The 70,777-nt window shown below is 47.1% G+C and overlaps 2 protein-coding genes and 1 long non-coding RNA gene across 6 annotated transcripts; 1 reads left to right on the top strand and 2 right to left on the bottom strand.

Annotated features, from left to right (window-relative positions):
- Positions 1-29,654: 29,654 nt before the first annotated feature.
- Positions 29,655-46,049, bottom strand: LOC119960815 (zinc finger protein 774-like). 4 transcript variants are annotated; one of them, XR_005459525.1, is made up of 4 exons: positions 41,615-41,663; positions 38,918-39,078; positions 32,377-32,492; positions 29,655-29,769 (listed from the first exon to the last, which is right to left on the bottom strand). XR_005459525.1 is itself a non-coding variant. In XM_038788412.1 (2 exons), the coding sequence occupies exons 1-2, from the start codon at positions 45,930-45,932 to the stop codon at positions 38,970-38,972; spliced, it is 384 nt and encodes a 127-aa protein (XP_038644340.1). In that variant the 5' UTR covers positions 45,933-46,049; the 3' UTR covers positions 38,712-38,969. The 4 variants fall into 4 exon arrangements, 1 of the variants encoding a protein (XP_038644340.1); XR_005459526.1 differs by lacking the exon at positions 41,615-41,663 and adding an exon at positions 39,868-39,930; XR_005459524.1 differs by lacking the exons at positions 38,918-39,078; positions 41,615-41,663 and adding an exon at positions 34,040-34,247.
- Positions 46,050-47,710: 1,661 nt separating this feature from the next.
- Positions 47,711-53,474, top strand: LOC119960816 (gastrula zinc finger protein XlCGF8.2DB-like). Its single transcript, XM_038788413.1, has 3 exons — positions 47,711-47,785; positions 50,307-50,475; positions 51,886-53,474. The coding sequence occupies exon 3, from the start codon at positions 52,238-52,240 to the stop codon at positions 53,216-53,218; it is 981 nt and encodes a 326-aa protein (XP_038644341.1). The 5' UTR covers positions 47,711-47,785; positions 50,307-50,475; positions 51,886-52,237; the 3' UTR covers positions 53,219-53,474.
- Positions 53,475-59,009: 5,535 nt separating this feature from the next.
- On the bottom strand, positions 59,010-66,859 carry LOC119960812. Its single transcript, XR_005459523.1, has 3 exons — positions 66,693-66,859; positions 61,426-61,842; positions 59,010-59,559 (listed from the first exon to the last, which is right to left on the bottom strand). It is a non-coding gene; the product is annotated as an uncharacterized LOC119960812 (long non-coding RNA).
- Positions 66,860-70,777: the final 3,918 nt, after the last annotated feature.

Below are 70,777 nucleotides of genomic sequence, written 5' to 3'. Positions count from 1 at the left end.
GTTAAAGAAACATGATTCAATTGATAAACTTAAGGATTTAAGTCAAGTACTTGATTGCAATGAATATATTAATTTTGGCTGATACTGATGGGGAATGGAAGCGAATTATGTTAGTTGTTTTATATCGTTCTTCTTTTCTATGATTTTGACACATCATCTTTCTCCTTTCTTCCATTTAAATGGTGGACCATGCTACCCAGAATTCCCTGCATGGGTCGATACAGATATTTTAGTTTATGAACAACTCCATATTACAAAGAACAGAGCTGAATACAAAACAATCAGCAATACAGTAAAAATATCCACAATACACCAAACTGGACATTCTGAATTCTCCCTCAGTGAACCAGAACGGGAGCCGGAGGGTGGCGACTCGGGATTTTCACAGTAACTTCATTGCAGTTAATGTAAGCCGACTTGTGACAATAAAAGTTATTGTTATAAAACAGAAACCAATGAATAATCAACAAGAAAACAAAACCACCAGATTTCAAGCCACCACCACCCACCACCACCACATCAGCAGAATGCTCCCAAACGGGCAGCACATATCACTGGTAAAGCACACACCGATATGGGGCACGGAGGAAGAGAGCGAGAGAGAAAGTACACCTCTCCCAAGGAGCACAGTTCAATCTAAAAAAACAGTTGTGTGTGTGAATACATCTTATCTTAATCCAAAAGACTGAATGCACAGGTACAGAAAGCAGAGCAGGGTTCAATTAGAATGGACATTGGATGCAAAGCAATTTGGGCTAAAGTGGAGATGGAGGAGATACTGTTGGGTTTAACCCATTTGACTATGATTTAGAAGCAGAAACAGCCATTCAGCCCTCCAAGCCAGTTCCACCATTCAATAAAATCAGGCTGAATTGGTTGTGGTATCAGTTCCCCTTGCCTGTCTGCACCACCAACCCCTGCACTCAGAACCCTTGTCCTCCCTTGTCTATCAAAATCTGTCTAACTCTGCATTAAATAAATTCAATATCCCAGCCTCCACTGTTCTCTGGGAAGTGAATTCCACAGACTATGAACTTCGGGGAAAAAAAATTATCCTCATTTTAGCCTTCATGTTCTCCCCATCTCTCATTCTTTTTTTTTCGTTTTTTAAAAATAAATTTCGAGTACCCAATTATTTCTTTCAATTAAGGGGCAATTTAGCTTGGCCAATCCACCTAACTTGCACATCTTTGGGTTGTGGGGGTGAAACCCATGCAAACACGGGGAGAATGTGCAAACGCCACATGGACAGTGACCCAGGGGCCGAGATTCGAACCCAGGTCCTCAGCACTGGAAGCAGCAATGCTAACCACTGTGCTGCCCCCCCCCCCATGTCTCATTCTTAAAGTGTGTCACCTCGTTCTCGTCTTTCCCACGGGTCCAAACCGCAGTTGACTTGTTGGGTCCGGAAATTTCCAATGTGGGACACTAAAGGGAGGTAGGTTCCAGGAGAAATTATTTTTTAAGCAGACGTTGTCCAACATTGCAATAGAATACAGCATTGTTTGATTAACAAGCATATCCATTGAGTGTTTCAAGCTACAACGGTGTTCCAAAATACATTTTGGTAGAATTGCAGAATTTCCATTCACTGACGATGGAGGAACAGGGATAAATGTCCAACTCAGAATGATGTGTGACTGGAAGAGGATTTATGGTGATGGTGTTTGTCGACACTGGTGCCCTCATCTTTGTAGCTGGTGTGGTGACAGGTTCTGTTAATCTCCTGGCAAACTCTTGTGTAGGTTCAGAGCTGATGGCAGGTACCTTTCCCTGAAGGATATTAACATCGCAGTTGGGTTTTTACAATAATCCAGCAGTTTCATGATCTCCTTTTCTAATGCTGGTCCCATCGATTCTGCCCAATGTCACAACCTGTCTACTTGTTTTTGTGGCCTCTCTGTTATGCTCCCTTTTTGCTTTCTTAAGACCATATTAAAGAGGTAGAAAATTTAAGACAGACTTGAGGAGAAACTACTTCTCCCAAATGGTTGTGAATCTGTGGAATTCGCTACCCCAGAGTGCGGTGGATGCAGGGACAGTGAGTAAATTTAAGGAGAAGTTAGACAGATTTTTAATTGGTAATGGGGATAAAGGTTTATGGAGAACGGGCAGAACATTGGAGTTGAGGCACTACGAGATCAGCCATGATCACATTGAAGGTCGGTAAGAAGTCTTACAACACCAGGTTAAAGTCCAACAGGTTTGTTTCAAACACGAGCTTTCGGAGCACGGCTCCTTCTTCAGGTGAAGAAGGAGCCGTGCTCCGAAAGCTCGTGTTTGAACAAACCTGTTGGACTTTAACCTGGTGTTGTAAGACTTCTTACTGTGCTCACCCCAGTCCAACGCCGGCATCTCCACATCATGGCTCACATTGAAGGTGTTTAGGCTCTGGATGCTAAATTGCCTACTCCTGCTCCTAGGTCATGTGTTCTAGGGAGGAGATGCTCTAGCTGATGCTCAGCTCCTGCTCTGCAGATGAGGTGACAGATGAGAAACATATCAGCCATGATAGAATGGCGGATCAGACTCACTTATAATAATAATGGGCCAAATGACCTAATTCTGCTCCTATATCTTATGAATTATGAACGGATTCTTACTCTCAAATTGAAGTGAATCCTTTGCTGTTTCTCCTCTGGGTCCCATCTCCACTATTATTGTCTGATTGTCCCACTGAGACTCTCACTGTTATTATTGGACAATCAGCCAGTCAGCCTGAGCCTGTGGCCGCTCTCACCATCTGGAACCGTCACAATGCCCGGGTGATTGACGACAGCTCTGGACCAATAGGAAGAGCATGGGTGGGGCTGGAGGACCGACCGAGCGCGGCTGGGCCTCCAACCAATCGGAGTGAATGAGGGGCGGGACTGGACTTGATTGAAGCATGCGCAGTGTGGGTAATGGCGATGGACAGCAGCTCCTTGTTGAGATCTAAAATCGGGAAGAGGCAATTGACGGGGCGGAGGGAGCGAAGAAGCATGTGGTTAGGCGGAAAAGCTCCGTAAACATGTTGTGTGAGCTGCAAATCTGGGAAAAGAGCTTACCTGACCCAATTTCTACCGAGCGGGGCTGCAGATCCTCATGTTAGACCCGGGTGAACGGCCACCACCTTTATTGGGGTAAAGCTCACCAGGGCCAATGTGGAGCCGCCATCTTTGTTGGAGGCAATGTTTTTTAAAAAAGAATAATCCTTATCATCACAAGTAGGCATACATTAACACTGCAATGAAGTTACTGTGAAAATCCCCTATCGCCACATTTCAGCGCCTGTTGGGGTACAGAGAGCGTGAATTCAGAATGTCCAAATTACCTAACAGCACATCTTCACACTCTGCACAGACAGTGACCCAAGCCAAGAATCGAACCTAGGACCCTGACGCTGTGAAGCAACAGTGCTAATCACTGTGCTACCGTAGATTGGCCACGCTTAATTACTCCTTAATGTCCAGGGATGTGAAGGTTAGGTTCTTGGTTATGGGGATAAGGTGGGTGGACGAGGGAATGTAAATGGGTAGAGCGCTCATTCGAAGGGTTGGTGCAGACTCAATGGACCGAATGGCCTCCTGCACTGTTCGGGTACACAGAGGGAGAATTCAGAATGTCCAACTCTCCTAACAGCAGGTCGTTTGGGATGTGTTGAAGGAGGTGATTGTTTTGGGAGGTATTTGTTACCCTACGTTCAGAATGAAGCCAACCATCAATCTACATTAGCCTTTGAGTCCCAATGTCTTATTGTTGAAGCAGAGCAGGAAAAGAAGAGAAAGACGTTCTGCTTTTCAGTTCTCACTACCTCTTGGGCTATTCTCCTCCATGTGTCTAAAGATCTACGACTGTGTCCAGTCACATGAAGAACCATGTCAAATCTCTCAACCTACCCTGAGTAAACATCATCCTCGAATAGAGGGACTGCTGATGACATGGAGGGGCAAAGTGTAGCAGGGAGTATGAGCATTCATCCTGGACCAGGGAGCAGGAGGAGAGAACGTTGTGAATTTCTATCCTGGACTGACGGTGATTAATTTTGGAAAATCCTTTTACAGGGGGTTAGAAAGGGAGGATTTACACAAAGCAAACTCAAACCAAGAATATGTTTACTTTTTTCCTGAATTTCTTGTTTGGACTGACAAAGATGGCCTTTGTAACTTTCATTTTCAGGGTATTAGAAAAGGATTTGCAGGCAGGAAACACAAGCGAATCCTGACATCGAACTCCTGCAGCATCACTCAATTCATCAGGACCTGGATATTATTGCACTTTCAGTGTAAGCATTGAGTTCCAAGTCATTACCACTCACTGTAAAATTTCTGCCTCATATCACCCTGTAGATCTTGCTCCAAATCTTAAATCTGTGTCCTGAAATCCTTTTGCAATCAGCTGGAAGGAGCAACATTTCTTTAACTACTTTACCGAGATCAATCAGAAACTTGTACCTAAATCAATCTCCTTTCTTCCAAGGAGAACAACCGCAGTTTCTCCAACCTAACATTGCAACTAAAATCCCTCATTCCTGGAACTATTCTGGTAAGTCTCCCCTGCACTCTCTCAAGGACCGTCACATCCTCCATAATATGTGGTTTGCACAGATCCAGATGTTCTGTCTTCCTGTCTGTGATGTCATCACGCACCGACACTTGCACGGTGACATCACTCCCCGATATTTCCTCAACTAGGAACCTTTTCCTCCGACTCCAGAGTTGCTGATATCTATCCAGCTGCAGGCTACAGTGGGACATTTTAATATTGAAAACAATGAAACTGCTTCACAGCTGAGTATTTCTGAGCATTTATCAACAATTTTGAGCTTTTAGTGCTCTGCTCTGTTACCTGTGAGGGGTTCCATGTCTCTGGAGCTGGTGTGACTCTCAAAAAACAATGCAAAACGCCCGTGGAGGGTGAGGGCTACCAGCTATTGACATATAAAATCCCTTCTTTCTCTCTCTCGCTCGCTCCCTCCCTCCCTCAGAAAACTCAACCAAGATTCACTTCAAAATCTGACACTCAGTTCATGAGGACCTAAATGTAAGTGTTTCTATTTGATCTGTGGTTAAAGATTTAAACATCTGTGCAGCTGAAAATAGGATAGAGCAAGATTTGCAAACAAGGATGGGAATGTTCCATTGAGATACTGCTTAACCAGGGCCCAATGTAGGTCAATGAGCACAGGGGTGATGGGTAAGTGAGTGGGACTCAACTTTGGCAGATTCCCTTCCCTGAAGGACATTCGTGAACCAGTTGGGTTTTTACAACAATCCAGCAGCTTTCATGGTCACTTTTTCTTAGTGCCGGCCCCACAAATGATCAGATTCATTCAGCTCAATTTCACAATCTGCCTTTGTGTTTTTGTGGTTTCTCTCTCACTCCCTTTATTCTGTTTCAAATCAATTTCACAGGGCGTTAGAAGAGGAGGATTTGCAGTCAGGAAACTTAAATCGAAAATGATATCAGAATCTGATGGAGACGGCCAATTTATTGTAACCTAAACATCATCGTAATTTGAACATGGAAGAAAAAAGCACCAATCGCAGCCGGGGGAAACCGTTCACGTGTTGTGTGTGTGGACAAGATTTCAGCCAATCATCTGGCCTTTCGGAACATAATTGCAGTCAGGACAGGGAGATGCCGTGGAAATGTGGGGACTGTGAGAAGGGATTCAATTACCCATCGCAGCTAGAAACTCATCGACTCAGTCACAATGGGAACAGGCCGTTCACCTGCTCTCAGTGTGGGAAGGGATTTACTCACACATCCACTCTGCTGAGACACCAGCGACTTCACACTCAGGAGAGGCCATTCACCTGCTCTCAGTGTGGGTTGGAATTCAATCGGTCATCCAACCTGGCATTACACCAACGGGTTCACACTGGGGAGAAGCCGTTCATCTGCTCCCAGTGTGGGAAGAGATTTGCTCACTCATACACCCTGCGGACACACGAGCGAGTTCACACTCTGGAGAGGCCATTCACCTGCTCCCAGTGTGGGAAGGGATTCACTCATTCAGCCAATCTGCTGAGACACCAACGAGTTCACACCGGGGAGAGACCGTTCACCTGCTCCCAGTGTGGGAAGGGATTCACTCAATCATCCCACCTACTTGCACATTGGTATATTCACACTGGGGAGAGGCCATTCACCTGCTCCCTGTGTGGGAAGGGATTCAGTCAATCATCCAACCTGCTGAAACACCAGCAAATTCATAAGTAACTGTTGTGATTGGAATTTGCTGGTGATCATATTCAGGACTGAACCATGTCCATCTGAGTCTGTTTCTGCTTAATTAAAAAATAACTCCAGCTCAGTTATAGGTGTTAATATAGTTGGTCTTTGAAAGAGAGGATTTGCAGTTAGGAAACACAAACCAAACATCATATCAGCATCTAACACTTACCGAATTTATCGGAAACTGAATCAGATTTTGAACATAGCAGGAAAAAGCACCGTTCACAGTGGAGAGGAACCGCACATGTCCTGTGTGAGGACAAAGCTTCAGCCAATCATCTAGCCTGCCAGTATATAAATGCAGTCACACTGGGAGAAACCATGGAAATGGCGAGACTGTGGGAAGGGATTTGATTACCCATCCAAGTTGAAAATCCATCAGTGCACTCACACTGGGAGAGACCGTTCACCTGCTCCCAGTGTGGGAAAGGGCTGACACACTCGCACCACTTGCAGCCACACCAACATTTCTCGCTGGAGAGAGGCTGTTCACCTGCTTCCACTGTGAGAAGGGATTTGCTCATTCCTCCAATCTGCTGAGACATCAGTGAGTTCACACTGGGGAGAGACCATTTAAACATCCCGACTGTGAGGAGTTTTAAAACAATTCTGGGGAACTGATGTCCTATCAACATATACACGCTGTAGAACGGGTTCAAACTATCTTCTCGCCTCACTACAGCTGCAAGTTCACACAGGGGAGAAGCCGTTCACCTGCTCCGAGTGTCCGAGGGATTCACTCAGTTATCCAAACTGCTGATGCACCAACAAGTTTAGGGATTGGATTTTTATGGTAATCACATCCTGGACTGAAACATGTTAATTGGGGTCAATTGCTGCTGATGTTCATGAACTCCAACCCAGTTAGAAGCAATTAAATTCTGAATAAAAATCAAGTCAAACTAGTTTGTGTTAATTATAGTGCATTGAGTCTTTTTAATATCGCTGAAACAAGTTAGTTCCTTTTGAAGGGCTCTCCTCTCCGTCTCCTCCATCCTCACTTCCAACAACAAGCGTCAGGAGCTCGTGGAGTTTGTCACTAAGATTGAGACAATCTGATCATCTGTCGCTGCTATTCCCTCCTTCCACTCGCCCACCGGGCCAGACTGTCTCGGAAGTCCATTTTTATCCAAGGTCTTTGACTCCATCATCTTTGCAAGTGGACTTGTAATGGTTTTGATAAAGAAAGAAATTACAGGAAGTTTTAATGTCAGAATAAAGGACAAAAGAGTGTCCAGTTCAGGTTCAAAGATGGGTAATATTAGCATTGAAACATTAACTCTGTTTCTCTCACCACAGATGCTGCCTGACCTGCTGAGATTTTCCAGAACTTTCTGTTTTGATTTCAGTAAGCTTTTAAAATAGCTTAATACACAGGTCAATCATTTTCTCCACAAGGGTTCGAGAGCCTCAGAAGCATCCAACTGCATCCATTAAACTCTCAGATTACTACAGCAGATATTCATTGTTCTGGCTCAGCCAGCCTGACTGTGGAATTAATTGGATGGATGTTTCAAAGAGCCACCTCTGGTATATTAGACCGAATGGTTTCAATCTGTGCTGTATCATTCTATAAAACAATGAATATTCCACAGGAATAGGCTCGGGCAGCACGGTGGCGCAATGGTTAGCACTGCTGCCTCATGGCACCGAGGTCCCAGGTTTGATCCCGGCTCTGGGTCACTGTCCATGTGGAGTTTGAACATTCTCCCTGTGTTTGCATGGATCTTACCCCCACAACCTAAAGATGTGCCAGGTAGGTGGATTGGCCATGGTAAATTGCCCCTTAATTGGAAAAATGAATTGGGTACTCTAAATTCATAAAAAAGGAATAGAAGTCGGCCATTCATTTGATTTATTGTCACATGCACTGAAGTACAATGACAAGTATTTTTCTGCGGCCAATTATTTGTGTTAAACACTGTGTGTTAAGTCTTTTTAATATCTCTAACCTAAGTTCTCCCTCTGCCCTGTTCCTCCACCTTCACCCCTGTGGCTTCTCCTGTGGCTTCTTTGTCATTCAGATTGGGAAGGGTTTTCCGGTTCTCCTGCGGCTTCTTTCTCATTCAGATTGGGCGGGGTTTTTTGGTTCTCCTGTGGCTTCCCATTGGCCACAGGCAGGATCTTCCAGTCCTGTCAAAGTCTACGGCCTTTTGCATGGTTCACCCGTCCTGCCGCATGGGAGGCTGCCGCAAGGTGGCTGGTGAGTCTGGAAGATCCAACCAGCGGTAAGGGCTGGAAAATTCCACCCATTGAAACAATCGGATTCTGTTCATTCTAATAATCTTTATGACTGTCACAAGCAAGCTTACATTAACACTGCAATGAAGTTACTGTGAAAATCCCTGTAAAAATCCTTCACTAAACCACTCAGTAAAATTGCCTATGAAGTCCTTTCTTGCCCAAGTTCTGAACTCACATCTTTCCCCTCTTTTCCTGCTGTCTCCCATCATGCTCTCTCAGAGCTCATCTTGTCTGTGAAACTCGCCCATTGCTCCTTTGACCTGATTCTCACTAACCTGCCGAACAGCCACTTCCACAATCTCCATGTTTCCATGGTGTCTCCATGGAGTCAGTGTCTTCGTGCCTCTCCTCTTTAGACAATCAGTTGAAGCTCGGCCACACACACAACACATGGATGGTTTCTCCCGGCAGTGAATGATGTGATCTTTCCTTCAGTCTGTGTAACAGGTTAAAGCTCTTTCCACAGTCAGTTCACTGGAACACTCTCACTCGGGTGTGTGTCTGTCTCAGTGATTTTCCAGTCACACTGATGTTTGAATATTTTCCCACAAAGGAAACTGTCTCATTCCACATTCATAGTCTGAGGATATTCAGATCCTGATTAACCGAATGACACTGTTGGAGCTTGATGTGATATTTGATTTGTGTTTCCAGTCTGAAAGTCCTCTCCTAATGCCCTGTAACTGAAATTCAGAACAGACAATTCCAGTTTCTGGGCAACATTTTCCTCCATACGGACAGTGACCCAGTCGAAGTAAACGATGAATTCAGCAGGTATTTCTTCATCGTCTATCAAATCTTCATAAGCCTCTTCGACATCTTCAACGGGGAGGAAAGCTAATGCTGAAAAACATCGAATTTTAAGACAGAATTCAGAGTCTGTGTTGTATTTTTCTTTGAGGCCTAAATCGGTAATTTTTCGAAACACAGATTGGCTCAAATGAAACAAACATGCCACGACAGATGCATTAAGGAATGATGAATTAATTGCCTTGTGAACTGCAGCTTCGAAATCTGCCATGATATCAATCGGATCTGCATCAGGTTGCATAATTTTCAATTGGTCAAAGAATAATTCGTATGTCTGCTTCCTTTTATTCGGCAGTAATGCAAAGACCCGTGGTAGACTGCTACCTTTAACTTGTACATGAATGCAGAACAGTTGAAACCACTGTTGTGGCACAATCTTGAATGTTCCATCACATGCCCAATGACGATATGATGCTAAATCCTGAAGAGCACTTTCTGATGCGAATACTAATAAGTGCTGTTGATCCTTGACGCCCGAATCGAACCTCAGAAACTGCTCGCCATTGTCAAGCTTGCAATATTTGTCAGGTATTTCAAAACCGTGTCTAGCCGCTGGATTAGCGGGAAATCCAGAATTTTTTTGTCGGCACCTTTGAATAGTCCTTGAGACGACGGGCAACCTTGGGAGTTGAGAGCAGGTATTTTCTTTTTTTTTTTTTTAAATAATTTTATTGAGAAATTTTGATTTTATACAACATTGACGCACCTTAGTAAAATACTGAAAATAACAATAATATTAACAATCATATACATTTGCCCCATCCCCATGAACAACCCAGCATTTTAACAACAACGCAAACTAACACACTATAAAGTTACAGAATAAACACTACAATAATGCAGCCCCCCCCCCCCCCCCCCCCCCCGGGTTGCTGCTGCTATTGACCCAGTTACCTATCTCTGAGCCAGGAAGTCCAGAAAAGGCTGCCATCGTTTATAGAACCCTTGTATTGATCCTCTCAGGGCAAATTTGACCTTTTCCAATTTTATAAATCCCGCCATGTCACTGATCCAGGTCTCCACACTTGGGGGCCTTGCATCCTTCCATTGTAACAGAATCCTTCGACGGGCTACTAGGGACGCAAAGGCCAGGACACCGGCCTCTTTCGCCTCCTGCACTCCTGGCTCTACCGCAACTCCAAAAATCGCGAGTCCCCACCCTGGTTTGACCCTGGATCCGACCACCCTCGACACCGTCCCCGCCACCCCCTTCCAGAATTCGTCCAGTGCTGGGCATGCCCAGAACATATGGGCATGGTTCGCAGGACTCCCCGAACATCTGGTGCACCTGTCCTCACCCCCGAAGAACCTACTCATCCTAGTCCCGGACATGTGGGCCCGGTGCAGCACCTTAAATTGGATGAGACTAAGCCTCGCACATGAGGAGGAAGAGTTGACTCTCTCCAAGGCCTCCGCCCAAGTCCCGTCCTCTATCTGCTCCCCGAGTTCCTCCTCCCATTTAGCCTTCAGCTCCTCCACTGACGACTCCTCCACCTCCTGCATTACCTTATAGATGTCCGACACCTTCCCCTCTCCTACCCACACCCCCGAAAGCATTCTGTCCATCGTCCCCTGCGAGGGCAGCAAAGGGAATCCCTCTACCTGTTGCCTAGCAAACGCCTTTACCTGCAGGTATCTGAACATGTTCCCCTGGGGGAGGCCAAATTTATCTTCCAGTTCCCCAAGGCCCGCAAACCTCCCGCCAATAAACAGGTCCCTCAATTTGCTGATGCCCGCCCTTTGCCACCCCCTAAATCCCCCATCCGTGTTCCCCGGGATGAACCGATGGTTACAACCCAGTGGAGCCTCCATCGAGCCCCCTGTTTCCCCCCGATGCCGTCTCCACTGTCCCCAGATTCTTAGGGTCGCCGCCACCACCTGGCTCGTGGTAAACCTCTTAGGGGAGAGCGGCAACGGTGCCGTTACCATGGCACCCAGGCTCGTACCTCTACATGACGCCATCTCCATTCTTTTCCACGCCACCCCTCCCCCCTCCATCACCCATTTACGCACCATTGACACATTGGCTGCCCAATAGTACCCCAGAAGGTTGGGCAGCGCCAGCCCGCCTCTATCCCTTCCTCGCTCCAGGAACACCCTCCTCACTCTCGGAGTCCCATGTGCCCACACAAAGCTCAGAATACTGCTAGTCACTCTCCTAAAGAAGGCCCTGGGGATAAATATGGGCAGGCACTGAAAAAGGAACAAGAACCTCGGAAGCACTGTCATTTTGACGGACTGCACCCTCCCCGCCAATGACAATGGCAGCATGTCCCACCTCCTGAACTCCTCCTCCATCTGATCTACCAGTCTGGTAAAGTTATGCTTGTGGAGAGTCCCCCAGTCCCTGGCCACTTGCACCCCCAGGTACCTAAAGCTCTCCCCTGCCCGCCTAAGCGGGAGCCTACCAATTCCTTCCTCCTGGTCTCCAGGGTGCACCACAAACACCTCGCTCTTGCCTAAGTTTAATTTATACCCTGAGAAGGTCCCAAACTCGGCTAGTAACTCCATCACTCCAGGCATCCCTCCCACCGGGTCCGCCACATACAGTAACAGGTCATCGGCATACAACGACACCCTATGTTTCTCTCCACCTCGCACCAAGCCTCTCCACCTCTCTGAATCTCTCAATGCCATCGCCAGCGGCTCGATTGCCAGTGCAAACAACAAGGGGGACAGGGGGCAACCCTGCCTGGTCCCTCGGTAAAGCCGGAAGTACTCTGACCTCCTCCTATTCGTGGCCACGCATGCCATCGGGGCCTCATATAGCAGCCTTACCCATCTAATGAACCCTTCACCAAATCCAAACCTCCCCAACACCTCCCATAGGTACCCCCACTCCACTCTATCGAAGGCCTTCTCCGCATCCAGCGCCACCACTATCTCTGCCTCCCCCTCAATCGCCGGCATCATAATGACATTCAGCAATCTCCGCACATTCGTGTTCAGCTGCCTTCCCTTCACAAAACCTGTCTGGTCCTCGTGCACAACCCCTGGCACACAGTCCTCTATCCTGGTGGCCAGGATTTTTGCCAGCTCCTTAGCATCCACGTTGAGGAGAGATATGGGCCTGTATGAACCACACTGCTGGGGGTCCTTGTCCTTCTTTAAAATTAACGAGATCAGCGCCCGTGACATCGTCGGGGGCAAAGTCCCCCCCCTCCCACGCTTCATTGAGTGTTCGCACCAGCAAGGGGCCCACTAGATCCACAAACTTTTTATAAAATTCCACCGGGAACCCATCCGGCCCCGGTGTCTTCCCTGACTGCATCTGCCCGATCCCCTTAACTCGCTCCTCCAGCTCAATCGGCGCACCCAACCCCTCCACCTTCTCCTCCTGCACCTTCGGGAAAGAAAGCCCGTCAAGGAACCTCTCCATTCCCCTCCTCTCCCCCGTTGGCTCCGACCGGTACAGTTCCCCGTAAAAGTCCTTGAAGACCTCATTCACCTCTACCCCCTTCCGCACCACATTCCCACTCTTATCTCTCACTCCATCAATCTCCTTAGCCGCATCCCGCTTACGCAGCTGATGAGCCAGCATCCAACTCGCCTTTTCACCATGTTCGTACACTGCCCCTTGTGCCTTCCTCCACTGTGCCTCCGCCTTTCTAGTGGTCAGCAAATCAAATTTAGCCTGCAGGCTGCGCCTCTCCCCCAACAGTCCCTCCTCTGGTGCCTCTGTATACCTCCTGTCCACCTCCAGCATCTTTCCCACCAGTCTATCCCTCTCACTCCTCTCGCTCCTCTCCCTGTGTGCCCGGATGGATATCAGCTCCCCACGAATTAGTGCCTTCAGGGCTTCCCAGACCATCCCCACCTGAACCTCCCCCGTATCATTCACCTCGAGGTACCCCTCAATACTTGCCCGGACCCTCCTACACACCTCCTCCTCCGCCAACAACCCCACATCCAACCGCCACAACGGACGTTGGTCTCGCACCTCCCCCATCTCCAACTCTATCCAATGCGGAGCGTGGTCGGAGATTGCAATGGCCGAATACTCGGCCTCCTCCACTCTCGGAATCAGTCCCCTACTCACCACGAAGAAATCTATCCGAGAGTAGACCCTATGTACGTGGGAGAAGAAAGAGTACTCGCGTGCCCTCGGCCTCACAAACCTCCATGGATCCACTCCACCCATCTGATCCATAAACCCTCTCAGTACCTTGGCCGCCGCCGGCCTCCTACCCGTCCTAGAGCTGGACCGATCCAGTGAAGGATCCAACACCGTATTAAAGTCCCCCCCTATGATCAGACCTCCCTCCTCCAGATCCGGGATCCGTCCCAACATACGCCTCATAAAGCCCGCATCGTCCCAATTTGGGGCATACACACTAGCCAGTACCACCTTCTCTCCTTGTAGCCTGCCCCTAACCATCACATACCTACCCCCCTTATCCGCCACCACCTCCGATGCCTCAAACAACACATTTTTCCCCACCAGAATCGCCACTCCCCGGTTCCTCACATCCAACCCCGAGTGGAAAACCTGCCCCACCCATCCCTTCCTCAGGCGGACCTGGTCCGCCACCCTCAGGTGGGTCTCCTGAAGCATTGCCACATCTGCCTTTAGCCCCTTCAGATGAGCCAGTACCCTCGACCGCTTCACCGGCCCATTCAACCCTCTCACATTCCAGGTGACCAACCAGATCAGAGGGCGTCCCGCCCCCCTCCCCCGTCGGCTAGCCATAGCCCGTCGACTGCCCGCCCCAGGCCAGCACCCCCTGCTCGACCCCGTCCCCATAGCGACAATCCCTCACCTCTGTCCCCCCAGCCCCCACCAGCTCCTTCTTGACCCTACCAGCAGCAACCCGGTATTCCCCTTTCCCCCCCTCCCTTCCCCCCCAGGCTAGGAACCCTCCCAGCCGCGAACCGTCCTCCATTGTACTTCCGTGGGTCAGCTAACTTCTGCTGACCCCGGAAACTCCCGCCAATAGCCCGACCCCTCCCGAAGTGGGATCATCCCCCAATCTATCCCTCCTCCAGGCACCGCTCCAGCGCGGGGAAGAACCAGTTAAGGCCCCGCCTCCCCCGTCACCGTCTCCACCCCCCAGCCCCGCAGCACGGGAAACCAGAGGAAAGCCCGTGCTTTCGCACTGCCCCACCACACCCTTCTGACGCAGCTCCCAAATATCAGCCCCACTCCATACCCCCACTCCGACATAGAATACAACATACCCCCCCGACCCTCCCCTCAAGATACACAGCCCAAACAATGCCCCACAGCACAAAAGCAAAAACATAACAGAACAACCCCTCCGTAAATAACCATATCAAAATTGCAAAAGTACTAAAACAAGAAGAAAACAACAGAAGAAAAAGAGAACACAGCAACAGCAGAATCCAGCACTAATATCTTACAACCGACCTCGCAACCCCCAACCCCTAGTTCAAGTCCAGTTTCTCCGTCCGCACGAAGTCCCACGCCTCCTCCGGGGAATCGAAATAATGGTGCCGGTCCAAATAAGTTACCCACAGGCGCGCGGGCTGCAACATTCCGAACTTTATCTTTTTTCTATAAAGCACCTCTTTCGTCCGATTAAATCCGGACCGCCGCTTAGCCACCTCCGCACTCCAGTCCTGGTAGATCCTTACTACCCCATTCTCCCAATTGCTGCTCTTCACCTTCTTGGCCCAGCGCAGCACGCACTCCCGATCACTGAACCGGTGGAACCTCACCAGCACCGCACGCGGGGGTTCATCTTCCTTGGGCCTCCTGGCCAGCACCCTGTGCGCTCCCTCCAGCTCCAAGGGCAGATGGAGAGACCCGGCCCCCACTAGCGAATTCAGCATTACAGCCACATAGGCTGTCAGGTCCGATCCCTCTAGCCCCTTTGCAAGGCCCAAGATCCGCAGGATTTTCCGCCTCATGCGATGATCCAGCTCCTCGAAGCGTTCCTGCCACTTCTTGTGGAGTACTTCGTGCCCCTCCACCTTACTCACGAGGACCACGGCCTCCTCCTCTCGTTCAATGGCCTGCGTCTGCAACTTCTTGATGGCAGCACCCTGGGTGGACTGAATCTCTGACAGCCTTCTGTTCGTTTCCTGCAGAGAGCTCAGTACTTCATCCTTGAATTCTTTAAAGCAGCGCAGGAGATCAGTTTGTTGCTCCTGGGCCCAGAGCCTCCACTCCTCTGGTGCTCTGTCGGCGGCCATCTTGGATCCCTTCCCCCGTTTTTTCTGAGGAGCTGCTGCTGTTTTTTCCCCCTTTCCACTCCGAGTTCGAGTCATGGACTGCAGGGAAAGTCGTTCAGCACACCTTCCCCCACCGGGAGACGTCGAAAAATTTCCGTTTTGGGGAGCAGGTATTTTCTGATAGCTGCGTAAACTTGGCCGCTAGTATGCTACGCGAACTTGCTGCTATGTTTTCCACTGCTTCATGTTTTATTTCTGCAACTGCTTTTCTAGCATTTAACGAATCAACATCAGCTGGATGAAGGTGCTCATTAGAGAAATAAATAATTTTAGGCTCATTGTTTTCCGTGACCGTGTGAATCCGCACTGAACATAGCCTTCTTTTCTCACATCTCCAGTGTTCTTTTCCTAGGTTTGCACTGCTCGAATGAAAATCGTAGATATAGTTATTTCCATCAGCCACCTTCCGTTTACTCTTCGTTGACACAATGAACTTTGCCATTTCGGGATGGGCGAATTCGGGATTAGGAAAGAGACAGATAATATCTATCCTTTAACGAGGCTCGTTAAAGGGGAGAGAACGATAATAACTATCCTTTAACGAGGCTCGTTAAAGGAAAGAGGCCGGTAATAAAGATCCTTTATTGTATATTATGTGCATTAGAGAAGATTTCCATGTACAAAAGTTAAAGTGGAGTGGAGTGCTACTAAGCAAGTTACTAAAAGTCAAGTTACAAAAAGTCTTTGACAAAAAAAATCATCCAGCAAAAACACGTAAAAAGTCACAAAAAATCTTTGACGAAAAAAATCACCGGACAAAATGACGTTGGACCAAAAGACGGGCGGACAAAAAGACGTTGGACGAAAAGACGTGGACGAAGTGTCGTTGGACGAAATGACGTCGGACGAAAAGACATAGCACCAACCCACCAGAGTCATATTATCCGCAAACTTATAGATCGAATTGGAGTTAAATCTTGCCACACAGTGTGTGTGTATAGGGAGTACAGTAGAGGACTGAGCACACATCCTTGTGGGGCCTTGGTATTGAGGACTATTGTGGAGGAGGTGCTGTTACCTATCCTGACAGATTGCAGTGTGTTGGTGAGCGAGTCAAGGATCCAGCTGCACAGGGAGGGGTCAAGTCCAAGATTGCAGAATTTGGTTATTAGTCTTAGCAGTGATAATGGTGTTGAAGGCGGAGCTGTAGTCTATGAACACATCTGATGTAGGTGTCCTTGTTGTCGAGGTGTTTGAGTGTTGATTGTAGGGCCAAAGAGATAGCATCTGCTGTGGACCGATTGCGGTGATAGGGGAGCTGCAATGCATCGAGACTGTCTGGGAGGCTGGCATTGATCCGTCCCATGATTCGCCATTTGAAACATTTCATGATTTCAGATGTCAGAGCCACTGGTCAGTAGTCGTTGAGGCAGACTACCTTATTGAGGAACAGACTAGAGAACAGGGTGTTTTAGATCTAGTATTATGTAATGATAAAGGGTTAATTGATAATCTTGCCATAAAAAACCTTCAGAGATGTGTGACCAGATGATGATAGACTTACATTGTGCTTGAATGTGAGATATTTCAATCTGCAGCCAGGGTATTAAATTTGAACAAAATAAATTATGAACGTATAAAGGACAAATCAGCTGTGGTGAATTGGGGAAATACATTAAAATAGGTGTGACTGTACACAGGCGATTGATAGAATGGACATAATTATTACATTATTTATATTCCTTCAATACACAAGAACCCAAAAAGGTCAGTCACCTGTGGCAACCAGAGGGAGTTCAGGGTTTAGTCACCAATTTGCCCCCAGAACGAGAAATGGAAAGGGGGAAACACTGATTTCCTCCCAGATGTTGCTGAGAGGAGGCAATTTCATTGTTCAACTTCCGTATTGTGGCGTCACAATGGATGTCTGAATCAGCCAATAGGAATCACCCTGCTCCATGGTGACGTCTCCAGGTTCCAATGCGCAGGCTTGGCCCCTCCCCCAGCCACCTCAGACACATTTTCCAGTGTTTAACCCACAGTTTCCAGGCAACCGGCTGCTGGCTCCAGCCAGAGCGAGAAACCGCTCCGGTGATGGCACCCTCCCCCCCGTGACCCGTGATTGCGCATGTCCAAGGGAGAGGGTAAGCTGCGCATGTGCGGGTTATCCCCTGAGCTGCATGCTGAGATATTGACCAATGGGAAGTGTTGGAGGACCGGAAGGACTTTGGTCCTCCAGTCAATCAGCGCGGGCTTTGTGTAAATGAAAATTGAGCTGGACAGACTGATACGTCCTTCTGTGAGCAACATCTGTGAGTAAATCACTTTTCTCCCGCTTTCTATTTGTTTTCTCATTCTGGGCTTCAATTGTTGACTTGCAGGAATTGAAGGGAAAGGAATGACGCTGTCAGGACTCTCAGAAAGAGCACCCTCCCTCGGCCCATGCCCGCACCCCTGTAACCCCACCTAACCTTTTGGACGTTGTAAGGATCCTCTTCTTGATCCCTGTCTTTGTTTTCCCTTGTTTTCCCTTTTAATTTCTGTTGTTTTTCTATTTGGGACAGTGTGGTGGCACAGTGGTTAGCAGTGCTGCCTCACAGCACCAGGGACCTAAGGTTCAATTCTGGCCTCTTTGTGGAGTCCACAGATATGCAGGTTACGTAATAATCTTTAGTGTTACAAATAAACTGACATTAACACTGCAATGAAGTTACTGTGAAAATCCCCTAGTCGCCACACTCCGGTGCCTGTTCGGGTGCACAGAGGGAGAATTCAGAATGTCCAAATTACCTAACAAGCTCACCTTTTGGGACTTGTGGGAGGAACCCAGTGTACCCGGAGGAAACCCACGCAGACATGGGGAGAAGGTGCAGACTCTGCTTGGACAGTGACCCAAGGCGGGAATCGAACCTGGGGCCCTGGAGCTGTGAAGCAACAGTGCTACCCGCTGTGCCACTGTAGATTGGCCACGCTAAATTGCCCCTTAATGTCCAGGGATGTGCAGGTTCGGTTCTCGGTTATGGGAATAAGGCGGGCAGGAGTGAATGTAAATGGGTAGAGTGCTCATTCGAAGGGTTGGTGCAGACTCATAGAACATAGACATAGAACAGTACAGCACAGAACAGGCCCTTCGGCCCTCGATGTTGTGCCGAACAATGATCACCCTACTCAAACCCACTTATCCACCCTATACCCGTATCCCAACAACCACCCCCCCCCCCTTAACCTTACTTTTTAGGACACTACGGGCAATTTAGCATGGCCAATCCACCTAACCCGCACATCTTTGGACTGTGGGAGGAAACCGGAGCACCCGGAGGAAACCCACGCACACACGGGGAGGACGTGCAGACTCCGCACAGACAGTGACCCAGCCGGGAACCGAACCTGGGACCCTGGAGCTGTGAAGCATTTATGCTAACCACCATGCTACCGTGCTGCCCCTTATGGGCCACTCGATGGGCCAAATGGTCTCCTTCTGTACCTTAAGAATTCTATGATGATTTTATGATTCTATTTCATTATTTGTATATGGACAAAAATGTGCTAATATCTTTAAGATGGGCTTCACCTTTAAGTTTAAAACCGGGATCTCCAGTTGGATATGCTATTTGGCCTGACATCAATGATGGCACATCTTGATGGACTTGGCTGTCGGCCAATGGACTGGTTCAGATTGCCGGGCCTTATCAATGGGTTGTGCTGATTGGCCAGGTTTTTCTCTAGAATAGTCCATCGTCTGTGAGACTGTGTTTTCTATTTTTTTAGTTTTGTTTTGAAAACGGAGCTGAAGGAGTCTCTTTGAGTTTCTCTCTCCCTGAAAGGGTAAAACTCTCTCAAACCTGGCGCTCACTCCAGGGAAATGGATCCAGCTAACTTTCCCTTTCTAACCAGCCTGTGGGTGTTTAATGCCTGAAGACAGAGCTGGAGGGAACTCTTTGGGCTTCTCTCCCTGAAAGGATACCAGACCTCTCTAATATCTCATAGAAGATGCTTCTCTGATACTCCATTTTCCTCAGTAAAGCTAGGGGACATTCTGGTGAGTCTGGAAAGCAGTGAAGTTTAAATCACAAGTTGAAGCTGGGGAGTTGAAGCTGAGGAGAAAGTGAGACCAAGAGCTTAAGAATTACACAGGACTGAGGCTGTTCGTTTTGAGTGAAGGCCCTGGGTTAACGCAAGTTAAAGTGATTTCCCCACAGGGAACCCTATAGCTGGGAGTTCTGGCTGAATGCTACTACCAAAGGATCCTCATTAGCGATCCAACCAGCGGTTACAATCACCCCTCGGCGTGGGAGGACAGCCTGCTGCTGCAACAACTTCAGCATCTGAAGCAAGCACACCCATCTTCCATTTCATATTAATCCTCTTTTTATTTTTACCCCTTCTCTTCCTTTTGTGTGTCTCCGTCTTGTGTGTGTGTGTCGGTGGAGGGTCAGATGGTAAAAGGGGGGGACTGGTAGATTATCTGGCTATTATTCTATTATTATTGCTTGAATTATTTCTAAGTGGGGCAGCACGGTAGCATTGTGGATAGCACAATCGCTTCACAGCTCCAGGGTCCCAGGTTCAATTCCGGCTTGGGTCACTGTCTGTGCGGAGTCTGCACATCCTCCCCGTGTGTGCGTGGGTTTCCTCCGGGTGCTCCAGTTTCCTCCCACAGTCCAAAGGTGTGCAGGTTACGTGGATTGGCCATGATAAATTGCCCTTAGTGTCCAAAATTACCCTTAGTGTTGGGTGGGGTTACTGGGTTATGGGGATAGGGTGGAGGTGTTAACCTTGGGTAGGGTGCCGATTCCAGGAGCTGGTGCACACTCGATGGGCCGAATGGCCTCCTGCACTGTAAATTCTATGTAAAAAAAAAACAGTTGTTGTGTTTCACTTACAAATCTGATGCTTGTAAGTTATTGGAGCAGTTTAGGGCCAAAGATCTTGAATACTTTCTACAAATTGTTAGTTAATTCACTCGTGTTGAGACTCTGGCTCTGTGGGGCTGGAATTGACCGCACATTAACCCAGGGTGATGTAACAACACCAAGAGGCAATTTAACATGGAAAATCCACCTAATCTGCACATCTTTGGACTGTAGGGGGAAACCCACACAGACAGAGGAGAACATATAAACTCCACAAAGCAAGGAACTGAAGGTCAGAATCGAACCTGGGTCCCTCGTGCTGTGAAGTAGCAGTGCTAACCACTTTGCCACAGTGAAATCCTCAAAGAGGCCATTTGGCCTATCGATCTCCTTGAGGGCAACACAGTGGTGTACTGCTGCCTCACAGCAGCCGGAACCTGGGTTCAATTCCATCCTTGGGCCAGGGACATACATCTGTCTGGCAGCCTACATGAAGATTGTGCGGTCTCTGTGTCCAGGATAGGAAGCAGTGAGCATAGATTTGTCAATCAACCTTAACCAAAACCTTCAGTAGAATTTGGAGGGTGACTATCAGCTACAGTAGAGTGAGAATGGAGGGAGAATGTGTTGGATGAATATTTATAGCTTTTCAGTAAATGAGAGAGGAAACAAATTTCACATCAACTAAAATTGTCTATTCTGAATTTCTATCTTGTAATGACACTTGTAAATTCCTTTCACAGGATAATGGAAGGAGAGGATTGACGGAGGAAAATCTCAAACCAAACGCAAGTTGAGATCTGACCGAGTCACTCAGTTCATAGTGACCTGAATATCATCAGCTTTTGAATCTAGAAGGAGTTATGTTTGCCTGTTCCAGCTGCTTCAAAAGATTTAAAAAATCAGTGTGACTGCCAAAGCACTGGGATACACAGACACCCAATTTAGCGGGTTCCATTGTACAAACTGTGGAAAGAGCTTTAAACACTGACACAGTCGGAAAAAGACATTGCGCCACTCACAAAGCGGGGAGGGATCGTACTGTGTTCTCTGTGTTTGTGAACGAATCATCTTTCAACTTGGACAGAGGCAGTGACATCTGGATCATGGCGAAACCGTGGAAATGTGGAGAATGTGAGAGGGGATTTATTTGCCCATCCCAGCTGGAAATCCATCGGCGTCGCCATACCGGGGAGAGGCCGTTCACCTGCCCTGATTGTGGGCAGGCATTCACTGAATCATCTACGCTGCGGAGACATCTCCGAGTTCACACCGGGGAGAGGCCGTTCACCTGCTCCGATTGTGGCAAGAGATTCGCTGATTCGTCTACCCTGCTGAAACATGAGCGTGTTCACACTGGGGAGAGGCCGTTCCTCTGCTCAGTGTGTGAAAAGGGATTTAATCAGTCATCCGCCCTGCGGAAACACCAGCGAATTCACACCGGGGAGAGGCCATTCACCTGCTCTCAGTGTGAAAAGGGATTCAGTGATTCATCCAACCTGCAAAAGCACCAGCGAATTCACACTGGGGAAAGACCGTTCACCTGCTCTGCCTGTGGGAAGGGATTCAGTCGTTCGTCCACCCTGCTGTCACACCAGCGACTTCACACCGGAGAGAGACCATTCATCTGCTCTGACTGTGGGAAGGGATTCACTCAGTCATCCACACTCAAGAAACACCAGCAAATTCACAAATGACAGGTTGATTTATGGGGTACAAGAAATTACCATTGCAAAATGAATGAAGTTTCACAAGCCTTAACCATCCAGCCAGAATGGACAATTCAAATGGTCAATTCATAGGATTCATTAGCTGTTCAGAGGTAGGAAAGTAACAAGTTAAAAAGATTTTTTAAAACTTTCAATGAAAAGTACGTCACCATCAAGACGGAAGATGAAACATATCTGTCAGCTGGGCTACTATATAAAGTATTTTTATTAATGATTTTCGGAAGGTACAATCCAGCAGGTCACATGCTGGGTTCTGGAAGTTTCTGAGGAGTTTCAAAGTGAACAAAGGCTAACACCCCAGATGTCCTGGAATGTAACACATCTTGCATCACATGAACATTCCAGCTAAGCCACACATTGGCCCAGCACACGGTGGGTCTGTCTGCCCCAACCAGTTACCAACAAAGCCATCTGGTTGCAAATCCTAATCTTCAATAATGGTAAGAAGTCTTACAACACCAGGTTACAATCCAACAGGTTTGTTTCAAACATCATGGCTACCCTCAATAATGGTGCCAATGGCCTCACATTAACTGTTCTGAAGCAAACGTTTGAACATGAAACCAGTGTCTCAAAGAATAAAAGGAACCCTGATTACAACTGAATGCCTCGAGCTTCCAGCCCTGGGAAAATTATCCTTTATTCAACATCGCGGAGGAATGGTGGAAGGCTTTCCCAAGCTGGTAGCACGTGTAATATTGTCCTGTGGAATTGAACTCGGGCAGTCTCTGCTGGATCTCCGGGAAACAGCTCCAGGCACGCAGCCTGCGCTGTCCACCATCTTACCTTCAACCCCCGGTGGGGGCAGTAAGAACTCTGACCCTCATCGAACTGCAAAACAAGGAAGGGGGTGGACATGTGAGCACAGGAAGTTGCTGCATTTTCTCGAGCTCTGGCACTTCTCATCTTTTAATCCTTGTTTTTAATCTGGGTGGACATTACATAATTACTTGCTTTTGGAGCACGTGCTTTTGGAGCACGTGTCTTGCACTATGTCCCTGGAAGATCCTGGCTAGACTTTAGCGATGAGGATCTGAGTTGAGGACTCAGTGGTTGGGGTGGGCCCAGCCTGCAGTGGTGGTTTTGCTGGTGAGCAGGCCTACAACTCGGCTGTGATGTTGACATTGTGATGGTGGCTGCCATTAGAAGGATGTTGTGGCCGATAGTCTCTGCTCCGTGGTGCAGCTTGTTGCTGCTCACTTTGATGAACTGCGAAACATCCTTGAGAGAACAGTGGAATCGGAGATGAGAATCCGTTTGCTCGTTGGGGCAAACTACCCAGTGAGGGCTCATATGAATACGAAATCCTGTTGCACGGGGTGTTGATTATTCTGACTGACTCAGAGTTGGGGCCGGACAGAGTATGCCGGCACACCAGGTCCCTTGAGGGGAGTGGGGAATGTGTTCCTGGCTGAATTTGAGAATTGGCTGCCTTCACAATCTCGACATGAAGTCTGGGCGTTTTCAGTTTGATGGTAAAGTAAACTTGCCTTTATTAGGCGAGGCATAGAGTTTCAGAGCAAGGAGGTTATGATGGAACTGAATAAAATGTTGGTTCGGCACAGTTAGAGAGCGAAGGCCGTCGTGAAATCGGCCGACTTTCACGACGGCCTAGGAGCCCGCTCCCCGCACCTAATTCACCCCCACCCAGGGGGCTAGGAGCGGAGCTCCGTTATTCTCGGCGGCGCGGCCTTGACGCCACGACAATGCCGCGTACCTGGTGGGTGGTGTTTCCACGTGTAATGATGGTATCCATGTCGATGATCTGGCATGTCTTGCCGAGATTGCCATGGCAGGGTTGTGTGGTGTCGTGGTCGTTGTTCTGAAGGCCTGGTAATTTGCTGCAAACAATGGTTTGCCCTGCCAGGGCAATCTCTGCAAGACATGCCAGATCATCGGCATGGACACCACCATCCATCAGGTGGAAACACCATGCACCAGGTACGCGGCACATACTCCTGCGACTCGACCAATGTAGTCTACCTCTTACGCTGCAGGAAAGGATGTCCTGAAGCGTGGTACATTGGCGAGACTATGCAGACACTGCGAAAACGAACGAACGGGCATCGTGCGACAATCACCAGGCAGGAATGTTCCCTTCCAGTCGGGGAACACTTCAACAGTCAAGGGCATTCAGCCTCTGATCTCCGGGTAAGCGTTCTCCAAGGCGTTCTTAAGGACATGCGACAATGCAGAATTGCCGAGCAAAAACTTACAGCTAAGTTCCACATCCACGAGTGCAGCCTCGACTGGGAACTTGGATTCATGTCGCATTACATTCACCCCCCCACCATCTGGCCTGGACTTGCAAAATCCTACCAACTGTCCTGCCTTGAGACAATTCACACCTCTTTAACCTGGGGTTACCCCTATCTCTGGATCTGTAATGATTTGATTACCCGCTAATGCTCGCATTCCAAGCATTGTCTGGCATCTCTGAATTTGTCTCTATATATGTTTCTGGAACAAACCTCTTAATTCACCTGAGGAAGGAGCAGTGCTCCGAAAGCTTGTGTTTGAAACAAACCTGTTGAACTTAAACCCGGTGTCAGACTTCTTACTGTGCTCACCCCAGTCCAACGTCGGCATCTCCACATCATTTAAAAAAAGTCACAGCCTCTGGATCTCTCTATGCTGGATTCCCCACCTCTGGATCTCCCACTGCTGGATTCCCTGCCTCTGGATCTCTCACTGCTGGATACCCTGCCTCTGGATCTCTCACTGCTGGATACCCTGCCTCTGGATCTCTCACTGCTGGATACCCCGCCTCTGGATCTCTCTGCTGGATTCCCCACCTCTGGATCTCTCACTGCTGGATTCCCGCTTCTGGATCTCTCACTGCTGGATTCCCGCCTCTGGATCTCTCACTCCTGGATTCCCCACCTCTGGATCTCTCACTGCTGGATTCCTTACCTCTGGATCTCTCATGGCTAGATTCCCCATCTCTGGATCTTTCTATGCTGGATTCCCCACCTCTGGATCTCTCGCTGCTGGATTCCCGCCTCTGCATCTCTCGCTGCTGGTTTCCCCTGCCTCTGGATTCCCCACCTCTGGATCTCTCACTGCTGGATTCCTTACCTCTGGATCTCTCATGGCTAGATTCCCCATCTCTGGATCTTTCTATGCTGGATTCCCCACCTCTGGATCTCTCGCTGCTGGATTCCCGCCTCTGCATCTCTCGCTGCTGGTTTCCCCCGCCTCTGGATTCTCCACCTCTGGATCTCTCACTGCTGGATTCTCCACCTCTGGATCTCTCACTGCTGGATTCCCCACCTCTGGATCTCTCACTGCTGGATTCCCGCCTCTGGATTCCCCACCTCTGGATCTCTCACTGCTGGATTCCCGCCTCTGGAGATCAAATCAGCCTTTTTTTTGTTCTTTTCCCAGCTGCTCGACTTCCTTCCGCTCCATCTCCCACTCAGACTCAGACTTACTAAACTCCTCTTGTATACATGTAGTACAAATTCTATGTATTAATTTTAAAAATGAATCATTTCTGCTCACTGTGCAATGACGAAGGAATGTGCTTCCATCAGCTAATCCCACACTCCCAGTCTGGTGTCGGCTGATTATGGAATCACAAAGAGGCTGATGTCATTTTATGACATCAGTGGATTCCACAATCCCAATGGAACTCCGTGATGTCAGCTGGACTTTAGACCTAAGCAGTGTGATGGGAAAAGTACAGACCCAGTTTTCAAAACTGTCCCAGTTTTATTTAATAGAGAAACTCTGCTGTCCCTGTCCCAACTCACACTGAGTCCCATTCACCGATCACCCCCTGCACTCCCTGATCTACATTGACTGCCATTAAATTAACGACTGTTTTAAACCTCTGCCCCTCGATCTCTTTTGCTTCTTTAGGACATTTCTTAAAACCTACCTCTGACCAAGTGACTGGTCATCTGAACTAATATCTCTATGTGGTTCAGTGTCAAATTCTCTTTGGTATTCACATTTGTGAAGCTCTCGGGGAAGTTTAAAGGTGCTATACAAATGCAAAGTTTTGTTGTTGTGGTTAGATCATATTCCGTGGAACCTGCTATTGTTAAGCAGTCAAACGCTTTCTTGCTGTGTCCAGAGAGGGCTACAGGAAGGCTGTTGACTATATTCGGTCGTGCAAGACTTCAATGTTTAAAATACACAGAGGAAAACATTGTTATATCTTCTCTTTAAATACATAAATAGGGAAGGGGCTGAAATGAAATGTGTCCCTTTTAACCTGCACAAAAAGAGGCTCAGATTTACAGGCTGCAGGAGGAATCCGTTTGGTCCATCATTCCCCTGTTATCTCTTTGAAAGGACTCTGATTCATCCAACTGCTCAGCTCTTCCCCCACAGCCCTGTAAATTCTTCCCTTTCAAGTACTTACGCTTTGGAAAGATACTATTGAATCTGCTTTCAGGCAGATCAGAACAACTCACTGTGAAAAATGAAATCTCTTCTCCCTCTCTGGCTCCTTTGCCAATGGCCTTAGAGGGACTGGCTTTCTGTTAAAGAGCCTGTCAACCCCTCTCACTCACTTTCCCTTAAGGGCATCAATCTAACAATGAAAAGTCCACCAAATTCAAATAGATATTAATTAAATTAACTAATTAAATGTCAGTGGAGAAAGATTGTTCAGAGCGCGGCCAACCTCTGGAATGAGGACAAATGAAAGACAAGACACCTGTAGTGGTAAGAAAAAGACTACTTCAAATATACATAGAAAATAGAAGCAGGAGGAGGCCATTCGGCCCTTCGAGCCTGCTCCACCATTCATTCTGATCATGGCTAATCATCAAATTCAATACCCTGATCCTGCCTCCACTACCCCCGGATCCCTTTAGAACTAAATCTAATTCCTTCGTGAAATTAAACAGCGTTTTGGCCTCAACTACTTTTCGTGGGAGTGAATTCCACATATTCACTACTCTCTGGTGAAGAAATTTCCCCTCACCTCGGTTCTAAAAGGTTTACCCCTTATCCCCAAACTGTAACCCCTAGTTCTGGACTCCCCCACCACCGGGAACATTCTTTCTGAATCTACCCTGTCTAATCCTGTTGGAATACGATTCTATGAGATCCCCTCTCACTCTTCTAAACTCCAATTAATATTATCCTAACTATACTTAGTCTCTCCTCATATGACAGTCCCACTATCCCAGGAATCAGCCTGGTAAACCTTTGCTGCACTCCCTCCATAGGAAGAACCTCCTTCCTCAGATAAGGACACCAAATCTGCACACAATACATCAGGTTTTGCCTAACCAATGCCCTGTACAATCACAGTAAAACATCCCTATTCCTATCCTCAAATCCTCTCGCTATGAAGGCCAACATACCATTTGCCTTCTTTACTGCCTGCTGTACCTGAGCACTTACTTTCAGCGTTTGATACATGAGGACACCAAAGTCTCGCTGAGTATCCACCTCTCCCAATTTACACCCATTCAACAAATAATTTGCTTTCCTGTTTTTGCTACCAAAGCTGAAACCTCACATTTATCCACACTATACTGCACCTACCATGTATATACCCACTCACTCAGCCTGTCCAAATCCTGCTGAAGCATCTCTGTATCCTCCTCGCAGTTCACCCGTTGCATCATTTATTTACTGTGTTACTGATACCGGCTCAGACCCCAATTTATATTAGGAATCCGGATGAGACCCCAATGTTTTTTAATTTATAAAACTGTGAGGAAAAGATACTTCACTCCCGGAGTGATTCCACTGACTAACGGCGATCTTTTATATTAAAACAAACTTTATTAGTAACACAATACCAACTAAACTAACATCACAGAGAATAGCTGCAATTAACAGTTAAACTATTCTTAATTACTACCTTAGACCTTTTATTCTCCAATTAATCAAAGGCTATTACTGGTCAAAAGCCACTTGGAAATAAAGTTAGCAAACACAGGGATCCTTGCTGTCCTCTATGTAGAGTTGCTTTCAGTAAAAGTGAGACACCTTTCAGGTTTCCGTCTTTGACTCATTAGTTACATTTCGCTACCCCACTAACTGTCTTATTGCCATTTTAATAAGGCTAAACACAATTCCTCAATTATCTTAAACCCCGGTGAACCTTTCTATAAACTAGATTTCATTCGCCCAATTTAGAGAAACAATTAAATGGTTAGATTCAATGATTATCCCATTTTTACAACATTTTAATTGCATCTTTTGCAAACATACCATCTGCCTGTATGTTAGATTTATTGTCACGTGCAGAGATACAGTGAAAAGTATTATTCTGCATACAATCCAGGCAGATCGTTCCATGCGTGAAATAACATAGGACATACGATAAATACACAATGTAAATGCATAGACATAGATATTGGGTGACGCAGAGTACAGTGATACTGTAAATATGCATTTTCAAAAATATTACTGCAATATATATAAAATTGTATATGTATAATAATTTCTGACATTCATCAGAACTGTCCAGGATAAAATTAATGTATTTCATCTGCTTCTGTGGATCATTTCAGTGGAAATGTGCCCTCGCTCAGAGATTCAGCCGACAGAAATTAAAATTGGGACACTGGCCAGTGCAACGGAAAGAAACCTCCCCCGACCCTCCCACTTCACCCACTGTCAGAATGAACGTGGGTCAGTCCTGGATGGGATTAACAGCAGCCACAACAGCAGAATCCAACCCCTGTAATGACTTGTGAACTCGCTGGTGTTTCTGCAAGTGGGCTGTACTTCTGAATCCTTTCCCACACACGGAGCAGATAAACGGCTTCTCATCAGTGTGAAGTCGCTGGTGTGTTAACAAGTTGGATGAATTAACAAATTTCTTCCCACACACACAGAGCAGGTGAACGGCCTCTCCCCAGTGTGTACTCGCTGGTGTGTCTGCAGGTTGGTTAACTGTGTGAATCCCTTCCCACACACTGAGCAGGTGGTGAACGGCTTCTCCCCAGTGTGAATCCGCTGGTGTCTCTGCAGGTGGATTGAATCAACAAATCTGTTTCCACAAACTGAGCAAGTAAACGGCTTCTCCCCAGTGTGAATTCGCTGGTGTCTGCTCAGGCTGGATGGATCTCCAAATCCCTTCCGACACACGGAGCAGGTGAATGGTCTCTCCCCAGAGTGAACTCGGGAGTGTGTGCGCAGGTTGGATGAATCGCCGAATCCCTTCCCACACACGGAGCAGATAAACGGCATCTCCCGAGTGTGAATTCGCTGGTGCCTCAGCAGGCTGCATAACTGAGCGTATCCCTTCCCACAATCAGAACAGGTGAACGGCCTCTCCCCAGTGTGAATTCGGGAGTGTGTGAGCAGTTTGGATGAATCTCCGAATCCCTTCCCACACACGGAGCAGATAAACGGCATCTCAGTGTGAAGTTGCCAGTGTGTAAGCAGACTGAATGAATGGACAAATCCTTTCCCACGCAGCGAGCAGGTATATGGTCTCTCCCCAGTGTGAACTTACTGGTGTTTGCGTAGACTGGATGAAGTAGTAACTCCCTTCCTCCACAGAGCAGGTGAACAGTGTGACCCCGCTGTGACCTCACTGGTGTGTCAGCAGGTTGGATGAAGCAGTAAATCCTTTCCCACACTGAGAGCAGGTGAACGGTCTCTTGTGTTAGTGAGTCGATGAGTTTCCAGCTCAGATGGGGAAGTGAATCCCTTCCCACAATCCCTACGGTTTTCCCCTGGTGCGGGAGTCTCGGTGCTTTTCCAGTCACACTGATGGTAAAATGGCCGACTCTGTCAGATCTTGATGTGAAGTTTGGTTTGAGATTTCTGGCTGCAAATACTCGCCTTTGAATATCCTGTTAAAGGAGTTTACAAATATCATCACTGTCAGTACAGCTCAAAAATTCAGAACAGACAATTCTAGTTACTTTCACACACAAACACACACACACACACACACACTCTATCTCTCTCTCCCTCCATTCTCACTCTGCTGTATCTAAGATACACACTGCCTATTCTCCAGAAGGTGCTAATTCCCGCTGATCGACAGATCAACACTCAGCGTTTCCTGTTCACGACCAAGAGATCTTATATCCTCAGAAATAAGAGCAGGAGAAGGCCATTCAGCCCATCAAACCTGCTTTTCTATTTAATAAGATCATGGCTGATCGGATTGTGACCTGAACTTCATTTTCTTCCTGTCACCCGTAACCCTCGACTCCCTTTTTGATCAAAACTCTAACTGGGCCTTGTATATATTTAACGATGCAGCCTCCACTGCTCTCTGGGGAAGAGAATTGCAAAGACTAACCCCCCTCTGAGGGAAGACATTGCTCCTCATCTCCATCAGAAATGGGGACCCTTTATTTTGACAATCTGCCCACTCGCTCCTGAATCCCCCATGAGGGGAAACATCCTCTCTTCATCTCCCCTATCATGTTACCTCAGAATCTTTTTTGTTTCAATATGATCACCTCGAAACTCCAATGAGTCCAGGCCCAACCTTTCCTCACAACACAACACCTTCATCCCAGGAATCAGCCCAATGATCCTTCTCTGAACTGCTCCCAATGCAAGAATCACCCTCCTTAGTGAAGGAGATTAAAAGTGTGCACCGTACTCCAGGTACTGTGATCTGATAGTCATTACAGAGACACGGCTGCAAGATGACAAAGGCTGGGACCTGAATATTCACAGCTGCGTGACTTTTCAGAAGGACAGGAAACTGGGAATATGCGGAGGGGCAGCTCTGTTAATTAAGGATGACATTATTACAATAGAGAGAGATGACCTTAGTTCTGGAGATCAAGATGTACAATCACATTGGGTAACGATAAAAAAATGATAACGGTAGGAAGTCACTTGTGGGAGTAGTTTCTAGGCACCCCCTAACAATAACCACACTGTAGGACGGAGAATACAGGAAGAAATAAGGGCTCGTGAGAAAAGTACTGCAATAATCATGTGATTTTTATCCACATTTAGATTGTGGAAATCAGATTGGCAATGGTAGCCAGGCAGATGAGCTCATTTGTTTTTTTAAATTTAGAGTACCCAGTTCATTTTTTCCAATTGAGGGGCAATTTAGTGTGGCCAATCCACCTATCCTGCACATCTTTGTGTTGTGGGGGTGAAACCCACACAAACATGGGGAGAATGTGCAAACTCCACACAGACAGGGAGCCAGGGCTGAGATCGAACCCAGATCCTCAGTGCCGTGAAACAGCAGTGCTAACCACTGCAACACCGTGTTTCCCTGCAGATGAGCACATAGAGAGTGTTTTGGGGGCAGTTTCTTAAGAACAGCTGGCCACAGAGCAAACTATTATAGATCACCCAATCACTGAATTGTTAGGGTGCAGAAGGCCCATTGTGTCTGCACCGGATCTCCAAATGAGGATGATGACTTGGTGCCGTTCCCCGTACCTCCCTTGACAACTTCACATCTGAAATTATTGCTCAATACTGGGTTACAAAGTCCTCGGGGTTAAACCCAGCAGCTTCTCCTGCATCTCCATTCCAGCCAAACTGATACAACAAACCAAAGGGAATTGGACAAGACCTTGGAAAGAAAAAAAACACTGCAAGGAAGTGAAGAAAGGGCAGGGGAGTGGGATGAGGCAGCATAGGTATGGTGGGCTGAATGGCCTCCATCTGCATTGTAATCATTCAATGATTCTGTGAAAAAGGACTGTAACTGGAGGCCAGATACTAACCTCCACAAACAACACCCCCCCCCCCCCCCAACACAAATCAGTTCTTAATTGGTCTGTCTCTGCTTCTAGACTCGCTTCTGTGAGAAACGTCTGCAACAAAATAATAGCAAAATACTGGTTGCTGAAAATCTGAAATAAAAATATTCTGAAATGAAAATACTCAACATGTCAATGAGTAACTGTGGCAAGAGAAACAGATTTAACATCTCAGGGTGACAGAATCAATAAACATAAGAACAAGGAGCAGGAGTCGCCATTCAGCCCCTCAATCCTGCTCCACCATTTAATAAGGTCGTGGCTGGTCTGATAGTAATCTCAAATCTTCAATTACACGGAATAAATATGGTGCAGAATTTGATGGTTAATATTAGCTGATGAACAGAAGAGAAATGATCTCTAGTGCAGGAAAAACAATTCCTGACCATGGGAAGATAAAGATGGTAAATCAGCAGCACACAGCCAAGCGATGGGCAGCAGTGAAATCTTCATTGAGACACATTGGAAGAAATAACAATAAAATACCAAACATGGTTAAAATAAATCCACTATTAGAGGCAGAAAACGTTAAACAATGGCAGAGAGGTGATGAGGGAGGGCAGAGCTGAAACAGAGCAATGGGTGAACATGGATTCAGATCCACAATAAAGGAGACAAACCTGCCCCAGAGCCCTGAAACCAGAGCACAGATAACAAAGCACAATGCTAAAAACTTTAAATTATAGATGAATGCTCAATAATACTCACCTCTGGAACAATTTCACTGTTTTCAAATTTCAAACCACCTGCTGGAGCTGCAGCTGAAAAGATATCAGAAGCACTGGAATCAGAGAAAATTCTCAGTCTTCAAACCTTCTCACTCCCTGCAAAAGAAGATTACAAGAGTCATGTGTCAATTGTGGTTAGAAATGAAGAGAAACATTTTAACTTAAATTTGAGATTGCTGTGTGTAAATCCTCCCCTTCTAACTCCCTCTGAAAGGAGTTTTCAATGTCCGGGATATAAATTCATAACATCCTCTCTGGTTTCCTGGTGCAGGATTACAGAATATGGGATACACTGACATTGGAAGCAGTTCAGACAAGATTCACTCAGCTGATACCTGGTATGAAGGGTTTTATGGGGGAAAGTTGGGCGGGGTCTCTATAACTGATTGGAGTTAGATGAATGAAAGGTAGTTTTGAAGATTCTGAGGGTGCTTGACAGGGTAACTGCTTAAATGATTTTTCTTCACAGGAAATCTCAATCTGCAGGGACAGTTTAAAAATAAGAGTCTCAAACAGAGATGTGGAGAAATTGTGACTCAGAGAGCCGGCAGAATTCTCTCCCTCTGAGAGATTTCTACCTACAACTGAGTCAAAGGTTAGGGAGCCGGTTTGTCCAAGTGGCCTCTTCCTGCTCCTAATTAGAAACATAGAATCCCTATGAAATGAAATGAAAATGGCTTATTGTCACGAGTAGGCTTCAATGAAGTTACTGTGAAAAGCCCCTAGTCGCCACATTCCGGCGCCTGCCCGGGGAGGCTGGTACAGGAATCGAACCGTGTTGCTGGCCTGCTTGGTCTGCTTTAAAAGCCAGCGATTTAGCTGAGTGAGCTAAACCAGCCCCAATGGTGGAGAATGTGGCCATTCAGCCCATCATGTCTGCATGAACCATCTGAAAGCACCCTATCTAGGCCCACTTCCCCCAATGTCGATAATCCCACCTAATCTTTGGACAAATTAAGGGGCAATTTTAGCATGGCCGAGGCACCCAACCTGCACATCTTAGGGCAGTGGGAGGAAGCTGGAGCACCCGGAGGAAACCCACGCAGACACAGGGAGAATGTGCAAACTCCACTCAGACAGTCGCCCGAGGTCAGAAACAAACCTGGGTCCCTGGCGCTGAGGCCTCAGTGCTAGGATGGTATGGTGGTACAGTGGTTAGCACTGCTGCCTCACAGTGCCAGCAACCCAGGTTCAATTCCAGTCACTGTCTGTGGGGAGTTTGCAAGTTCTCCCGGTGTCTGCATGGTTTTCCTCCAGTTTTCTCCCACAGTCCAAAGAAGTGAGGGTTTGGTGGATTGGCCATGATAAACTGCTCCTTAGTGTCCATGGATGTGCAGGTTCGATTATGGGGTTGCAGAGATAGCGCGTGATTGATGGGTGAGTGCATCTGTAAAGTTTTCTTTAGAAGGGTCTGTGCAGACTCAATGGACCGCATGGACTCCATATGCACTGTACAGATTCTACAATCTTATTCTTCTGTGATTCGGATGGCCACACATGCGCTCTGCGATGTCGAGGTGTCGGTCAACCCGGCCCCCTGTCAATTCAGGAATCCAACATTTTCTCTCCTGGTCACCTGAACACTGACGGTGCGCCTACTTTCCGTTACGTCACAAAGATGGCCGCGCATGCGCTCTGCTCACCTCTGAACTAAGATGGCGGCCTTGGAACTGGGCCTGATCCCAGGGAAAAGCTCCACAGCTGCAAACGCGGGAACTTCAGGGTCTTATGCCGGTCCTAGGGCATACACCGGCTGTTTATAAAGTTTCTGCACCCTCCGCATCCCGACTCCCGCTTAATTCCTCCTTCCGCCCCACCGACTCTCACCCACGGAACAAGCCATTACCGCACTCGAAGGTCTCCGAGCAATATGAAACCGCGCATGCTCCCGATAAAGCCCAGAGCTGCGTCGGCGCACTGGGCCCCTGTGCAGTGAATAGGGCACATTCACAACCGCGGTGAATCATGGGTAATGAATGCACCATTGAAACGTCAAATAGATAATACAAAATAACTCTGTTCAGATAGCTCAGCTTCTGAAAAAATCATATTCATTTCTCCTATCACGGTGCCTACTGACGAACTGATTGATTATTTGGCCGTTGCCTGTAAGTGATCAGCTCTATTCAGTGTATTCTAAAGTTCACCTTTATATGAAGCTGCTCTTTCAACATGTTCCATAGTTTAACAGGCTTGTTCTGATACTCCTCAGACAGACCCCAAGTGTTGACTCCATACAGCCCTTTGAATTCATGACCTATCTTCATTTTCACTGCACGTTCATCCAGTTAAGTGATGGCTAAATCAGAAGTGTAATTCCATCCTTTGTTTGAAAAGCCTAAATGTAGATTGGATATCTGTGGCTTTCCAATTCTTGCTAGGGGATTTGGTGGTCACCTTCCTGATGTTCCCGGTGTTTTACGGACAACCTTGATATGAAAGGGATATGTAACCTCTCTGCTCTGTGGGGAGATTCACATTGCAGCTGCTGGGTTTGTTTTTCCTTTCTTCTTTTGGCAGCAGTTCCTCACGTACTGTTGTCTTTTGCACAGGAATGGCCCCAAGGATGTTTCAATGGCCCTGCAGCTTTTAATGCCAGATTCAAAACCGATTGCACAGCACGACCCTGAACTCACTTGTGGCTTTACTTTCACCCTCAATCCAGTAATCCCACACATCAGATATTCACTGTTCTGCAAATCACTGTTTGTGGAGGGACTCTTCCTTCTGTGGCTTCCATACACATACAGCTTCCGATTTGCATTAAATCTTTTCCATGGCGGCTCCTGTGGTTCGCAAATCCACTGCTGTCACCATGTTGTGTTGATGTGTCTTTGCACCAATTAACCAATGTCACACAGGATTGCTGAACTAGTCATAGCTTTGGTTTAATTGAAGATACATGACAAGATGGCTCAGTAGACAGATCTACACTTGGGATTCAGCAACCATTATTTACAGACAGTACATAGATACATAGAAGATAGGAGCAGGATGAGGCCTTTTGGCCCTTTGAGCTTGCTCCACCATTCATCACCATCATGGCTGATCATCCAACTCAATAGCCTAATCCTGCTTTCTCCCCATAGCCTTTGATTACATTCACCCCAAGTGCAATATCCAGCCGTCTCTTGAATATATTCAATGTTTTACCATCAACTACTTCCTGTGGTAATGGATTCCACAGGCTCACCACTCTTTGGGTGAAGAAATGTCTCCACATCTCTGTCCGAAATGGTTCATCCTGAATTCTCAGACTGTGACCCCTGGTTCTGGACATACCCATCATTGGTTACATCTTCCCTGCATCTACCCTGACTAGTCCTGTTCGAATTTTATGAGATGCCCCCTCATTCGTCTGAACGCCAGCGAGAACAATCCCAACCGAGTCAATCTCTGCTCATATGACAGTCCCGCCATCCCTGGAATCAGTCTGGTAACCTTTTGCTGCACTCCCTCGAGAGCAAGAACATCCTTCCTCAGAGAAGGAGACCAAAACTGCTCACAATACTCCAGGTGTGGCCTCAGCAAGGCCCTGTATAATTGCAGCAACACATCCCTGCTTCTGTACTCGAAACCTCTCGCAATGAAGGCCAACATACCATTAGCCTTGTTTACCGCCTGCTGCACCTGCATGCTTACCTTCAGCAACTGGTGCACAAGGACACCCAGGTCTCACTGCACACTCCCCTCTCCCAATTTACAACCATTCAGGTAGTAATCTGCCTTCCTGTTTTTGTTTCCAAAGCGAATAACCTCTCACTTATCCAAATTATATAGCTCTGCCATTGATTTGCCCACTTGCCCAACCTGTCCAGATCTTGCTGTAGGATCCCTGTATGCTTGTCCCAGTTCACCCTCCCACCCAACTTGGTATCATCTGCAGACTTTAAGATGTTACATTTTGTTCCCTCATCCAAATCATGAATATATATTGTGAATAGCTGGGGTCCCAGCACCGATCCCTTAGGGATCCCACTAGTTACTGCCTTCCAATTTGAAAAGGACCCATTAATTCCTACTCTTCGTTTCCTCTCTGCCAGCCAGTTTTCTATCCACCTCAATACATTTCCCCCAATCACATGCGCTTTAATTTTGCACAATAATCTCTTAAGCGAGACTTTGTCAAACGCCTTCTGAAAGTCCAAATGTACCACATCGACTGGCTCACTGTACTGGTTACATCTTCAAAGAATTCCAACAGATTTGTCAAGCATGATTTTCCCTTCATAAATCTATGCTGACTCTGACTGATCCTGCTAGTGCTTCCTAAATGTTTCGCCATAAAGTCCTTGAAATGAAATAACGTAGCATGGTAGCATAGTGGTTAGCACAAATGCTTCACAGCTCTAGGGTCCCAGGTTCGAATCCCGGCTTGGGTCACTGTCTGTGTGGAGTCTGCACGTTCTCCCTGTGTGCGCGTGGGTTTCCTCCGGGTGCTCCGGTTTCCTCCCACAGTCCAAAGATGTGCAGGTTAGGTGAATTGGCCAGGCTAAATTGCCCTCAGAGTCCAAATTGCCCTTAGTGTTAGGTGGGGTTACTGGGTTATGGGGATGGGGTGGAGGTATAGGCTTGGGTAGGGTGCTCTTTCCAAGAGCCGGTGCAGACTTGATGGGCCAAATGGCCTCCTTCTGCACTGTAAATTCTATGAAAAAAAATGAAAATCGTTTATTGTCACAAGTAGGCTTCAAATGAAGGTACTGTGAAAAGCCCCTAGTCGCCACATTCCGGTGCCTGTTCGGGAAGGCTGGTCCGGGAATCGAACCGTGCCCTGGTCTGCTTTCAAAGCCAGCGATTTAGCCCTGTGTGCTAAACCAGCACCTATCTTTGATAATGAATTCAAGCATTTTCCCCACTACCGATGTTAGGCTTACTGGTCTATAATTCCCTGCTTTCTCTCTACCTCCCTTTTTGAATATTGGAGTGACGTGAGCTATCCTCCAAACTGCAGGGACTGTTCCAGAGTCTACAAAATCCCAGAAGATAGCCATCAATGCATCCACTATTTCCAGAGCCACTTCCTGAAGCACTCTGGGATCCAGATTCTCAGACCCTGGGGATTTACCTGCAATTCCTACCCAATACTAGCTGCTGATCACAAGCTGCTTTACATCCTGGTTACTTCCTCACAAAAAAATCTCCTGAACTTGATATCACAACAAGGACAGCAATTAGTCTCCTCTTGGGGAAAACAAATACCTAACACACTGTATTTAGAAAACACTGTTATACTTAACGCATATCAAAATATTAAACTCCAGTCCAGTCACAGGCATTATTAATGGAAGGGAAAACACGACCTGTCAGAATGGACATAGTTCAGTCCTGGATGTGATTAACAGAAGCAATAAGAGCAGAATCCAACCCTGCAGTCACTCATGAACTTGCTGGTGTTTCAGTAGGTGGTAGGACTGAGCAAATCCCTTCCCACACTTGGAGCAGGTGAACGGCCTCTCCCCAGTGTGAATTCGCCAGTGTTTCACCAGGTGGGATGACTCAATGAATCCCTTCCCACACTGGGAGCAGATGAATGACCTCTCCCCAGTGTGAACTCGGTGGTGTCTCAGCAGGGCAGATGACTGAATGAATTCCTTTCCACACTCGGAGCAGGTGAATGGACTCTCCACAGTGTGAACTTTCTGATGTCTCTGCAGGACGCATAACCGAGTGAATTTCATTTTACACTTAGTGCAAGGGAACGGTCTCTCCCTGGTATGAACTCGCTGGTGTCTCAGGAGGCTGAATGACCGAGGGAATCCCTTCCCACACACGGAACAGGAGAATGGGCTCTGACTAGAGTGGATGTGTTGGTGTCTCTTTAGATCCCTTGTGCTTTTGAAGCTCTTCTCGCAGTCAGAACATTTAAAAAGTCTCTTATCAGTGTGAACAAGTTGATGAGAAGTAAGGTTAGTTAAATGAATGAATCCCTTCCCACACTCAGAGCAGGTAAACGGCCTCTCCCCAGTGTGAACTCGCTGGTGTTCAGTGAGGTGGGATGACTGAGTGAATCCCTTTCCACACTCTGAGCAGGTGAATGGCCTCTTCCCAGTGTGAACTCGCTGGTGTCTAGTCAGGGTGGATAACTGAGTGAATCCCTTCCCACATTTAGAGCAGTTGAATGGTCTCTCGCCGGTGTGACTGCGTTGGTGAATTTCCAGCTCTGATGGGGATCTGATAACTTTACCACAGTCTCCACATTTCAATAGTCTCTGTGTGATGCTGGCCCGGGTGTGACTGAGTTGATGAGTTTCCAGCCAGGATGGATAATTGAATCTCTTCCCACAGTCCCCGCATTTCCACGGTTTCTCCATGGTGCCGGTGTCCTTGTGACTCTCCAGGTTGGACGATCAGTTGAAGCCTCGTCCAAACAGGACACATGTACCGTTTCTCCCCACTGTGAATGTTACTGTGAGGTTTCTGGTTGTGTAACTGGTGGAGGCTCTTTCCACAGTCAGTTCACTGGAACACTCTCACTCGGGTGTGTGTTGTGTGGGACTCAGTGCTTTTCCAGTCATACTTACATTTGAAATCTGTTCCCACAGACAGAATAGACAAACATTTCTCCTTCCACATTCAAAGGCTGATGATATTCAAGTCCTGGTGAATCAAGTGTCTGTCAGATCTTGACATGATGTTTTGTTTCACTGCTTTAAACATCTGCAAATCCTCACCTTCCCATGCTCTGTAAAAGGAGATTACCAAAGTCATCACTGTAAGTGGAGGATAGAAATGCATAACAGACAATTCTAGTTCCTATGGAACATTTTTTAAACTTATTCCACTGCAGATCCTCATCTTTCTCTCTCTCTATTCCCTCTCTCTCTCTCTGTGAAACTCAGTGTCTTGTCCTGTTTTAGTTTCTGGCTCTCTTCCTGCCCAGTGTAATCCTGAGCTGATGTTTCACAAGGAGACATTTGTTAATAGTTTCCCAGAGCTCAGAGTCCTCATTAATTTCAGTGCAAAGTGTCAGCTCTTATTTATTATCCCCCCTCCCCCATCCTCTGATGTGAACCATCCTCCAGTGGCTGAAGCAGGATGTTGAGTGTTAACAAGGGACTGTTCCAGGCAGAGAGGGAGGGAGGGAGCGAGCGAGAGAGGAGAGACAGAGAGATGGGCCACCTGGCCTCCTTTGGTCCTATGAATTTAAATTTTCTGGTTCCATTGTCGAGCATATTTAAGACTGAAATAGACTGAATTTTGGTCTCTCAGAGAATTAAGGGTTCTGGTGAACAGGCAGGAGGGAGGAATTGAGGCTGAATCAGCCATGATTGTATTGAATAACAGTGTAGGTGAGACAGGTTGTCTGGACTGATCCTGCTCCTAACCCTTATCTGTTTCCAACGGCGCTGTCTACTTTCATCATCACCGATTTTTTTAACAGATATCCAGATAATTAAACTGTGTCTCAGTTACAGGAGTTACTAACAGCAACATAAACAAACTAATTATGTGATTAACAGCAGAATCTGACCTCCGCAGTCATTTGTGAACTCGTTGGTGTGTCAGCAAGTGAGATGATTGAGCAAATCTCTTCCCACACACAGAGCAGGTGAACGGCCTCTCCCCAGTGTGAACTTGCTGGTGTCTCAGCACGTTGGAAGACTGAGTAAAGCCCTTCCCAGACACAGAGCAGGTGAATATCTTCTCCCTTGTCTCATCAACATCCGTTGGTGTCTCACCAGGTGGGATGATGAAATGAATCCCTTCCCTCACTCGGGTGTGTGTGTCTCGGTGCTTTTCCAGTCTCACTGATGTTTGAAATTATTTCCTGCAGCCAAAACTGATAAATATTTCTGCTTTGACATTCAAAGCTTGATGATATTCAGCTCCGAGTGAATTAAGTGATGATCAGATCTTAATGTGATGCTTGGTTTGAGTTTCCCATCCACAAATCATCTTCTAATATCCTATAAACAGTTTACAAAAGTCATTGCTGTCAGTGCAGGACAGAAATTTAGAATAGGCAATTCTAGTTTCTATGCAACATTCTTTCTTTTCTTGTTTTCTTAAACGTGTTGTTCAATCAAAATAAAATAAATCAAAATCAGAAACAAAATCCCAACAAGAGCAAAAGAGAATCTTCCTGACTAAACCAGAATGTCTTTACCAATGTCTATGAAACACTCTGTACTCTGAGGTACCCACCGATCGTGGAAGGTGTCAACTGTTTCCCAGAGCCACCCAGACACATGCAGGCCCATGGAAGAGAGGCCTCTTATGGGGGTCGGCAGTAAAGTGACCTTATTCAATGGTGGAGCAGGCTTGATAGACTGATTTAAAAAAAAGTTCCTATTTATTGAACATCTCTAATTGCCCTGGAGGAGGCAGTTAAGAGTCATCCACTTTGCTGTGGGTCTGGAGTCACATGTAGGTCAGACCAGGTGAGGACAGAAGATTTCCTTCCCTAAAGGTCATTGGTGAATCAGTTGAGTTTTAACGACAATTGACAATGGTTTCATGGTCATCAAGACTTTTAATTCCAGATTTTTATTTAATTAAAATTTTACCATCTGCAGTGGCAGGATTCGAACCCGGGTAACAGAACATTACCCTGGATTTCTGGTTTAGTAGTCCAGTGACAATACCACACCGTCACTGCCACCCCACAAGAGGTAGTGGCGCAGTGGTAGTGGTGAAGTTGTTGACTCCTATTTCTTATATTCAACCAGAGTAATTCCCACCACCAAATGGGACCTGATCATCCAAATTCTATAAATTGCTGTTTTAACCAGGCCCAAGAGCAAGTCCAGGACAAGATCCTCTGACTTACCCAGTGCCTCTACACCGGGCAGCCAAAGATTAGGAGCAGGGGACTGAAGTGTAACTAAAACTTGAGAAGTAGCTGCTGCAGATAACTAACTATCAGGACTGCAACCTCCCACACTGAATTAAGACATGGCCCATGGAATTCTCCGGGTTGGAAGCAGCGCCTGCAGCCTAATGTAACTCCCGAACACTAGGACCCGGTTGGAAACAGAGGCGCTGAAGCCCCGCCCACCATCTTTCGAATTCGCCAAAACACGAACGCATGCGCAGTCTCTCCATTGAAATAAGATGGCGGCCGTTAGTCTGGGTCAGTCTCCGGGGAAAAGACCCGGAGCTGCAAATGTGGGACCCGCAGCTTCGGATTCTGGGCTTGATGCCTTCACCAGGTGTTTAGAAACCCTCCCCGTCCACCCGCCGGTTCCATCGCCCCCTCCGCGTTTCCGCATCCTCACCGGTTTGGAGATCCGATAAACAATAGGCTTCCCATCCCTATCACTGCGCATGATCCTGTGCAGGGCGTTGCTGCGCCTGCGCACTGCTCTCCTGTGCTCTGGAGAGAGGACATTCACCACCGCGGGGGGGGTGTCGGGTAACGTCCTCGCCATGGCAGCTACCAACTAACCAGGGAATTGTGAATTTATTGTGCTTTGATTTAGCAATTGGGGCGGAAATCAGTAACAATAGGAACCCAGGCGGGATGGTGGATAGTGATTAGCATGGTAGCACTGCTAGCGACCTGGGTTTGATTCCAAGACTTGGTTGACTGTGGAGTTTGCACTTTCTCCCCGTGTCTGCATGGGCTTCCTCCCAGTCCTCTGGTTTCCTCTCACAGTCACCTTCTTGAACCTCTTCAGTCCATGTGGTGTTGGTCTACCCACAGTGTTGTTAGGTAGGATGTTGATGCAGCAACAGTAAAGGAACAGTGATATGTTTCCAAGTCCCAATGGCGTGGCTTGGAGGGGAACTTCCAGGAAGTGATGTTCCATACATCTGCTGCCCTTGTCCTTCTAGGTTTCGTGGTTGTGTGTGGGAGGAGATTCACTCAGTAATTTATCTGCTTCATGGATGAAAAGAGCTTTGCTGATAAAGGAGCCACAGCTTTTCAGAAATCCTGGACTTCATTTCAAATTATAACAGATTGTTTCTCCCCAACAGGTTCAATATACATTGTGTTTTTACAGAAGTCTCTGTATCCAGACTCCATTAAACAGTAGGAAAGTAGGAAACAATGGGCATTTAAAGATTATTTCTATTACATAAGTGACTGCATACTGAGACCGTGAGATTACTGGATACTCAAAGGAGGACACATTAGAAAGAGCTGTGAGTGTAATCAGCACATTGTTCTCATCTGGTTCCTCTGCTCAAAGCTAGACCAGGTCAGAAGCCCCAGGCTTTTACATACTGAACATTTTGGTTTTAGTAAAGTCTTGCTAACCTGATAATAAATTTCAACATATACTCAGATCCTCTTTCAATGATGTTCAACATACCATTTGCTGCACCTGCTTTTGATGACTCATGAACAAGGACACCCAGATCCCTCTGGATATCTGCACTTCCCAATCTCTCACCATTTAAGAAATATACTACATCACCTTCCTCGAACCAAAGAGGATAACTTCATATTTTGTCCACATTATAATCCATCTGCCATGTTCTTGCCCATTCATTAGCCTGTCTAAATCCTCATGAATCCTCTTTGCATCCTCCTCGCAACGCACATTCTCACCGAGTTTTGAGTCATCAGCAATCATGGAAATATTGCATTTGGTCCCCGCACCCAAATCATTGATATAGATTGTGAACAGCTGGAGCCCGAATACTGATCCTTGTAATACCTCACTGGCCACAGTCTGCCCAGCTGAAAATGATCCATTTATTCCTGCTCGCTGTTTTCTATGAATCCTCAATCCGTGCCAGTATACCACCCCCCCCCCCCCCCCCCACTCAGATGTTCCTAACCTCCTCTGTTGGACTTAATCGAAAGTCTTCTGAAGATCCAAATGCACCATATCCACTGATTCACCTTATCTGTTCTGTAATAATATTCTTTTTTTTTATAAATTTAGAGTATCCAATTTTGTTTTGTTCCAAATAAGGGGCAATTTAGCATGGCCAATCCGCTTAACCTGCACATTTTTGGGTTGTGGGGGTGAAACCCACGCAGAGACAGTAGTAATATTCTTAAAGAAAACCTCCAACAGCTTTGGAATCATAGAATTTGCAGTGCAGAAGGAGGACATTCGGCCCATCGAGTCTGCACTGGCCCTTGGAAAGAGCACCCTACTTAAGCCCACGCCTCCCCCCATCCCCATAATCCAGTAACCCCACCTAACCTTTTTTAGACACTAAGGACAATTTAGCATGGACAATCCACCTAACTTGCACATCTTTGGACTGTGGGAGGAAACCGGAGCCCCGGAGGGAACCTATGCAGACACGGGGAAAATGTGCAGACTCCACAGACAGTGACCCATGTCGGGAATCGAACCTGGGACCCTGGAGCTGTGATGCAACTGTGCTACCGACTGTGCTACCGTGCTGCCCCATGGAAAATATAATTTCACTTTCAGAAATTCATGCTGAATTTCCCCAATCAGATCATTATTTTCTAAATGTTGCTGTTAACACATCCTTTGTAACAGATTCTAGTATTTTTCCCATTACTGATGTCAGGATAACAAGTCTGTTGTTCCCCATTTTCTCCCCCATTTCTGAAAAAGTGGGATTACATTTTCAACCTCCAATCTGCAGAGTCTATAGAATGTTGAAAGATGACCAGCAGCATATCCACTGTGTCGACAGCCACCTCCTCTGACACTCTGCAATGTAAATCATCAGGTCCCTGGTATTTATCAACTTTCAATCCCATTAATTTCTCCAGTGCTACTTTTTCACTCATCTCATTCAGTTCCTCATTCCCATTAGTCTGTAGTTTCTCTCTTATTTCTGGGAGGATTTTTTCTACGTTTCTCCGTGGAGACAGACACAAAGTAATTATTTAGATTCTCTGTCATTTCCCTCTTCCCCATTATAAATAAATCCTGTCTCGTCCTGTAATGGACCCACATTTGTCTTTAATAGAATCCTAAAAGTGCAGAAGGAGGCCATTCAGCCCATCGATTCTGCACTGACCCTCTAAATGATCACCCCACCTAGACCCACTCCCCTGATCTATCCCCGTAACCCCACCTGAATATTGGACACAAAGGGGCAATTTAGCATGGCCAATCCACCTAACCTGTGCATCTTTGGACTGTGGGAGGAAACCAGAGCATCTGGAGGAAACCCACGCTGACACGGGGAGAACGTGCAAATATCACACAGTGTGTGTAGTTTGTGCATACTCCTCAAATCTGTGAGTTTCCTCCAGGTGCTCTGATTTCCTCTTACAGTCCAAAGATGTGCAGGTTAGGCGGTGTTATTGGGAGAGGAAGGGGGAGTGGGCCTAGCTAGGGTCCACTTTCAGGCAGTCAGTGCAAACTTGAAGTGCCGAGTGGCCTCCTTCTGCACTATGGTGATTCTATGGATTCTCGTGCCATCATGTAGATGAGAAACAGGAGGGGCCAAGGATAGATTCTTGGGAGACACCAAATTGGAGAGGAAAGGGAGGTTGGAGATGGGGTGGTCATTTGCAAAGGAGTTGGGGGTCAAGGGTTGTTTTCACAGGATGGGTGAGGATGGTGTATTTAAATTGAGGGGCAGCACCAGAAGAGAGAGAGAACTGTTAACAATATCAGTTAATGTGGGGAAGTTGGATGGTCAGCGGTTTAGTGAGAATAGGGTCAATGGAGCAGAAGGCAGGTTTTGTAAACAAGATGAGATTGAACAGGACATGACAGGAGACCAGACAGAAACTGGAGATAGATGTGAGTTCATGACTCAGACAAGGGACATTTTTTTTGAGACAGTTTTGTCTGGTGGGTTAGAGGAAGGGAGAAAAACAGCAGGGGTATCTGATCGGATTGTCTCAATCTTCATGACAAAGAATCTCCACGAGCTCCTCGCAGTTGTTTTTGGAGATGAGAATGGAGAAGACAGGGGAGAAGGAGGATCCTTCAAAAGGAACTAACTTATGTTTGAGGTGTTAAAAAGATTAAATAGGGGCAGCACGGTGGTGCAGTGGATAGCACTGCTGCCTCATGGCGCCGAGGTCCCAGGTATCCCAGTTCTGGGTCACTGTCCGTGTGGAGTGTGCACATTCTCCCCATGTTTGCGTGGGTTTCGCCCCCACAACAAAAAAGATGTGCCGGTTAGGTAGATTGGCCACACTAAATTGCCCCTTAATTGGAAAAAAATGAATCGGGCATTCTAAATTTTAAAAAAAGATTAAATATAGCATGTCAACCCTAAGCTGATTTATTTAAATGTTATCTTGACTATTAGCCTGTGTAACTGGTTTGAAATGTATTAACATCAGCAGAAACAGACCCCAATGAAGATGGATCAGACCTGGATGTGATTAACAGCAAAATCCACTCACTGTAATTACTTGTGAATTTGCTGGTGTCTCATCAGGTTGGATGACTGTGTGAATCCCTTCCCACACTTGGGGCAGATGTAAGGCCTCTCCGCAGTGTGAACCCGCTTGTGTGTCAGCAGGCTGGATGACTGAGTGAATGTCTTCCCACACTGGGAGCAGGTGAATGGCCTCTCCCCAGTGTGAGTTCGCTGGTGTACAGTGAGGTCAGATGATGTCTTGAACCCAGTCCCACAGTAAGAGCACCTGAACGGTTTCTCGTCAGTGTGAATACGTTGATGCCGCATAAGTTCCCCGGAACTTTTAAAGCATTTCCCACAGTCTGGGCATTGAAAAGGTCTCTCATCAGTGTGAACACGTTGATGGAGTATCAGAGCCCGAGAACTTTTATAGCACTTCCCGCAGTCTGGACATTTAAATGGTCTCTCGTCCGTGTGAACCCGCTGGTGCGTCATCAAGTCTGATGACCGAATGAATCCTTTCCCACACTCTGAGCAGATGAATGGTCTCTTCCCAGTGTGAACTCGCTGGTGTCTCAGCAGGCTGGACGACTGAGCGAATCCCTTCCCACACACGGAGCAGTTGAATGGTTTCTCCCCGGTGTGCACTCGCTGGTGTTGCAGCAGGCTGGATGATCGAGAGAATCCCTTCCCACAATCGGAGCAAGTGAATGATCTCTCCCCAGAGTGTCTGGGATGATGAATTTCCAGTTGCGATGTGGATCTGAATCCCTCCTCACACTCCCATGGTTTCTCCTCACTATGAACGGTGCTTTTTCCTTCCATGTTCAAAATTCACTGATATTCAGGTTGCAACAAATTGGGCGATCCTCAGATTCTGATGTAGTGTTTGGTTTGAGTTTCCTGACTGCAAATCTTCCCCTTGTAACACTCTGTTAAATTGATTTAAAACAAAAAAAAGGGAATGAGAGAGAACCCACAAAAACACAAAGACAGGTTGTGAAATTGAGCTGAATGAATCTGGTCATTTGTGGGGCCAACACTGGGATAAAGTGACCATGAAAACTGTTGGATTGTCATAAAAACCCAACTGGTTCACTAATGTCCTTCAGGAAAGGGAACCTGCCAACCGGCCGGAACCCACACAAGACTCGGGCCTCTGCAAGAATACAAGAAACAGGAGCAGAAGTAGATCATTTGGCCTGTCAAACCTGGTCTGCCATTGAACACGATTGTGGCTGATCTTGGTCTTCCAGTCTCCTTTCCTGCCAGCTCCCCATTTCCTTGACTTCCTGAGAGACCAAAAATCACACCATCTTAACCTTAAATATATTCAACAATGGAGCATCCACAACCCTCTGGGCTAGGGAATTCCACGTGACAAGAAAGACAGACAGAGAGAAAAAGAGAGTGAGTCATGGTGGAGAGACAGAGAGGAAAGACAGAAATGATAAGGGAGTGGGAGTGATAGGAACAATGGAGAGGCATTTGAAAAAAATTAAATGAGAATATATACCTACATCAGAATCACAATTTGACAGAATTTCCTCAACCCTTCACCTCCACCACCTGGATGGACCAGGACAGCAGCTGTATGTTAACATCACTACCTGTAAGTTCCCTTCCAAGACACACAATGTCCGATCTTGTCTGACATCAAGTGCTGAAGGAGCAGAAATTTACTCTACTTAAATATTGAGAAGATTAAACCCATTCTCTTCCGTTCCCTCGACAAACACGATCCCTGTCTGTTCCTGCAAAATGTCTGAGGCTGAAGCAAACTGTTCACAACAATGGTGAAATATTTCACCCCCAGATGAGCTCCCAAATATGTATCCACATCATCATCAAGATCACCTATTTTGTAACGTTTCTCTGAAAAGTCTTAATGTTTTATTCTGTTCAAGGCACAATATAAATACGAATTATTGTCACAGCTCTGGATATGTATCATTGTTCTGCACCATAAACATTTTATAAAATGTTGCCCCCAACAATGATGGCGACTGAGCATGCGCTCTGCTCCAATAAAGATATGCTGGGCGCGCGTACGCATTGCTGCGAGTACGCAATTAAAAATGTGTGCGCATGCGCATTCCTGCTAGTGCGAAACAAAGATGGTGGCTGCTTCGTCCCGTCTGTGAGAAAGCTGCAGCCTCCGCTCAGGTCACCGGGTACCGGTAGGTTATTTTTCCCGGTTTCCTGTTTCTATCATATGTTTAGGAAGTGTGCCTCACGACCGGGCTGATCCCACTGACCTGCCATTCCGATTGTGAATCGGAGAAAGAACCTTCTTCACGTCGCCATTAATCACACTGCGCATGCTTCACTCAGCCCAGTCCCGCCCACCCATTCACTGTGATTGGTTGGAGGACCAGCTGCTTCCGAACAGGCCTCCGGTCCCGCCCCTCTGCTTCCATTGGTCCGGAGATGCCGTCAATCATTCCCCGGGCATTGTGAGGTTTCAAAAACAAAGGAAATTACAGCACAGGCCCTTCGGCCCTCCCAGCCTGCACCGATCCAGATCCTTTATCTAAACCTGTTGCCTATTTTCCACGGTCTACTTCTCTCTGTTCCCCAGCCCTTCATATATCTGTCCAGATGCATCTTAAATGATGCTCTCGTACCGGTCTCGACCAGCTCCGCTGGCAAAGCATTCCAGGCACCCACCACCCTCTGTGTAAAAAAACTTTCCCCGCACATCTCCTTTAAACTTTTCCCCTCTCACCTTGAAAATCGTGACCCCTTGTAATTGACACCCCCACTCTTGGAAAAAGCTTGTTGCTATCCACCCTGTCCATACCTCTCATAATTTTGTAGACCTCAATTAGTTCTCCCCTCAACCTCCGTCTTTCCAATGAAAACAGTCCTATCTACTCAACCTTTCTTCATAGCTAGCACCCTCCATACCAGGCAACATCCTGGTGAACCTCCTCTACACCCTCTCTACAGCATCCACATCCTTCTAGTAATGTGGCGACCAGAACTGCATGCAGTATTCCAAATGTGGCCTAACCAAAATCCGATACAACTGTAACATGACCTGCCGACTGTTATATTCAATACCCCGTCCGATGAAGGCAAGCATGCTGTATATATTCTTGACCACTCTATCGACCTGCGTTGCCACCTTCAGGGTTCAATGGACCTGAACTCTCAGATCTCTCTGTACATCAATTTTCCCCAGGACTCTTCCATTCACCAAGAGCAAGTCTGCTCTTGAGTTAGATCTTCCAAAATGCATCACCTCGCATTTGCCTGGATTGAACTCCATCTGCCATTTCTCTGCCCAACTCTCCAATCTATCTATATTTTGCTGTATGAGGTGAGAAGTCCATCAGAGTCAGCATGGTTTTGTGAAAGGTAAATCGTGTTTGAATCATTTGTTAAAGTTCTTCGAAGGTGTCACAAGCCAAATGAATAATGGGGGTACTGTCGATGTATTTGGACTTCCAAAATACATTTGATAAGGTGCTGCACAAAAGGTAATAAACAAGGTAAGATCCCATGGGAATGACAGGCAATGTAATATATCTTTTTTAGTGTCACAAGTAGGCTGACATTAACACTGCAATGAAGTTACTGTGAAAAACCCCCGAGTCGCCACATTCTGGCGCCTGTTCGGGTACACGGAGGGAGAATTTGGAATGTCCAATTCGCCTAACAGCACGTCTTTTGGGACTTGTAGGAGAATGCCAGAGCGCCCGGAGGAAAACCACGCAGACACGGTGAGAACGTATGGACTCCGCACAGCGACCCAAGCCGAGAGTGGAACCCAGGTCCCTGGCACTGAGAAGCAACAGTGCTAACCACTGTGCTATTGTGCCATCCTTAAAATAAAGAGTAGGCACCACTGGATTTCGAACCCAGGATCTCCTGTTAACTAGTCAGGCGCTTGAACCAAATTCTCCCAAATTCTATCGCTTGGATAAAGGATTGGCTAACCAACCGACAGTAGAGTGAGGATTAATCTGTCTTTTTCTGGTCGGCAAGCTGTAACCAGTGATGTGCCTCAGGGTTTGGCCCTCGGGCCCCATCTATTTACAACCTATATTAATGATTATGGGACAGATAGAATATACAATATCCAAATTTGTAGATAACACTGAAATGGGTGGGAAAACAAGTTGCAGTGGGGAAATATGAAATAAACTAATGGATTTGCATAGGTTGGGTGAGTGGGCCAAAATTGAATAAAAAGGCAACTTATTATCTAAATGAAGAGAAACTTCAAAATGCTTTTGTGCAGCGGGATCTTGGTGTCCTCCCATCCATTCTTCTCACCCACTTCCCAACCCCCTTCCATCCACTGACTCTGTCAACACCTGCTGCTACCTTGGGACAGCGGGCAGAATAATCAAATAATCACCCGAGTTATCGGGTGGCACAGTAACACAATGGTTAGCACTGTTGCTTCACGGCGCCAGGGACCTGGGTTCGATTCCCAGCTTGGGTCACTGTCTGTGCAGAGTCTGCACGTTCTCCCTGTGTCTGCGTGTGTTTCTTTAAAGTGCTCCGGTTTTCTCCCACAAGTCCTGAAAGACGTGCTTGTTAGGTGAATTGAACATCCTGAATTCTCCCTCGGTGTAACCGAACAGATGCCGGAGTGTGGTGACTAGGGGATTTTCACAGTAACTTCATTGCAGTGTTAAGCCTACTTGTGCCACTAATAAAGATTATTATTATTCTGTTTATTTCAAGGAGGGTGGAGTCTAATAGCAAAGTGGTGTTTCTGCAACTGTACAAGCAGCCAGTGAGGCCACATTTAGAACACTACAGTCTTGATCACCTTCTTCAAGGAACGATGGGGGTCTGCCAAATGAGGAAAGAATTCTCTCAAACTGGTGAATCTTGGAATTATTTACCCCAGGTAACGTGGAGGCCGAGTCCTTGATCAGTTGCAAGGCTGAGATTGATATGTTTTTAATCGGTTGGGGAATAGAGAGAAGGTAGGAAAGTGGACTTAGTGAGTGTTAGATCAGCCGTGATCTCATTAAATGGTGGAGCAGTTCAAAGGCTGAATGGCTGACTCCTGTCCCTATTGCTTCTGGTCTGTTCTGTTTGTCGGTAAAGATTTCCAGAATCTGTGTGACTGGAGAAGCACTGAGATATATAAAATCCTGGTTAGACATTTTGTTTAAAATGCTGGAAATCTTCAGCATAACGGGCAGCGTCTGAAAATGAATGAAAATGAAATGAAAATCGCTTATTGTCACGAGTAGGCTTCAAATGAAATTACTGTGAAAAGCCCCTAGTCGCCACATTCCGGCACCTGTCCGGGGAGGCTGGTACGGGAGGCTGGTCTGTGGAGAGAAACAGAGTTAATGTTTCAGGTCAGCATGATCTTTCATCAGATCAAGAACAGTGTGTTCCCATTAGGGACAAAGGGGTAATCTGTGTGTGGAGCCAGAGGATATTGGTCAGCTGTTGAACGAATACTTCACATCTGTCTTCACCCAAGAGAATGAGGAGATAGATATGGAACTCGGACAGGGAGACTGAGGTTTCTGAGCAAATTGACGTGGGGAGTGACATGGTGTTGGCAGGCTTAAAAGTGGACAAATCTCCAAGTCTGGATGAACTGTGTCCCTGGATGCTGTGAGAAATGAGGGAGGAGACTGCAGGAGCTCTGTCCCAAATTTTTAATTCCTTTCTGGCCACGGAGAGGTGCCAGAGGACTGGAGATCAGCTAATGTGGTCTTACCTTAAGAAAGGTTGTTGAGATAAGCCAGGAAACTACAGACTAGTTAGTCTCACGTCAGTGGTAGGGAAAACATTGGAGAAAATTCAGAAGGACAGACTTATCTTCACTTGGAGGGCAAGATTTGATCAGGAATAGTCAGCGTGGCTTGTTAGACGGAGGTTATGCCTAACAAATTTTGAATTGATTTTTTATGTGACTGGCTGTGCAGATGAGGGAAGTGCAGTTGATGCAGTTTGCTGGATTTCAGCAAAGCTTTTGACAAGATCCCAAACGAGAGACATTATAAAGAAGGCAAAAGCACATGGGATAGAGGTAACATGATGGGGTGGATTCAGAATTGGCTTAGCTGTAGGAGACAGAGGGTGGTGACAGACGGCTGCTTTAGTGACTGGAAGCCAGTGACCAGCGGCACACCACAGGGATCCAGCAGAGTGAGAATGGAGGGAGTGTGTGGGATGGAGATTTGCAGCTTTCGGAAAATAAGAGAGGAAAAATTGTTCCATACGAACTAGAATTATCTGTTCTGAGTTTCTATCCTGTACTGACAGCGAGGAATTTTCTAAATTGTTTTTACAGGATATTAGATGAGGAAGAATTACAGACAGAAGTCTCAAACGTCACGTCTCGATCTGACAGTCACTCAATTCCCTGGAACCTGAATATCATCGGCCTTTGAATCTAGAAGAAATGTTTGTCCGAACTGTCAGCTTCTAAAGGTTTCAAACATCAGTGTGACTGGAAAAGCAGCGAGACCCACAACACACACCCGAGTGAGAGTGTTCCTGACTGTGGAAAGAGTTTTAACCAGTTACACAGCCTGAAGAAACATCATACCATTTACAGCGGGTAAAGACCGTACCCGTGTTTTGTGTGTGGACGAGGCTTCAACTGATCATCGAACCTGGAGAGTTACAAGTTGACTTGCACTATGGAGAAACCGTGGAAATGTGGGGACTGTGGGAAGGGATTCAAAGCTCCGTCTGAGCTGGAAATACATCGACGCAGTCACACTGGAGAGAGGCCGTTCACCTGCTCTGACTGTGGGAAGGGGTTCAGTGATTCATCCAACCTGCTGATGCACGAGCGAGTTCACAGCGGGGTGAGGCCATACACCTGCTGTGATTGTGGGAAGGGGTTCAGTCGATCGTCCAACCTTCAGTCACACCAGCGGGTTCACACTGGTGAGAGGCCATTCACCTGCTCTGAATGTGGGAAGGCGTTCACTCTGTTATCCCATTTGCAGTCACACCAGAGAGTTCACACTGGGGAGAAGCCTTTCACCTGCTCCCAGTGTGACAAAGGATTTACTAATTCATCCAATCTACAGAAACACCAGCGGGTTCACACGGGGCAGAGGCCATTCACCTGCTCTCAGTGTGGGAAGGGATTCACTCAGTTAACCCACTTACTGGCACACAAGCCGGTTCACACTGGAGAGAGGCCGTTCACCTGCTCTGAATGTGGGAAGGGATTTGTTCAGTTATCCAAGCTGCTGATACACCAGCGAGTTCACAATGGGGAGAGGCCGTTCACTTGTTCTGACTGTGGGAAGGGATTCACTCAGTCCTCCACCCTGCTCTCTCACCAGCGAATTCACACCGGGGAGAGACCATTCACCTGCCCTGCCTGTGGAAAGGGATTCCGAGATTCATCCACCCTGTTGAAACACCAGCGTGTTCACACTGGGGAGAGGCCATTCCTCTGCTCTCAATGTGGGAAGGGATTCACTCAGTCATCTAGCCTGCTGACACATCAGAGAGTTCACACTGGGGAGAGACCATTCATCTGTTCTGTTTGTGGGAAGGGATTCACACAGTCAGCCAACCTGCAGACACATCAGCGAGTTCACAAGCAATTACAAGGGCTGGATTCTGCTGTTACTGCTCCTGTTAATCGCATCCAGGGTTGACATTCTGACATTTGGTGAAGTGGGAGGGTTTCTTTCTGCTGGACTGGCCCGTCTCCCGACATAGCTTCCAGTGGGCTGATGTTGAGTCTTAAGAGCACATTCCCACTGAAATGATCCACAAAAGCTGATGAAGGACACTTATTTCATCCTGTATAGGGTTCAGTTCTGGGTGACTGCCTGTGTGGAGTTTGCACCTTCTCCCCGTGTCAGCGTGGTTTTCTCCCGGTGATCCAGATTCTTCCCACAGTCCACAGATGTGCAGGTTAGGTGGATTGGCCACTCTTTTGAGGTCCACCAACCATGCCAAATTGCCTCTTAAGTGTCCAAGGATGTGCAGGTTAGGTGATTGGCCATTCTAAATTGCCCATTTGTGCCAATGTGTAGGTTTGGTTATTGGGATAGGATGGGTGAGTTGACTTGGGTGGAGTGCTCTTTCAGAGGGTCGATGCAGACTCGATGGGCCAGATGGCTATGAGGAGGATGCAGAGATGCTTCAGCAGGATTTGGACAGGCGGAGTGAGTGGCACATGCATGGCAGATTCAGTATAATGTGGATGTCCACTTCAGTAGCAAAAATAGGAAGGCAGATTATTATTTGAATGGGTGTAATTTGAGAGAGGTGGATACTCAGCGCGGCCTGTGTCCTCGTGCATCAGTCACTGAAAGTAAGCGCACAGGTACAGCAGGCAGGAAAGAAGGCAAATGGTATGATGGCCTTCATAACGGGAGGAATGGAGATGTTTTACTGCAGTTTTATAGGGCATTGGTGAGGACACACCTGGAGTATTTTGTTCAGTTTGGTGTCCTTATCTGAGGAAGGATGTTCTTGCAATGGAGGGAGTGCAGTGAATGTTTACCAGGCTGATTCCTGGGATGGTGGGACTGTCATATGAGGAGAGACTAAATCGGTTAGGATTATATTTATTGGAGTTTAGAAGAGTGAGAGGGGATCTCATCGAAAATTCTAAAAGGATTAGACAGGGTAGATTCAGAAAGAATGTTCCCGATGGTGGGGGAGTCCAGAACTAGGGGTCATAGTTTGAGGATAAGGGGGAACATTTTCAAACTGAGGTGAAGAGAAAATTCTTCATCCAGAGAGTGGGGAATCTGGAATTCGCTACCACAAAAATTGTTGAGGCCAAAACATAGTGTAATTTCAAGAAGGAATTAGATATTGCTCTTGGGGCTTGAGGGACAAAGGGATCTGGGGGGGGGGGGGAAAGCGGGACCAGGGTATTGAACTTGGTGATCAGCTATGAACAGAATGAATGGTGGAGCAGGCTCAAAGGGCCTGTTTTACTGCAATTGTATAGGGCCTCCTGCTGCTTCTATTTTCTATGTTTCTATGTCAATAGAATGGTATGTTGGCCTTCACAGTGGGAGGAATAGAGATGTTCCCTACCAGTACAGGTGGATCTAAAATCAATACATTTATCTATGTTCCATTGAGTTTGCAGCCAGTTGGCTCCATTGGTCTGTGTCAGTATTTATGCTCCACATGATCCTCCACCCACCCCTCTTCATCCCCCCCCCCCCATCAGCATCTCCTATTCCTTTCTCCCTCATGTCTGTATCCAGATTCCCCTTCAATGTATTCATGCTGTTCACCTCAACCACACTCTGTGGTGGTGAGTTCCACATTCTCACCACTCACTGGGTAAAGAGGTTTCTGCTGAAATTCCTATTGAATTATTGAACCTCCTCATAATCTTCCATTAGGTCACTTTTCAGTTTTCTCTTTTCTAGAGGAAAGCAGTCCCAGTCTTTCCTAAGATTAAATGCGCTGTTCTCGTATATTCTTGGAATCTTTGTTGCTCCTTTTCCAGAGTCTCTATTTCCTTTTTCTAAATGGAGATCACCAATGTTGACGGTGCTCCCAGTGTCGTCTAGCCCTGGATCTAAACAAGTTGAACATAACTCCCTGCTTTTCAATTCGATCCCTCTGGAATGGAACCCTATATATGGGCCCCACACTAGGAAAGATGTGATGTTCTCAGAGAGAGTGCGGAGGAGATTTATGAGAATAGTACCAGGGATGAGGGACTTCAATGAGGGGGGAGAGACTGGAGCAGCTGCAATTGTTGTTTTCAGATCAGTCATGAGATCCGAGGAGGCCATTCAGCCTATTGATTCCCTGTTGGCTCCCTGGAGCAAACTAGTCAGTCCCATCTATCCCTGTAGCCCTGCAAGTTTAGATCCCGAGATGCCCATTCGGTTTCCATTTGAAATCTTCCATTGTCTTCATTCCCACCCTCCTCACTGGCAGCGAGTTACAGGTCATTACCATTCCCTGCATCAAAATATTCTCCCTCACATTCCCTCTGCATCTTTTACCCAAAACCTGAAATCTTTCTCCCCCTTGTCCTTGTCCCTTCAGCTAATGGGAACAACTTTTCTTTATCCACCTTATCGAAACCTGTCATAATCTTGTCCACCTCTATCAACTCTCCCCTCAACCTCCTTTGCGAAAAGGTGAACAACCCCAGCCTGACATCGACCATAAAGAACAAACCGAATATGTTAATGTCTGAAATCACATAGGAACGTTTATTTTCTGTTTTAAAGATATTGTGAATATATTGTCCTGGACAATAAATGAATTGGAATACTTTACCACGGGTGTGTCTGAATGGAATGTTTCAATCTGGTATCCACCTACTTTCCAGTGAAAGTCTGGAATGCGTCGATGGGATGAATGAGTTGATCACTTTCTCTTGGAAATATTTCCATCCTTGCCCATGAATTTTGTTTTAAAGAAATCCACATTTGAAAGCCCGGCCACTATGTTAAATATCAGCACTGTAACAGGGAAATAAGAAAGACGGACACTCACTTTGGTCTTTTCATCAACACATCTGAGTTAAGAGTGTGTGACATGATTTTGGTACACTGGTGTGAGTGTGTAGATATCATTTGTTACATGTGAAAAATAGCAAGTGTAAATTTACGGTGAAATGGGCTGAAGAGCGGGTCCCAAACACACACAGCTACTTGAGACACAGCAGGAGATGAAATGGTAGAGGAATTGTGTTTCGGAACCATGAGGCCATGTTGCAGTTGTACAAAACTCTGGTGTGGCCGCATTTCGAGTATTGTGTGCAGTTCTGGTCGCCACATTATAGGAAGGATGTAGAAGCATTGGAAAGGGTACAGAGGAGATTTACAAGAATGTTGCCTGGTATGGAGGGAAGATCGTATGAGGAAAGGCTGAAGGACTTGAGGCTGTTTTCGTTAGAGAGAAGAAGGTTAAGAGGTGACTTAATTGATGCATACAAGATGATCAGAGGATTAGATAGGGTGGACAGTGAGAGCCTTTTTCCTCGGATGGTGATGTCCAGCACGAGGGGACATAGCTTTAAATTGAGGGGAGATAGATATAGGACAGATGTCAGAGGTAGGTTCTTTACTCAGAGAGTAGTAAGGGCGTGGAATGCCCTGCCTGCAACAGTAGTGGACTCGCCAACATTAAACGCATTCAAATGGTCATTGGATTGGCATATGGACGATAAGGGAATAGTGTAGAGGGACTTTAGAGGGGTTTCACAGGACGGCGCAACATCGAGGGCCAAAGGGCCTGTACTGCGCTGTAATGTTCTATGTTAATGTGACCAAGGGATTGAGACAATATTGTGACAGCATCAAAGCATTGACACACACTCCAGAGAGAAACTGACTTTAAAACAACCAATGGAAATGGTGCTTCTCCCCAGAGTGTAATGGTAATGCTGCTGCACTTTGATACTACTGCTCAGACATTAGACTGTCAACTCTTATTTATACTGAATAAAAGCTAACCACTGCCACCAATAAGGGCTATCACTGTGAATCATTTCAGAGTTTGGGGAAGTGGGGGTGTTAGGGGTCAATATAAATTAGGAGCAGGAGTCGACCATTCGTCCCCTCGATCCTGCTCCTCCATTCAATGAAATCAGGGCTAATGTGATTGTGGTCTCAACTCCACTTTCCTTCTCCATCCTTTCATTCTGTTGTCAATCAAGAATCGATCAAATTCAGCCTTAAAGCAGATTCAATGGCCCCACCTCCAGCCCTCGGGAAGAAAGATTCATAAACCCACAGTCATCAGGGGGCACAATTATCAGCATCTTAAATGGGAGACCCCTTATTTGTAAATGGTGTCCCCTAGTTCTAGTCTCTGCCACAAGGGGAAACATTCTCTCTGTCAATTCCACTCAGCGTCTCCTGTGTTTAAATAAGATCATCTCTCATTCTTCTAAACTGCAATGGATACAGGCCCAACCTGTCAAACCTTTCCTCAGAGGATAACCCCCTCATTCCAGGAATCCAGAGTCAACCATCTCTCTACTGCTTCTAATGCACTTATCTCATTTCTGAAATAAGGAGACCCAAACGGTACACAGTGCTCTAAATATGGTCTCACGAAGGCCCTGTACAACTGCAGCAAAACATCCCCACTTTTATATTCCATTTCCTTTGCAATTTACAATATTCCATTGACCTTCCTAATCACTTGGTGTACCTGCAGACTAACTTGCGATTCCAGGACACCCGATCCCTCTGTATCTCCGAGTTCTGCAATCTCTCCCCATTTAAGTAATATTGTTTTATTTAATACTTCCTGACAAAGTGGACAATTCACATTTTCCAAAGTTATGCTCCATCTGCCAGGTTTTTGCCACCCGCTTAACCTATTTGTAGTCAGAGTACTTAAATCCACTTCACAAATTGCTGTCCGACCTGTCTTTGAGGCATCAGAAAATTTAGCCGCAGATATTCAATCCCATCATCCAACACATTCATACAGATTGTAAATGGTTGGGAGCCCAGCACTGATCCTGGTGACATTCCACTTGTCAAATTTTATCCACCCAGAAATGACCCATTTATACCTACTGGCTGCTTCCTGTTCGCCCACCAATCCTCTATCCATGCTGATATGTTGACCCCACGCCATGAGTTCTTACTTTGTGTAATAACTTGATGTGACACCTTGGGAAATGATAAAAGCACATCTACAGGTTCCCCTTTATTGACATCCCTTGTTACCTCCTCAAAGAATCTTAATAAATTAGTCAATCACGATTGATTTCATGAACCCATTTTCAATCACTGTCAAAAGAAAAATCAGATTTCCTCTACCCATCTGGTTCCTTTGCCAGTTACCTTAGACGGACTCACTTTCTGTTAAAGAGCCTGTCAACCCCTGTCACCCACTTTCCCGAAAGTGAACAAATTTAATCAGGAAAAGTCCAACAAATTCAAATAGTTTACTGTTAAAAGTTTATTGATAAAGCAGAACATGGTTAAAAAAAAACTAACAGAAAATTACTTGAGGATCAAAGACAACCAGAGTAACAGGATGTTCACAATGTTCTGGACCCAAATGGTTTCCCTTCAGCTCCTTTGTACCCTGTTCCCGTGACTCCCCGCTTTGGACACGGGGGCACTGAACCCTGGGGGTCACATCACCGTCAGCCCCGGTCACCCCCCCCTCGCCCCGGTCACCCCCCCTCACCCCGAACCCTGATTGGTTGGATGTCCAGTTCCCTGTCAGTCCTCCAGCACCTTCCTGTCTCTATTAGCGACGCCCATGGCAGTTTCCCAACTGGGGAACAGGCCCCGTTATTCTCAGCTAAATTCAGCCCTCAGCTCCATCACCTGGCTGTCATTGACACGAGCAATAGAGACAGAAAGGTGCCCGAGGCTCAAAGAGGAAGACAAAACTTGTGGATTTGGACCCCCATAAAGGTCAGCAACGTCTTCAAAAAAATCAAATTCCCAGTCAACAAATTAAAGGATCACACGGCGGGACTTCAAGTCTTATGATTTTAATGCAACAAACAAACGAGAAGCTACTTTAACTCGGAAACCTACATATTAAACTATAAACTAGAACGTTGCCCGTTTGCACAATCTAAAACCACACTCCACGATTATAGTTACCCGGCCCTATAAGTCGAAACTTAATTGTCTCAGAACCTGTCCAAGGTGATGATTCATTCCTGAGGATTTATGTCCGTTCTTCGACCAAGACACCGAGAGACAAAGGGAGAATAGAATAGAATGTGAACGAGCAAAATACATCAAAATGGACTGCAAAAGTTTATATGGCTACGTAAAAAGGAAACGTTTGGCTCAGTTAAAAGTTTTGTCTGTTCCAGACAGAGTCAGGAGAATTTAGAATGAAGAATAGAGATCTCTATAGCCACCTCGTTCAACACTCTGGGATGTAGATCATCAGCTTTTGGGGATTTATTCACTTTCAACCCCATTAATTTCTCCAGTGCTACCTTTTCACTAATTCTCATCTCTTACTGTTCCTTGGTTCTCTGGTGTTTCGGGGACAATTTCTGTATCTTCCTCTGTGAAGACAGACACACATTGTTTAGTTTCTCTGCCATTTCCTTACTCCCCATTATAAACTCTCCTGTCTCTGCCTGGAATGGACCCACATTGGTCTTTGCTAATCTTTTCCTTTTCACATTCCTGTAGAAGCTTTTCCAGTCGGTTTTTATGTTTCTCACCAGTTTGCTCTCATCAGTTTCTTGGTCCTCCTTTGCTGAATTTTAATGGATCTCATGGAATCTTTTAACTTTCCTTGTTAGCCACGGTTACATCATTTTTCCTGTTAGATTTTTGTTCCTTAAAGGAATCTATATTTGTTGTATATGTGTGAAATAAAAGTTGCAAAAATCCCAGAGGACCATAGGCTGCTCTCCCCTTTGACAGAGAGAGAGCTGACTGAGGGTAATTTAATCCGAGGGTCAGCACACCTCAGGCGAGGGGCCTGGTTGAGAAGGGGGGGGGGGGGCTTCGTGAATAAACTCAGCCAGTACGGGAGTTGAATCCTCTCTGTTGGCCTCGCTCTGCATCACAAACCAGCCGTCCAGCCAACTGAGCAAACCAACCCCCTGATAAATATGTAATAATTCCTTAAATATTAGGTAGTCCCTGTACCAATTAGTTTCCCAGTCAACCTGACAACTTGCCCCTCATACACTGATAGTTTTCTTCTGTGAGGACATCCAGATAAATTAAACAAAGGAACCATGTAACCACCAGGGCCCATCTCCATGGCAACGTGGCTTTGCGGGCGGGCGGGGGGATTCCAAACAGAAATGGAAACTAAATATCTCCACAATTCCAAACACCCTTTCACTCTGAGATCCTTGTGCAATTTGAAGCCAGGTATTAGCAACAAAGCTCAAACAGCATCAGCCCACTGGAGGCAAAGTGGTGAGACCGGCCAGTCCAGCAGAAAGAAACCCTTCGACCATCCCCACTGACCACCTGTCAGAATGAACTAAATGTAGTTCTGGGTGCGGAGCAGAAACAATAACAGCAGAATCCAACCCCTGTAATCAATTGTGAAATTGTTGGTGTCACAGCAGGTGTGGTGAAATATGCAGTCCCGTCTAACATTGAGAGGTGAATGGTCTCTCCCCAGTGTGAACTCGCTGGTGTCTCCGCAGGGTGGATAACTGAGTAAATCCTTTCCCACACTGGGAGCAGGTGAATGGCCTCTCCCCAGTGTGAACTCGCTGGTGTGTCTGCAGGTGAGTTAACCGAGTGAATCCCTTCCCACACCGAGAGCAGGTGAATGGCCTCTCCCCAGTCTGAACTCGCTGGTGTGTCTGCAGGTGAGTTAACTGACTGAATCCCTTCCCACACTGAGAGCAGGTGAAAGGCCTCTCCCCAGAGTGAACTCGCTGGTGTGTCTGCAGGGTGGATAATTGACTAAATCCTTTCCCACACTTGGAGCAGGTGAATGGCCTCTCCCCTGTGTGAACTCGCTGGTGGCTCCGCAGGTGGGAAATGTGAGTAAATCCTTTCCCACACTGAGAGCAGGTGAATGGCCTCTCCCCAGTGTGAACTCGCTGATGTGTCTGCAGATTGAATAAATTACTGAATCCCTTCCCACATTGAGAGCAGGTGAATGGTCTCTCCCCAGTGTGAACTCGCTGGTGTGACTGCAGGTTGGATAACTGAGTGAACCCCTTCCCACACTGGGAGCAGGTGAACACCCTCTCCCCAGTGTGAACTCGCTGATGCTTCCACAGGCCGGATGAATCACTGAATCCCTTCCCACACTGAGAGCAGGTGAATGGCCTCTCCCCAGTGTGAACTCGCTGGTGTGTCTGCAGGCTGGATAACTAAGTGAATCCCTTCCCACACCGAGAGCAGGTGAACGGCCTCTCGCCAGTGTGACTGCGTATATGAATCTCCACCTGAGATGGGGCTTGGAATCCCTTCCCACAGTCCTCACATTTCCACGGTTTCTCCATGTTTTGGGCCTCCTCGTGTCTCTCTAGACTGGATGATCAGTTGAAGCCTCATCCACACACACAACACGAGTACGGTCTTTACACGCTGTGAATAGTGTGATGTTTTTTTAGGCTGTGTAACTGGTTAAAGCTCTTTCCACAGTCAGTTCATTGGAACACTCTCACTCGGGTGTGTGTTGTGTGGGTCTCGGTGCTTTTCCAGTCACACTGATGTTTGAAATCTTTAGCTGACAGTTCCGGTAAACATTTCATTTCTTGATTCAAAGGCCGATGATATTCAGGTTCTAAGGAATCGAGTGACTATCAGGTCGAGACGTGTCTTTTGAGATTTCTGTCTGTAATTCCTCCTTGTCTAATATCCTGTAAAAACAATTTACAAAATTCATCACTGTCAGTACAGGGTAGAAACAGACAATTCTAGTTTCTATGTCACATTTTTTTCTCTCTCTTATTCCCCGAAAGCTGCAAATTTCCATCCCACACACTCTCCCTCCATTCTCACTCTGCTGTATCTAATATTCACCCTCCCAATTCTCCTGAAGGTGCTGATTAATGTTGATTGACAGATCCAAACTCACAGCTTCCTGTCCAGGAGATCAGAACAAATATGAGCTGCAGTCAGCCATTCGGCCCATCAAACCTGAACCATTCAATGAGATCATTGGCCGATCTACCTCATCACCATTTTCCCACGCTAGCTTCATGTCCCTTGACCTCTTGAATATCTAGAAACCTATCAGTCCGTGGCTTGAAAATACTCGATGACTGAAGCTCTAGAATCCTCGGAGGTAGAGAATTCCAAAACCTTCACCACATCCTCGAATAAAGAAATCCCATCTCATCTCAGCTTTCTCTCCATTTACCTGCCAGTTCCCCATAACCCTCCACAACCTCAATCAGAAATCTGTCTGTGGCTGTGGGGGGGGGGGGGGGGGGGGGGGGGGGGTGTCAGGCATGTGATATGGGTGGGGGAGTAGCTGCCTTACCACAGGTTCTGGTGCCACTAAACTATAATCTGACAGTCATCCTGATTGCCTGGCACTCATCTACCTAATCCTTGCATTAATATTTGTTATCGTGTTCCTGGAAGACTCGGGGTTTGGTCTGGTAGGATTATGCTGGAAAAAGTGAAGAAATCATCGATAAACAGCGCAGGTGGATTCAGCGGGGATGGAGCCGCCTTTTCAACATGGCTGCCTGACCCTCAGGAGGTCTCTCGACCCCCCACTCTCCGGGGCTCTCTGGGAGGTGGCGAAAATGATGACTGCCGACATTATCCGTGGTTTTGACCAGAGGCTGAGTGTGCTGACTCAATATCTGTGAACTCATGCGGCCCAGTTGCAAAACACCATGAAGAGGCTCGATGATCCGGTGGAGAGAATCCTGAACATTCAGCAAGATGCCTCCGTATTCAATCCTTTGAAAACCAGCCAAGGAGGTGCTGGAGGACTTGGAAGACCGAGGGTCGGAGAAAGAACATCCGAGCCATTGGCCTGTCGGATGGTCATCATAGAATTTACAGTGCAGGAGATCACTCGGCCCATTGAGTCTACGCCTTGGAAACAGCACACCACCCACGCCCATAACCCATCCCCGTATCACAGTGACCCCACCTAACCTTTTATTTGGGCACTAAGGGAAACTTATCATGGCCAATCTACCTAACCTGCACATCTTTGATCTCTGGGAAGAAACCGGAGTACCCGGAGTAAACCTACGCAGACACGGGGAGAACATGCAGATTCCAGAGAGACAGTGACCCAAGCCAGGAATCAAACCTGGGACCCTGGAGCATTGAAGCAACTGTGCTAACCACTGTGCTACCGTGCTGCCCATAAATGATGTTATTTTCTGTCCATTTAGTGTGGAGGGTAAGACTCCCGTTAGGTTCTTCAAGGACCGACTGCCACGTTTTCTCAAGCTGGATGTAAAGCCTGGGCGTTTCAAATTAGAAACGTGCATTGGTCTTTGAGTCCGAGGGATAGTTTTCATCCCAGGCCTGTAATAATTCGCTTCCACAACTTGAAAGTATGTCCTGGAGAGGGAACGGCGAGGTAGCACCTAGCTCCAGGAAGGAGTGAGGATTTACTTCTTCAAGGACTTTTCGGCAGCAACACAAACAAAACATCGAGGCTTCGATGAAGTTCAAATGCAGCTCAAGGCTGTGGGGAGTGAATTACGTCAGGCTTTATCCTGAGACCCGAAAAATGGTATCCAACAACTCCGTCAAGTCTTTCAATAATCCAACTATTGCCTTGACCTTTATTAAATCCATGAAGGGCCAGGATCTGGAGGGATGGTTTACAGCTCGGACTAACTCAGGTTCTAATCCAGACTCTTTCCCTGTCATGGTGTTGTCTGAATTTCAGAATCACAGAAATACACATAGGGACAGGAATAAGCCATTCAGCCCCTCGAGTCTGTCCTGCCATTTAGTGGGATCAGACTGATCTGTGACCTAACGCCATATCCATTAATACCTTTGCTCAACAAAACTCACATTTAAACTTAACAACTGTTCCAGCTTCACCTGCTGTTTGTGGGAGAGAGTTCCAACCCTCTCCCACCCTGTGTGTGAAGAAGTTCTTCCTAACATCTCTCCTGAACGGTCCAGCCCTGATTTTTAGACAATGATCCCTAGTTTTAGCATCTCCAACCAGTGGAAATAGGTGATCTTTATCGACCCTGTCTTTCCCTGTTAATATCTTAAATACTTCAATTAGATCACACCCTAAATGTCCAAATTCCAGCAAATACAGGCCTAATTTGTGGTTAAAACTTTGGGTCAGAGCCACTGCAATCTCTCCCTCATGTCCCACAGCATCCTGGGACACAATTCGTCCAGAGCTAGTAATCTAATAATCTTATGGGTGGCATGGTAGCACAGCGGGTAGCACTGTTGCTTCACAGCACCAGGGACCTGGGTTCGATTTCGCACTTGGTTCACTGTCTGTGGGGAGTCTATGTTCTCTCTGTGTTTGCGTGGGGTTTTTCCGGGTGCTCCGGTTTCCACCCACAAGTCCCGAAAGATGAGCTTGTTAGGTGAATTGGACATTCTGAATTCTCACTCTGTCTACCCGAACAGGCGCCGGAGTGTGACGACTGGGGGATTTTCATCGTAACTTCATTGCAGTGTTAATGTCAGCCTACTTGTGGCAATAATTTTTTTTTTTTTATAAATGTTTTTTATTCAGTTTTCATGTTTTATATTGAACAAATTACAAATTGTTAGAGAGAGAAAAAAAAACACGCAAAAATTAACATATATATTTACAGGTGAGCATCTTCGTAGTAATAACTGTGACCTCCCCCTCTTTGCCGGCATACATATTTTACATTCCCCAACATGTTTATTGGCATTTATTTAGTTTGGTTTTGGGCCTTAGCTAGCCATCAAACCCCCGTAATGAGCCCGTAGCCCCCCCCCCCCCCTCCCCGCCGGCTACCTTCCCCCGACTATTCTTCCTCTTGTCCGTTGGCCACAAACAGGTCCCGGAACAATTGCATGAATGGCTCCCACGTTCTGTGGAAACCGTCGTCCGACCCTCGGATGGCGAATTTGATTTTCTCCATTTGGAGAGAATCCGAGAGGTCGGACAGCCAGTCTGCAGCTCTGGGCGGTGCTGTTGACCGCCAGCCAAACAGGATTCTACGGCGGGCGATCAGGGAGGCAAAGGCAAGGGCGTCCACCCTCCTCCCCAGGAATAGATCTGGCTGGTCTGAAACCCCGAAGACCGCCACTATCGGGCATGGCTCCACCCTCACCCCCACCACTTTGGACATAGCCTCGAAGAAGGCTGTCCAGTATTCCACAAGTCTGGGGCAAGACCAGAACATGTGGGCGTGGTTGGCCGGGCCTCTTTGGCACCGCTCACATCTGTCCTCCACCTCCGGGAAGAACCTACTCATACGGTTTCTCGTTAAGTGGGCTCTATGTACCACTTTTAGTTGCGTCAGGCTGAGCCTTGCGCACGTGGAGGTGGAGTTGACCCTATGCAGTGCTTCGCTCCAGAGTCCCCACCCTATCTCCATCCCCAGGTCGTCCTCCCATTTCCTTCTTGTTGCGTCCAGTACGGTGTCGTCCCTATCTACCAGTCGGCCATACATGTCACTACAGTTCCCTTTCTCTAGGATACTTGCGTCCAGTAGGTCTTCCAGTAGTGTCTGTCGTGGCGGTTGTGGGTACGTCCTTGTCTCCTTTCGTAGGAAGTTTTTGAGCTGCAGGTACCGTAGCTCGTTCCCCCCAGCTAGCTGAAATTTCTCTGTCAGTTCGTCCGGTGTTGCGATCCTGTCGTCCGTGTATAGGTCCCTGACTGTCAGTGTCCCCCTGTCCTGTCTCCACCTTTTGAAGGTGGCGTCAGTCAGTGCTGGTTTGAACCTATGGTTGTTGCAGATGGGAGCCTTGTCCGACATTTTGTTCAGGCCAAATTGCTGCCGCAGTTGGTTCCAGGATTGGAGGGTGGCTGTCACCACTGGGCTGCTGGAGTGTTTTTTGGGTGGGGATGGGAGTGCTGCCGTGGCGAGGGCCCGGAGGGAGGTCCCCATGCAGGAGGCCTCCTCCGCACGCACCCACTCGGCTTCTGGCTCCTGGATCCATCCCCTTACTCGCTCGGCTGTTGCCGCCCAGTGGTAGAATTGTAGATTCGGGAGGGCTAGCCCCCCCCTGGATTTTGTTTTCTGTAGGACCTTCTTTGGGATCCTAGCATTTTTACCCCCCCCATACGAACGCCATGATAAGTTTGTCCAGCGCTATGAAGAAGGCCTTGGGGATGTAGATCGGAATGGATCTAAACAGGAAGAGGAACCTGGGCAATACGTTCATTTTGATCGTCTGGACTCTTCCTGCGAGGGAGAGTGGGAGTGTGTTCCATCTTTGCAGGTCCTTTTTTACTTCCTCCGCCAGGCTGGTGAGGTTCCATTTGTGGATCCCTTTCCAGTCATGGGCTATTTGGATCCCCAGGTAGCGGAATTTATGTCGGGCTTACTTGTGACAATAATAAAGATTATTATGAATGGGCCAAAAGGCCTCTATCTGTGCTGTAAAGAGGGGGAATGAATGAGAAGGACTTTACAGAGAAACTGCCAAAGCCAGAACATTCACCAGCTCTAAGGACACACCTTAGCTCCCTTTCCAATCTGAAAGCAGCCTGAGCTGGATTTACATTCCCCTTAATTCATCATTGCTGGGTGATAATCCTGTACTTCTTTACCTCACACCACTGTGACAGCACCTTCACTACACAGACTGCAGCAACTGACCAAACATCACCTTCCCAGTTATTCCTGAAGGCACCGCCTTCCCAACCTGGCCCCTTGCCTGAGGTGTGGTGATCCTCAGGTCACATCACCGCCGGTCAGCTTTTTGTCCCGGGACCAGGCCCTGGTCACAGCCGCCATCTTGGGGAAGCAGAGCGCATGCGCTGGCGTCTTGGGATGCAACAACTGGTGGGCGGAACCTGAAGGTTTCTGTTCCCAGCCGGGTCCTAGCGCCCCAAGATCGCTTATATTGTAACAGGTTTTTTAAATGTTTCACCCACTCCCAGGCTGAAGCTGCTGTTTGTAGCCTGGAGGTGTCTGTGGATCACGTATACATTTAGTGTGAGAGGCTGCAGCCTCTATATAGCTACCTGAAGGGGGTTATACAACGGTTGATTACATTTCGTGGACCTTTCCCGTCCATTATCAGGATGTTTGTGTGATATTTCCTGACCCTCAGCGTGATATTTCTTTATTTAAAATACAGTTCAGCAGCAGGCTTACTGGTCATTTTTAAAGGAATAAAGGTTATTTATTTTTTACAATCTTCCCCTGGATGTTTGAGCATCTAAGTCTCTCAGCTCTTTCACTCACTGACATGGACAGAAATTAGATACAGATCAAGTTGAAGCTATGATGATGAAAATGGAATGTAGACTGCAATCTTTATATCGCTGCAGGTCTGATGTCTTCTTATTGAGCTGATCCTTTAGTTGGAGTGAAGCGTTTTTAAAAACAAATAATGATCATGAGTCTCTGAAGCTTCTTATAAGACCATAAGACATAGGAGCAGAATGAGGCCATTTGGCCCATCGAGTCTGCTCCGCCATTCAATCATGGTTTATATTGTTTCATCCCCATTCCACTGCCTTCTCCCCATAACCCGTGATCCCCTTATTAATAAAGAACCCACCTATCTCTGTCTTAAAGACACTCAGTGAATTGGCTTCCACAGCCTTCTGCGGCAAAGTGTTCCACAGATTCACCACCCTGTGGCTGAAGAAATTCCTCCTCATCTCTGTTTCAAAGGATCGTCCCTTTAGTCTGAGATGGTGTCCTCTAGTTCTAGTTTTTGCTGCAAGTGGAAACATCCTCTTCGTGTCCACTCTATCCAGGCCTCGTAGTATCTTGTAAGTTTCAATAAGATCCCCTATCATTCTTCTAAACCCCAACGAGTACAGACCCAAAGTCCTCAAACGTTCTTGTAGATGAAGAGCCAGGAGGTTGGGTCTGAGGTAGGCTTGGAAGCTGGAATAAGGTCAGTCCTTTGGCTGCATTGGGAGACTTTCAGCTCTGCTGGTTCAGCTGGTTCCTGGTGCTTCAGATGCTTCTCACACACACATTTGCTTTGTTCAGAGCTTATTATACTGCGTCCCTGACAATTAACTGCAGGGTTAAAACTCTGGGGCCCAGAACACCCCGATACAATAGCAGTTTACGATGCTCACTCACGCTTATCTCTGTCCCAATTCAAGGTCATTCTCCTGTGTTCAATACGGCACTTGGAGACCAACAGTCCTGAGATTTCATATTCCTCAAATGCTGGTTCATCCTGACACAACGACACATTTAAACTTCACAGGTGGCTGCAAAGTTTCCTTATTCAGGTCCGTGTTTAACTAAATATTGGTCACAGCATCGAATATTGCCCACAGTTTAATGTCCACAGTAACCTGTTAAGTTGCAGCCACTTTGGCAGAGTTTGTGGATCTGACAGGCTATAATATCTAATATTCTTGTGCTGAGCGTGAATCTACTTTGAGTCTGATTAAAACAGTGCATTGATATGGGACAAGGGCCAGGGGGGTGGCGATACTGATCGGCAAGAGGACAATGTTTAGGGCGACAAAGACGGTTACAGACCCAGGGGGGCGATATGTCATGGTCAGCGGGGCCCTGGATGGGGCGCCGGTAGTCCTAGTCAACGTGTACGCGCCCAACTGGGACGACACGAGCTTCATCCAAAAGACCATGGCAGAAATCCCGGACATAGCGACGCATCGACTAATCATGGGGGGGGACTTCAACTGTGTACAGGACCCAAAGACGGACAGATCAAACCCCAAAACGGGGAAAACCTCAAACATGGCAAGGGAACTCGGTCACTTTATGGAGCAGATGGGAGCTGTGGACCCCTGGAGGTTCGCCCACCCGGGGGAGAAAGAATTCTCCTTCTTCTCCCCAGTACACAACGTGTTCTCCAGAATTGACTTCTTTGTGGTGGGGAAAACGGTGCTTCCAGGGATAGACAAGGTGGAATACTCCGCAATTGTGATATCAGACCACGCCCCACACTACATGGACGTGCGGCTGGAGACGGGAAGGGCCCAGCGCCCCACATGGAGGTTGGACGGTGCCTTACTAGCTGACAAGGCCTTCAGCGAAAGGATAGCGCAGGCCATAGCGGAATACACGGAGAACAACCAAAACGGGGAGGTCTCACCCTCCACGTTCTGGGAAGCGCTTAAGGCCGTAATAAGAGGGGAAATCATTGCCTTCAAAGCGCAAAGAGATAGGGAGGAAAGGGTGGCTGGGCAGAAGCTGGTCGACTCCATACTGGAGGTAGACCATAAATACTCCGAGGCCCCGACCGTAGGGCTCCTGGCGGAGAGAAAAGAACTACAAAGGAACTTTGACCTGCTCTCCACCAGGAAAGCAGTGCACCAACTCCGCCAGGCGCGCGGGACCCTCTACGAACACGGAGACAAAGCCAGCCGCCTGTTGGCACACCAGCTGAGAAAGCAGGCAGCCACCAGAGAAATTGGGCAAATCAGGGGTACCAGAGGCATGTTGGAAACAGAACCAGAGAGGATTAACAAAACCTTCAAGGCCTTCTACCAAGAGCTGTACACCTCAGAGCCCCCAACGGGGAAGGCTGGGATGAACCGGTTCCTTGATGGACTGGTCATACCAGTCGTGGGAGAGGGAAGGAAACGGGACCTGGAAGCACCACTAGCACTGGGAGAGATCATGGACAGTATCAGCTCCATGCAGACGGGGAAGGCGCCGGGACCGGACGGATTCCCGGCAGACTTCTACAAAGGATTTGCGACAGCGCTGGCCCCGCACCTGCGGGAGATGTTCACAGACTCGCTAGCTAGGGGCACACTGCCACCCACGTTAGCACAGGCCTCAATCTCGCTGATACCTAAGAAAGACAAAGACCCAACGGAATGTGGGTCATACAGACCCATATCTCTGCTGAACGCAGACGCCAAAATACTGGCCAAAATCCTAGCCAAAAGGCTAGAAGACTGTGTACCTGAGGTGGTCACAGAGGACCAGACGGGCTTCGTCAAAGGTAGACAGCTCACCTAGAACATCAGGCGCCTGCTTAACGTGATAATGACTCCCTCCGGGGAGAGAACACAAGAGGTGATTGTCTCCCTGGACGCAGAAAAGGCCTTCGACAGAGTCAAATGGAAATACCTCATAGAGGTACTGGAGCGGTTCGGGCTTGGAACAGGGTTCACCGCGTGGGTAAAACTCCTATACAACGCCCCCATGGCGAGTGTACGGACCAACAATACCAACTCCCAATACTTCCAGCTGCACAGGGGCACCAGACAAGGATGCCCACTGTCCCCACTGCTGTTCGCACTAGCAATCGAACCGCTAGCAATTGCGCTCAGGGCAGCAAAAAATTGGAGGGGGATCCGAAGGGGAGGCAGAGAGCACAGAGTCTCACTCTATGCAGATGATCTGCTCCTCTACATCTCGGACCCACAAAGCAGCATGGATGGAATCATCGCGCTCCTGAAAGAGTTTGGAGCCTTCTCGGGCTACAAACTCAACATGAGCAAAAGCGAGATCTTCCCAGTACACCAGCAAGGGGGGGGGGGGGGGGGGCAGCACTAAAGGGGCTGCCGTTCAAACAAGCCCGACATAAATTCCGCTACCTGGGGATCCAAATAGCCCATGACTGGAAAGGGATCCACAAATGGAACCTCACCAGCCTGGCGGAGGAAGTAAAAAAGGACCTGCAAAGATGGAACACACTCCCCCTCTCCCTCGCAGGAAGAGTCCAGACGATCAAAAT

Source organism: Scyliorhinus canicula, unplaced genomic scaffold (assembly GCF_902713615.1).
Source record: "Scyliorhinus canicula unplaced genomic scaffold, sScyCan1.1, whole genome shotgun sequence".
Lineage (NCBI taxonomy): Eukaryota > Metazoa > Chordata > Chondrichthyes > Carcharhiniformes > Scyliorhinidae > Scyliorhinus > Scyliorhinus canicula.
This window is presented reverse-complemented; position numbering and strand designations above follow the sequence as displayed.

Bases quoted from the DNA above. Each gene is read 5' to 3' on its own strand.
- LOC119960815 (XM_038788412.1), bottom strand. From the start codon at position 45,932: ATGCGGCATCAACGTATTCACACTGACGAGAAACCGTTCAGGTGCTCT. The intron at 39,079-45,657 runs GTAATTACAGTG...CTCCTTTTACAG, and splicing joins AGACACCAGCAAATTCACAA to AGCATGGGAAGGTGAGGATT.
- LOC119960816 (XM_038788413.1), top strand. From the start codon at position 52,238: ATGGAGAAACCGTGGAAATGTGGGGACTGTGGGAAGGGATTCAAAGCT.